General features: G+C 33.2%; 7 protein-coding genes across 12 annotated transcripts; 5 read left to right on the forward strand and 2 right to left on the reverse strand.

The window, feature by feature from the left end:
• The first annotated feature begins 599 nt into the window (after window positions 1-599).
• Window positions 600-4,990, forward strand: LOC114741663 (deoxyhypusine synthase-like). The gene is given in 9 exon segments (XM_028929916.1): window positions 600-689; window positions 1,529-1,617; window positions 1,619-1,747; window positions 1,880-2,047; window positions 2,273-2,491; window positions 2,814-2,900; window positions 3,681-3,786; window positions 3,866-4,101; window positions 4,206-4,990. Coding segments are annotated over 9 exon segments (1,110 nt in total). The 5' UTR covers window positions 600-688; the 3' UTR covers window positions 4,281-4,990.
• A 1,009-nt stretch (window positions 4,991-5,999) lies between these two features.
• LOC114741662 (histone acetyltransferase type B catalytic subunit-like) lies at window positions 6,000-11,067 on the forward strand. Its single transcript, XM_028929915.1, has 10 exons — window positions 6,000-6,159; window positions 6,350-6,391; window positions 7,178-7,287; window positions 7,400-7,468; window positions 8,541-8,579; window positions 8,688-8,764; window positions 8,896-8,995; window positions 9,666-9,747; window positions 9,854-10,014; window positions 10,110-11,067. The coding sequence occupies exons 1-10, from the start codon at window positions 6,081-6,083 to the stop codon at window positions 10,755-10,757; spliced, it is 1,407 nt and encodes a 468-aa protein (XP_028785748.1). The 5' UTR covers window positions 6,000-6,080; the 3' UTR covers window positions 10,758-11,067.
• Window positions 11,068-13,402: 2,335 nt separating this feature from the next.
• LOC114741664 (40S ribosomal protein S30) lies at window positions 13,403-14,031 on the forward strand. The gene is made up of 2 exons (XM_028929917.1): window positions 13,403-13,486; window positions 13,576-14,031. Exons 1-2 carry the CDS (start codon window positions 13,483-13,485, stop codon window positions 13,758-13,760), a joined length of 189 nt encoding a protein of 62 aa, XP_028785750.1. The 5' UTR covers window positions 13,403-13,482; the 3' UTR covers window positions 13,761-14,031.
• Window positions 14,032-18,592: 4,561 nt separating this feature from the next.
• LOC114741654 (uncharacterized) lies at window positions 18,593-19,117 on the reverse strand. The gene has a single exon (XM_028929909.1). It carries the CDS (start codon window positions 19,115-19,117, stop codon window positions 18,593-18,595), a length of 525 nt encoding a protein of 174 aa, XP_028785742.1.
• Window positions 19,118-24,492: 5,375 nt separating this feature from the next.
• Window positions 24,493-27,448, forward strand: LOC114741667 (vacuolar protein sorting-associated protein 32 homolog 2). Of its 2 annotated transcripts, none has more exons than XM_028929928.1 (7): window positions 24,493-24,585; window positions 24,723-24,831; window positions 25,249-25,348; window positions 25,916-26,001; window positions 26,101-26,192; window positions 26,705-26,819; window positions 26,942-27,448. In XM_028929928.1, the coding sequence occupies exons 2-7, from the start codon at window positions 24,760-24,762 to the stop codon at window positions 27,134-27,136; spliced, it is 660 nt and encodes a 219-aa protein (XP_028785761.1). In that variant the 5' UTR covers window positions 24,493-24,585; window positions 24,723-24,759; the 3' UTR covers window positions 27,137-27,448. The 2 variants fall into 2 exon arrangements, with proteins under 2 accessions (XP_028785761.1, XP_028785762.1); XM_028929929.1 differs by having other exon boundaries at window positions 24,500-24,585; window positions 24,718-24,831.
• Window positions 27,449-31,948: 4,500 nt separating this feature from the next.
• LOC114741666 (probable LRR receptor-like serine/threonine-protein kinase At4g29180) lies at window positions 31,949-36,097 on the forward strand. Of its 2 annotated transcripts, none has more exons than XM_028929926.1 (12): window positions 31,949-32,059; window positions 32,433-33,467; window positions 33,562-33,700; window positions 33,799-33,870; window positions 33,997-34,068; window positions 34,158-34,238; window positions 34,329-34,474; window positions 34,557-34,780; window positions 34,880-35,006; window positions 35,097-35,168; window positions 35,244-35,436; window positions 35,566-36,097. In XM_028929926.1, exons 1-12 carry the CDS (start codon window positions 31,978-31,980, stop codon window positions 35,996-35,998), a joined length of 2,676 nt encoding a protein of 891 aa, XP_028785759.1. In that variant the 5' UTR covers window positions 31,949-31,977; the 3' UTR covers window positions 35,999-36,097. The 2 variants fall into 2 exon arrangements, with proteins under 2 accessions (XP_028785759.1, XP_028785760.1); XM_028929927.1 differs by having other exon boundaries at window positions 35,106-35,168.
• A 15,864-nt stretch (window positions 36,098-51,961) lies between these two features.
• LOC114741644 (zinc finger CCCH domain-containing protein 20-like) lies at window positions 51,962-53,744 on the reverse strand. 4 transcript variants are annotated; one of them, XM_028929905.1, is made up of 2 exons: window positions 52,550-53,744; window positions 51,962-52,046 (listed from the first exon to the last, which is right to left on the reverse strand). In XM_028929905.1, exon 1 carries the CDS (start codon window positions 53,727-53,729, stop codon window positions 52,557-52,559), a length of 1,173 nt encoding a protein of 390 aa, XP_028785738.1. In that variant the 5' UTR covers window positions 53,730-53,744; the 3' UTR covers window positions 51,962-52,046; window positions 52,550-52,556. The 4 variants fall into 4 exon arrangements, 2 of the variants coding, with proteins under 2 accessions (XP_028785738.1, XP_028785739.1); XR_003739794.1 differs by having other exon boundaries at window positions 51,972-52,040; window positions 52,417-53,744; XR_003739793.1 differs by having other exon boundaries at window positions 51,972-52,046; window positions 52,417-53,744.
• Between the last annotated feature and the right edge of the window lie 17,931 nt (window positions 53,745-71,675).

Consider the following 71,675-nt stretch of genomic DNA (forward strand, 5'->3'; position numbering starts at 1 on the left):
TCTTGCCCATGATGATAAAGAAAAATTTTGAAACATAGAACCAGATTGGGAAAGATTGGGGGGGTAGAGAGAGAGAGGGATCAGTAGTGGAAGAGATGATGAGTGCTATTAAGGTTTTAAGAGATGAGCTTGGGAGGACGGAGCAAATGAAGCTGGAGATGATGAGAGAGATTGAGAAATGGATATAGGAAGAGGATATTGGAAGCAGAAAGGCATTTATGTCTTTTAACCTTCATTTTATAATTTTTATTTGAAACCAGGTCCTTGATAGAAATTACTTAAATTCAAGAACCCAAATCATAATTTTATATATTTAAGGGTATTTATTTGCCATTTTTCCTAACAAATTTTGTAAAAATTTCTGAATTTCTGAGCGTTTTCCTTACCTTCCCGGACTCCCTTGCCCTAGCCTCCCGACCGTTCTCTTCTTTCAGTTCCCTCTGCGGCCTTCGCCTTCCCTCCTTGCTCTGCCCCTCTCCCCTCTGCTCTCTCAGTCTCGCCGACGCCGAGGAAATACACATACATACTACTCTCTCAGTCGTCGACTGTCGCCCCTTCCTGCTCTCTTAGTCTTGCCGACGCCCGGCAGAAACACACACACATATTGCCCCGCTCCTCTCTGCTCTCTGAGTCTCGCAAATCGCAGACTCGCAGTCGCAACCATCCACTGCCTTCCTTCTGCTTCGTGAGTGAGTTTGTGTTGTTTCTAATTTTAGATTCAAATGTTATGTTCATTTTCTGTTTCCTTGATGTTTGGAGTTTGGATTTCTTTCTTTCTTTCTTTTTAATTAGTGAATGGGTTTCTGTTTCTTCGATGAACATGAGCAGATAAAGTATTGGGATTGATTCGTATTTAAGTGTTTAAATTCATTCTCCTCGATGAAATTGAACGGATGAAGTTGACGTGTTTGAAGTTTAAATTGTGAATTGAAATGTTTAAATTTCACTCTCTGATTTGATGCGTCTCTGTTACAAAAGAGTCTGTGTTCCGGGGTGCAGTTTTGCAGGTTGCAGCTGTTTCATTAAAAAGAAGGGGGGGGGGGGGGAACCCCATTTAAACACGGACGGTTTAGCCCGGCCCGTTTAATGGGGATTAAACGGGCTCCTACTAGGCTACGAGCTAGCCTGAACCCATCTAACTGTAAACGGGCAGTAGGGAAAAAAAAAATTTAACATGGGCAATGTGAGAATAAGTTATAAGGACTTGTAAACAGGACCGGAGTGGTATTGTTTTTCTTGGCCACGATATGTATAATTCTTGAATAAATGTTTGCTTGATTATTGTCTTTCACGGGTTCTTGATTGTGCCTTTTATTTTAATATTTTTTAATAGAACATTAATGTTAGTTCAATAATATTGTGAATATGGTTTAATTCTAAGCATGCTTCCGGAAAAGAAAGTGGGGAATATATGCCAAATCTTAAAAAACAGCGCGTTTGGTTGCATTGCGTACTATTTAGGCGCTATCTATTTGATCAAGTTTCCAAGGCTATTCGTATATACCGATTACAGACTGTTTCACTTCAGTGGAGCATAGGATGGGAGAGGCAAGTAAAGATGATGTTTTCGCATCGGTTCACTCCACTGTATTCAAAGAATCAGAAAGCCTGGAAGGAAAAATCCGTCAAAATCGAGGGCTACGACTTTAATCAAGGTGTGAATTATCCACAGCTTCTTAAGTCCTTTGTCACCACTGGGTTTCAGGCTTCCAACCTTGGAGATGCTATACAAGTCATTAATCAGATGGTTCGTTTTGCTCCGTGGATACCACCTTGCCTGTTTTACTCCTACCTCTTTATTTATTTTGTTCTCTTGAGACTTCCCTTTAATTCTTACAAATTTTTCATTTGTGTCCTTGGTAAATTAATTGGAGTGAAGCTAGATTGGAGTCTGGCTGATGAGGCCATAACGGAGGATTGCAATGAGGAGGAAAAGGACTTGTCCTACAGAAAATCTGTTAGATGTAAAGTTTTTCTGGGCTTTACTTCTAACCTTATCTCGTCTGGTGTCAGAGATACAGTTCGGTACCTTGTTCAGCATCAGATGGTGAGTTTCTTTGGTGTCTCTGCATGTAGCAGGGAATTTAGTTCCCCCAGTTTGGATTTTGTATTGCAAAATTGGTTTTGAGGTGGCGTGTTGACCTGTCTTACTTTTTCATATCTTGTAGGTTTAGATACTCAACTCATACTATGATCTATCTAGAAAGCTTGGAATGGATTAAGATTTTTTGGACATGAACCTTTTAGATATTATGATACATCTATTCTGCAGGTTGATGTAATTGTTACAACAACAGGTGGCATAGAGGAAGATCTTATAAAGTGCCTTGCACCAACTTATAAAGGAGATTTTTCTCTACCAGGAGCCTATCTTCGCTCTAAAGGATTAAACCGTATTGGTAACTTGTTGGTCCCTAATGACAACTATTGCAAATTTGAGGATTGGATCATTCCAATTTTTGATCAAATGTTGAGGGAACAAAATGAGGAGGTATTCCTTTTCATGCCTGTGTTTCAATGCATTATGGATTCAAATAGTACAGATTTTTTCTGGATCTAAAGCTACATTCTTCCTAACATGTTCGCTCATCCACAGAAATGTTTCTACTGTGACTTTCTACTTCCTTTTGTCAGTTAATTTTTCTCTTTCTATTATTATTAGAACTAGGGCATGCGTGGTTTGTACTTTTGAAATCATGATTTGTTCATTATTTGTGTCCTTTTTTGGAAAGATTTGCGCCTGTTCTTACTTGTTTGTGTGTGTATATATTTCATTTTTCTGTCTTATTTACCTTGTCCTTATGTGTTTTCAGCATGTAACATGGACACCATCGAAGTTGATTGCTCGCTTGGGAAAAGAAATAAACAATGAGAGCTCCTATCTTTACTGGGCATATGTGGTAAGCTTGAGATCATGCTTAGATCTTCTATAATTAATGCTGTTGCTCAATCTTTTTCTGATTTAAGTATTTTATTTTTCTATTACACATCTTATTTTCCTCATTTACATTGCATTTAGCCTTTAGATGACTTGCAATGGAGGACGCAAAAGACAGGGTATAATTATTTGTCTGCCACAATATAAACCTTGAATCGCTTGGATTCAAATATAAATTCCTGTAAATTGAAATATATTTTTCATTGCTTGGAAAATGTGCTATGGAAAAGAGATAGAACTACGAGGTGAAATTGAAAAATGTAACTAGAGGTGCACTTTGCTTCTTGCATTTATACACAGGTCCGTGCACGTTCATAGATGTGCGGTCATACAGATGAAGATATGCCATTTAGTTCAGTGCAGCTTGCCATGAAACATTTTTCGGATGCCATTAGCACCTAATTACCTCACTTAGGCCATACGGGGCTTGTTATTAGGTGATATTCTGCTTTAGGGCTCACAATGTTTAACACTTGAAGCTAATTTGTCCTTGTTTTGTCTTGTGTCATCTCATTTGCATCAAATTAGTTTTACATGGAACTTAATGTTGCAACCATGCCTCAATGACCTAAGAATATACCGAGCCTTGTGATAAAATTACATCATACCTTTTACTGTCAGTATTCTGTGCGTTGTGTATTCACAGATTGAAACCTGGTTACTCTGCTATTTTTCTGCTTCATTAAACATTGTTCTAGAATATAACCCTTAATATCTTTAACTTTTGATGGATGTTTTGCAGAACAATATTCCAGTTTTCTGTCCAGGCTTAACAGATGGCTCATTGGGGGACATGCTGTACTTCCATTCCTTTCGAAGCCCTGGCCTGATTGTGGACGTTGTGCAAGGTATGATTTTCATTATTTCAACTGCATGAATGGTTGCCTATGGTATGGTAGTACCATAATATAATTAACAATTGGACAGATATTAGGGCCATGAATGGTGAAGCTGTGCATGCAAGTCCAAGGAAGACAGGCATGATTATTCTTGGAGGGGGGCTTCCCAAGCATCACATTTGCAATGCCAATATGATGCGCAATGGTGCAGATTATGCAGTTTTCATAAATACTGCGCAGGAATTCGATGGGAGTGACTCCGGGGCCAGACCAGATGAGGCTGTTTCATGGGGAAAAATCCGGGGATCTGCCAAGACAGTCAAGGTGCATGTTCTGTATATCCTTATGACTGCTTGTTCCCAAATTCCACCAGACTTCTGCCATTAAGTTCTTCAGTTTTAAAAAACTGCTTTTATTTCATTAAACAGGTACATTGTGATGCAACTATTGCATTCCCTCTTATCGTTGCTGAAACATTTGCCACAAGAGGGAAACCTCGCTGAAGTACATCCAGATCTGAACATGTCCTTATCCCCTCATGCCTCAACACACATCTTTCTTGCTTGTTCAAAATATAAAATATCACGCACACACTTAGTCAACAAGGGGGAAGCCTGATCTGATTTTCTTCTCTGATATGAACCTCTATTCCCTATCGTCAGTTGATGTTGCCGTACAGAGAAATCACTGGAGATGGGGTTTTGACCTCTTACCCGCTGAGATCAGATAGCTTCTTATTTATTTATTTTTATGCAAGTCTCCTCTCTCTCTCTCTCTCTCTCTCTAAAGAAACACATTAATAGGACATTAACCTTTGCCCTTATTGAGGATTGGCTCATTCTCTGGGAGCAGTGGTTCAAAGTTGGCTTTGTCACCTGCAGAGGAAAGTTTGAAACGTTGCTAGCTGGATCTTGTTTATCCCTATGTTTTGGTTCTTCCCAATTGTTTCCTAGTTTGTCTTTTTTAGTTTTTCAAGCTCTAGCAGTTGCTGTCAACAGCCTCTGGAGTTTTGTTTGCTGAGTTAAATTTCTTGATGTGCCAAGAGAGAGGGATATAGGGCGATCTTGATCGATTTGTTGGCCAGTGGGACAACCCTTAACCACTTGAAAGCAGATAGAGAGAAGACCATGTAAACTAAATCGGGTGCGACAATAGGAAATATTGTTGGTACTCTTATTAAATGGCTTCTATATAAAGTCAGAGATTTTATCATCAAGATCTCTCCGAATTTATCATTAGTTTATTGACAGGTATTATGCGACCAGGATATGCAAAAAGAGGGAGCAAAATAAGAGCGAATCTAATTGCAATTGAGGTTGAGGGGAAGTTCCAACGCCTTTGTTTTGGATGTAGAGACTGCCAAACAATTCGTGTAAAATACCACCTAGGTTCCAAATATAAGATCTCCAAGTGAATTTTATATTTAGGACCGTAAGTGCTATTTAAATATCATTTGCATATATAAAACATTATATAACACCGAGAGAATATAATGATTTTTTTAAGGCTTGAGGCTTAGTGCTGCAGTGACCGTGTTTAGGATTTCAGCGGGTTAAATTTAGGGAGAGTTTGTTGTTTTTCCGGTTTGGCACTGTAATGATGCGTTATTTGCATTGGAAGTTTGCAACTTCATTACGTAACTACGCAAGTGAAAATGTAAGGTGAAAAATTCCGTAAGTGAAAATGTAAATATTTAAATAATAAAATAGTGTCCACGCAGCCACTTTTGTATTGCTAAATAAAAAGGAAGAAAAAGACCATATTTTTTCGCTCCGCTGGTTCCTTTCTAGGAGAATTTTTTCAGAATTTTCTTGATCCTGTAAAACATAAAATCTTTTGTCTTGCGTATTTATTAAAATTTTTCTTTTCTACTCTTAGTAAAAAGAGTGTTTATTAATAAAATTAACTATTTAAAGCCATCAGCTGATCATTAAATGAAAATATTTTGGAAATAAATTTGAATTTTTGTTATATTTATTAATCCAACTAATTTTAACTACTTTTTTCCGTGACAATTTTAACCACCTTTTTTTGTATTATTGAGAATTAGTTGCCGAAGATTAAAACAGGGTAGGGCGGGGTTCCGGTAAAAAAAAAAAAAAAGGGGGGTGGGGCAGGGAACAACACTGCTCTAGTCTGCTTGCTCAAAGAAACGACATCGTTCGATTAGGGCATCGAAAATGCCGTAACATGCTGCCCTAGCTTCCTTTTACCATTTCATACACCAGCACTATACTGCAATTTCCCGCCTGGGCCTCATTTCCCGCTCTGTCAACCCTAACTCCTCAGCTGGGTCATAGCGAATGGGGCAGAAGAAGCTATCGACTTCGGATCCCAGCAATGAAACGAAGAAGAAGCGGCGAGTTGGCTTCTCCGCTGTTGGTAAGTGTACTTGGTACTGAGTCCTTGTTTCTTTTAATTTCTTTTATTTTCTTCTTCCTCATTTTTTGGTCTTGTTACTCTCGCTCGACATTTTACTCTTGCTCTTTATGTGGATTTTATTATCATGTTTTTTGCGCTTGCATGATCAAATTTCAAGCTCACAACAAAATTTTCAATTCGCATTGTGCAGATGCTGGAGTTGAAGCCAAGGAGTGCATAAAAATCTTTCTAGGTGTGGAAATTCTTCCTATTAACGACTATTCATGATTCTTATCCCTTATCATGCTGCTGGGCAGCTTCTGACTATGTCTCTCATTGACTCTATTTTTATTAGATTATTATACATTAGATATTTGATGCTATTAGTGGTCGTTCGCAATCTCTTTCCCGTGGGCTATACATGTTGTTTTAATTTATTTCCAATTGTATTCCTTCTTGCAGTGCTGAGAATAGATTTTTCAGTATTATAAGTGACTAGGATGGCAGGACGACGTAAGAGCGTTTTGCATGAGCTACATTCTTTGCTCATATTGTTCAGGAGAGTTGAAGGATAGTGTCTCTTTGGAAAAAGTTCGAACTATCTAGTATTTGAAACCGACATGTTTTGACATGACCTGTTTCATATCATTCACGAAGTCGTACTGGAAAAAAAACAAAGAAATCAGTTAAATATTTGAGAAGCTGATTTCTGGCTTATGCCCAGCCCATGAGTATAGTGTTATTTCTGGGTCTTGCATACTCCTCTGTTTGAGTTGCTTGTGAGGCTTGTAGGCCATATTTTTGTTTGTTGTCTTCCTTTCACTTACTGGATGTTATTTTCTGCTACTTTTCCTGTCACTAAGCTTTACCATTCTTGGTTTACTAATGATTTGATCTAGCTAATCTGTTCACTCATGTGGCATTCTTTTCCTTTGATTGCCATGTTTAACTTCCTCCCTTGTATCATTCTTGTTGACATGTCATGGTAATTCTTTGATGTAACTTGCATATTCTTGTGGGACCTGGCATTGTTGTATAGTTTCGAGCAAAGAGGAATTTAGCACTCCAGAGAACTTTGTCATTGACCCTGTGGACTTGAATAGTTTTTTTGATGATGATGGGAAAATCTATGGTTACGAAGATTTGAAGGTAATGATTGTTATAAACAAGCCAGAGATACATTTGCACATGATCAAAATTGAATAGTCTACAGTGTCTCTCTCTTCTTTTTTTTAAAGTTCTGTCTGTTTTGTTCTTACAGATCACTATCTGGGTTAGCAGCGTGTCCTTTCATGCCTATGCTGATATTAAGTTCCAGAGTTCATCTGATGTAAGTGCTGACTCTTTCCTCCTCCTCCTCCCTCCAAAATTGGGGGGGTTTGAAGGGGAGAGAAAATTTTGTCCAATGTTTACTAATGTACCCACAATTCTTTTTTTTTTAATGTTCTGTAACTGTCCATACCTAAAATTAGTGGTTCTCCCTCTTCTCTTACTTCTAGGCTCTCTCTTCCATGTTTCTCTTGCCAACTAGGTTGTTCAGCAACATGACAGAGAAGTGGTTTTTTAGTTGTTTAGTAGTCTTAAGTTTCTCTTCCCAGATTTTATTTTATTTTTTTTCTAAAAGTTTGAAAATCTGATTCTACAAATATAATATTTTTGTCCTTATATAATTAGCTAATATTATCTGTTACAATTAATGTAAGGGCATATTTGTCCTTATATAATTAGCTCCCTCCCTTCCCCAACCAAACAAGTGGTCATTAAGGTACTTTTCTTCCTTTCCCCTCCCCTCCCTCCTTTGAACCAAACACTACGTAAGTAGCCTGTCAATTGAATCCCTTGAAAAAGACTTATGTCACGCATGCTAAGAGACTTAAATCATTGTGTTAGTATTCTATAATTCATGGAATTCCGAATTGAGTCATCATAGAGATTTATAGGTTGATGTAATAGTGCAATCTACAATTTGGAGAAGCTGTACTGTGAATCTTGTGAAGCTATTTTCTCCATGAATTCAAGGACATAAATATAACGGTATTGTATATTTTAGTGATTTGTTCATGTATGTAAGTTTAATCCTTCTATATTATTTTTTTGATATGAAATCTTTTCTGTTATAAAAGCATCAAATTATGAAAGAGGAATACTAAGTTGATTATCAGCAAGATTCTTACAATAAACTATGTGAACAATACTTTTAGAAATATTAATGCATAGACACACCAAATGCCAAAGATTCTTTTCAATTTGACCTGCTCTTTTTTCTCTTTTTTCTTGCTGCTTTTGCACATTCTTTTCAAATTTGTTATTTGGTTTGTTTTACCTTACTAGAATTTTGTTTTTCTCCTCTTGTTTAATGTCTTTGACATCTTCTGTTGAATGTGCTGTTTTATTTGTTAAAGAGAGGAAAAGGAATCACAGATCTGAAATCTGCTCTTCAGGTATGCTTCAACTTCCATTTGGCATCATTGATTTTATACCTTATACGTCTACTCAGATTAGTATTTTTTTTTTTTTTGGAAATAATTGATAATGTTTTTATTTGACAGAGAATTTTTGCTGAGACTCTTGTTGAGAGCAAAGATGAATTTCTGCAAACATTTTCAGCAGATAAAGATTTTATTAGGTGTTTTATATTTTCTCAGTTTTCCACTTTTCAATTTTTTGCTACTTCTTTTTTTAAGTTTTCTGATCTATTATTTAATAATTAATTGGTTTTTGTTTTCCTAAGTTGCACATTCCCTGGATGTTTTGCAGGACAACCATCTCAAATGCAGAGGTTTTAAAGAACAAAGCTTTAAATGGCCATGTTACTCATTCTAATTGTCATGCTGAAGCAGCTGCTTTGGATTCCGAGGTGGTAATTTATGTTTTGGCTTAGTGCATTGTATGATAATTGGAAGATGTTCAATTGCTTACATGCTACGCTGTAACTTCTGTTATGAAAAATCTACATCAGGATCCCAATACCAGTATTTTCTGAGCTATCTTGTGATTGAATTAGTGGGAACAATATAACTTTTATAGTGCTTCTAAGTTGTAACTTAGGCCGAGAGTTAACCAGTTCACTGTGCATTCTGTTGTGTTTCAATTAAACTAACTACTTATTTGTGACCATTAGTGTTTCTACACATGGAGCAGTCTTTCGGGTGTAATGGCAAATTATCCATTTCCCCTCCTTCTATTTGCGTTTTTTGTGTTTTCTTTTTATGATATGTCATTAACTGGCTGTCCTCTGCATATATGTTTGTGTTTTGATATTGTTGCTATCCCTTGATATTGCTATGCTTCTGAAAACCCTGCTTATCATGCAAAATTTATGGGACCAAATGCCACACTTAATTCTTTTGGCATGCCTAGCTTGGGCCCATGAGATAATAACTATTTTCTAAATTTGTACCTTAAAATTCCGAATCAATCATGCTTTCAATGTTTCTTTCAGCCTCATTGCCATTAAATATCTTATATATACACATCTATGTACAAGGATATATTCTGAAATTTTCTTTTGGATCTTTTTGAGCCAGGTTGTCCGTATGGTTGCAGGCAGCATGGCTACTGGGCACCTTTACAGTCGCCTAATACCCCTTGTTCTCCTTCTTGTTGATGGTAATGATTACCTATTTTGGTGTTCAGAGCTTTGCTTTTTGCAAAAATTTATGCTACGTTTTATTGTTATTGTAGCCTAGAATCCTTTTTAATATTCCTCACACAGGGAGTAGTCCTATTGACGTCACTGATCCAAGATGGGAACTCTATCTCCTGATTCAGAAGAAAAGTGATCAGCAAGGAGAGACCCAATGCAGACTTATTGGTTTTACTGCTGTTTATCGATTTTTTCACTATCCTGATGGTTCTCGATTGCGTCTAAGTCAGGTTTGATGTATCCTTTTTACTATCAGTTACACGACAGCCTCTGTCAAGAGTGCTCTCAAATTGTTCTGTCTTCTGATAAGACCTTCTGATGGCAGATACTTGTATTGCCTCCCTACCAACACAAGGGTTATGGTCGGTCTCTTCTGGAGGTGCTAAATAATGTTGCCATATCTGAAAATGTTTTTGACTTTACTGTAGAAGAGCCATTAGATCACTTCCAGCATGTTCGCACTTGCGTAGACACACTTCGCCTGCTTCATTTTGACCCAATCCAACATACTGTTTCTTCCGCTGTTTCATTTCTAAAGCAAGGAAAATTATCCAAGAAAGTGCACTCTCTTCGGCTCTTACCACCCCCAAATGCTATTGAGGATGTTAGGAAAAGCCTGAAGATTAACAAGAAGCAATTTCTCCAGTGCTGGGAGGTGTTAATCTATCTGGGCCTTGACCCTGCTGAGAAGCACATGGGAGACTTCTCGAGCATTATTTCAAGCCGAGTCAAGTATGATATCCTGGGGAAAGATTCTGGAACTTCTGGGAAGCAACTTATTGAAGTACCATGCGAATGTGATCCGGAGATGTCTTTTGTCATGTTCAGATCAGCAGCAAACGAATCTAGTACTGTGCAGATGGATGACAATCAGAAAAATCAGGAAGAGCAACTCCAGAAGTTGGTACAGGAGAGGTTGGATGAGATTAAGTTGATTGCTGAGAAGGTAACTCTGCATCGTGTAAAGTGTTAGGTTTCCTAATCATGCAGCTACTTTACACTCTTCTTAGTTAGGGGGTAGTTTCATGGTTCAATGGGCTTCGGTTTCTTGTATTGTTTGTGTAATTTCGTGAAACGGGTACAAATTGAGCATCTAACCATGTTACCAGAATTGAATGGGTGCTTGCAATAGACAATATTATGCCTTTAATGTTAGACATTTGGGATCCTAATATTAGTATTGTAATGTGATCCGTTAATGACACTGATTACACTAGTGCATGGTGTTTCAGTGCCTGATATAGTATTCTGGTTTTAAATATAAAACTCATTTTATAGTGTAATGTAAATTTTATTATGAAATGGGTCTTACATTTAGGAGTTGAGGAGTATCAAATATTCTAGTAAATTTAGTTATTACTAAGCATGGAGTTCCTAAGATGCAATAATTTAATTTTTATGAAGTCTATAATTACAATGTTTCAAGTAAAATTACTGGACCAGGAATGAACTCCGAGGTAATGACTTTAATTTGGAAGTGCGTGTTAATATGCGGAATGGTTTGCCTCGGAATGCATTTGGAAGATGAGCAGCATGTCTTAAGCTTCTGTTCCCTAGGGTCTTCTAGTCTTTTTCTCAAGCTCTAAGCTTGGAGTTGTATTTCAGGAAAACAAAAAAAAACAAAAGAAGAAAAATAGAAGTGCGTATTGACACTCGCCGTATGATGCCAAACTGTAAGATGACAAAATGTTATATTTAGCATCTCGAGGAAAAATTCTACATTTTCTCAAATATAATTTGCCTTTATTGGCTGAAAGGCATTTAGGAGGTGTTTGGTAACCTTTAAAAGTGCTTCTTAGAAACACTTTTCTGCAAAACGAGGCAAATTCCTTCACATATTTACTTCGTAAACCCTAAAAATACTTCTGAAACCATGATTTGGTTTCTATCCAAACACCTCTTTAATAAACAATCAACCAATCTTGATATGATGCTTTCTTTCTTTCTTTCTTTTTTTAAAAGAAAAAAGGGCAAGCAAAAGCTTGAGAAAATGAAGAGGTAGAACAGACTCCTAATAAACACGTATTTTTTTTTTCATCAAGAAAAGTTTAGGTGAAGTAAGTTCAGGGTTTATTAGGGTTAATGTATGCCTCCAAATTTAGAAAGCATTTATAGAAATACTTATATATTGCCCACTAATAAGATTCTTATATTAGTAATGGGATTTGAACTCATAAGCTCATGGCTTATGAATTAACTCTTTTAACACTTGTTGGCTCCTAATAAACATACGTAGACTCAACACAACTGATTCATTATGTGCCAAAATTATGCCTAAAGTAGCCACTCGCCACAGACGGTGCCTACACCATCTTAGATGTAATTAGTGCTTCTGGTAATATCATTGGACGTGAGGTTTAGCTCCACAGCCCTGTGATCATAGAGCATGTCTCTATAATAAGGGATCGTAATGGATGCTCAAGTTCACGATATCTTATCAAGGAGCATCTAAAAGAGTGGGTATATATTTATAATCCGATCACAGCCTGTTCGTGTACAAGCTTGAAATCATGTTTTGATGGATGGCCACCAATTCGGCTTCTGCGACCAATATCTGCATGGAAGCTCATCAATCACCCTTGTCATCTCGAAGAACTCCCCGACATGCCGTTCGTTGGTGCCAAACTAAACCATCAACATGGTGGCGTTCAACTCCAGGACTCCTCCAACAGCACTCACCTCGGGAGAATTTGATGCTTACTTGCATTTAGATTTTTTTTTTTGGGACAGAATTACCTGCATTCAGATTGACTCAATAAGTAAATTGCAAATGGTTTTTGCAAATTTGCAATAGCTTAGATGGTCTATAGATTTTAGGGATAGATTAAAAATCACATTAATGTTATATAGGGAAAAAGTAGTACTACTTCCGGTCCTTAATATAAGAGCTAAATTAACCTTTAATTTGGTCCTAAATATATAGGACTTCAATCCACTTTATTTCTCATATTTATCCATTTTTTAAAAATAGTTCTTGTAGTAGTTGTACATGTTAAATGTTCTATTAAATGATAATTTTAGTTAATGCACATGATTAGTAAGGGTATTTTAGGGAAGGTAACATCTATTTATTACAAATAACTAACTTAACAAACTTTCTTAATCTACTCAAATTAATCAACTGGCTCTTATATTAAAGACTGCGGAGATAGTATTACTCACTTCATAATTCATTTTATCATATTTATAATTCTAAATTGAGTCTTTCTTTTACAGGGGTTACATTAGGTTATTGAAAAAGTTCAACGTAAGCTGAGCACATGTTAATCTTGTCAAGCCTATTTTAGTAGCTAGTGTAAATCATGAATTGTGCATAATGTAATACGTGATAATTATAGTGAAAAATTGAATGCATGAATATAGAAATACAGATATCTTCCTAAAAAATAATTAACCATCTAAATAATTAAAACGTGAAATGTAATCAAATTATCACCATTAAAACGGTATTTATTTATTTTCCCAACTTTTATTATGTGGCCGAATAAAGTAAGATGCAGCCTATTGGGCCTCAAAACCCAGCTAGTCGTCGATAAAATATCCTCCGCACTCCAGAGCCCAAATCAATCAAAAACCCAGCAGCTTCTATTTAAATGGAAGAAAAACCCTAGATCTCGTTCTTCCGGAGATACAGGGTTTCGCGGCTTCTTCATCGTTGCTTGTTTCAGGTGTGAGGTCGGGAGCAACTCGTCAGCGCTATGGGTAAGCTCAAAGATGCATGTAGTTTGAAATGCCAAGGTTTCGGTGTTGTTGATTTGTCATTCGATTGGCGGTTTTGATTGTGATTGCAGGTAAGGTGCATGGATCTCTGGCTCGTGCCGGTAAGGTGAGAGGCCAAACTCCTAAGGTTGCGAAGCAAGACAAGAAGAAGAAGCCCCGCGGCCGCGCCCACAAGAGGATGCAATACAACCGCCGCTTCGTAACCGCCGTCGTCGGTTTCGGCAAGAAGAGAGGACCTAACTCATCGGAAAAGTGATCCATTAGTTCAGTGATGGTTTTTCTAAATTTTGTCGGGTTGGACTATATATTACTAGTTAAATTTTTCGTCCTGCTCATGTGAACCCGTTTCATTCTTGTTTTGGATCAAATATTCGACGTGCTCTATTGAAATCGGTTTTAGTTTCCATTTATCTGGCCTATTTTTATTTAGTTTTCTCTGTCCTGTTGTACTTCCTCACACTCTTAACTGGTTTGTGATAGTCGTTGAAACGTTAAAAAAATTGATATAATCCAAATTTAGGCATTAATCTGAGTTTATAATTGAGTTTTCATTTCGGGATTATGGAATTCTGTGCTGGAGATAAAGTGTGTGCAGTGGTGTACTGGACACGAAGGGTTTTTTCATGTTTCTGTCGCTCTGGAAGATTGATTCTACATGCTATGCATGATTGTTGAAAGCCAAAGTGGACTATGTAAATTTCTAAATTAGTGACATAATGGCAAAGCGCATATCAATGTGATACCCATTATGCTTAGCGGCAAGAGGTGAGAACTGAGGTATGGTGTTTAGAATTTAGAATTGGTTTTCAATAGACAATTCAGAGTCAGTTTATTAGTCTTGTGATAAAGATTTGCACTATTCTGGACCGTAGAGGAAACTCCCACTTTCATTGAGCCGGTGATGTAGGCCTTCTTTGTTTGTACAGACCCTTTGCTTTATTAGAATTTCAGTGAATCTTGAACACAATGACCTGTATTTGAAACCGTGAACTTTTAGGCCACAAGGAATCGATCAGGATGAGAAAGGTATTCGTATTTTGGTGGGTGCTTGTTTGCGATGGTAGCTTCATATAATTTCTAGCCTCTTTCCTTTCTCCCTAATGCCATGTCATATTTTGCTTTGCAATGTTTAGACTAGGGAGAATCAGTCCTAATGTAGAATGTGGTCTGAACCTTTACTCAGCTTTTGAGAGTGCTATGAAAGATGTACATTTTCTTGGTAAAAAAACCTGTGGCTAAAGCTGAGCTGGATTTAGATCAGCTTGACCAAGGTAGGCCTGGTCTGATCTGCTCGCCCATTAAATTTTTTCGCCCTCTTATTTTAACGCTTATTTTCAACCCGACCTGATCCACTTGAATCTAGATTTTCTTGTATTAATAGCCTCAGTAGTTGAAATCATATGGAACTAGTGATAGCACTTTCAGGTCAAAAATAAAAATTAGTGTATTCTGTTTAATCCTGGATTTTTAATTTAGAGCACACCTGGGAATGCGTTTTAAACTGCATATAGTTGTCCTTTAACAAGTGATGATCTTCTGCGTGGCATTTCTTTGTGGGTATTTGATCCTTAAATTTTTTAATTGAATATAAAATGGTTACAAATTTTAATGTAGTCATGCAGTCGTCAGACTCCATTCCATCAGTATTATTTTTTTTTCTGCTAACGAAGAATGCTCGTACTTTAAATCCCATCTTATTTGGAATTAGATAGTTTGAGAGAGAATGTTTGTGTATTAATACATGTTCAAAGGTTAAAAAGACTACGGGATTTCTTTCTTCTGTCTGAGTGGCAGAAATTTGTTTCTTTGTTTTTTTTTTATATACTGGAAAATACTTAAACAAAACAAAACACCGAAGTAAAACAAAACACTCTAATCTCCTGTGTCTTCTTGAACGAGACGCATGACGGCTTCCGGACTCAATTTGCAAACCCACGCTGTTAGCAAAAGCATGCTTCGCCATTCTATCTGCCAAAAGATTCTCCTCTCGTGGAAGAAACTGAGTCACCACCTTCCAGTCCCTCTGCAATATGTCTCTGACTTCTAAGATCAGCTTCAGGTCTTCCTGGAGGTCCGAAGGTTCGGTCTGAAAGAGCGCTAAGGCTTCTTGAGAATCACTGCTTAGCCTGATATTTCTGAAGCCACAGTCCCAAGCTCTCTTCAGGCCTAAAAGACAGCCCCATATCTCTGCAGAAAGAGCGTCACCCATTGGTAATTTAAATTGAAAGCCTTCAATGATCTTCCCATTGCTATCTTTAAGGACTCCTCCACAAGTAGCACTTTGGTTCATAAAAGAGAAAGCTCCATCCACTTCGACATACGCTTCATAACCAGAAATCGCAATACTGTCCAGATTAGCAGATTTAGAGGAGTTACTAAGATGCGCTCCTCTAACTTTGGCAATGGCTCTTATCATGCTACCCAGAATTGCTATGGCTCGAGCCACAAGGCTGGATGACTCCTGACCAGAATTATTGTGAACTCTATTATTTCTATCACACCAAATTAGCCAACATATAATGATAAATAACTCCTTCGACGCTCCTTGGGAAATACACGCATTACGTTTCATATTCAACTCAAACCATTCCTTAGACTGTGCTGAGAAGAAATGATTCTGGGAGGAGGGCTTAATTATGGATTTCCACATTTGTTTGATGTCGTGACAGTCTCTAAGGGCATGTAAGCCATCTTCCACATCCGAGTTGCATCTATCACAGAAGCCTATAGGGCGAAGGTTCATTTTCTGCTTCTGGGCATTGGTTGTAAGTCTTCCGTGTAACATTATCCATGCAAAAAATTTGCATCTTTGGGGAATTTTAAGTTTCCAAATATCCCTCCATCTGCCAAGGGCATTCGACAGGATGGTATTAAGAGATTGATAAGCAGAACGGACTGTGAATTTACCACTTTTCTCCCACTTCCACCTAGCTTGAATCTTGCCGTGTCAATCTGGAACCTGTTGAATGCCTTCCTCTACCTTGCTCCAGTTCTGTTTTATGCCGTTCCAACTTCCAAGTATTAGAACCTGGTTTTTTCAAATTGACTTTTGGTAGAAGGCCGTTGCCACACTCATACTTTCCCCTAATAACTTTAACCCAAAGCGAACAGCGATCATTCACGAGACCCCATCCAAGTTTCATTATAAAAGCTTTATTTTTTTGCTTGATATGCCTCATCCCCAGTCCTCCAAGTCTTTTTTCGTGACAAACTGTTTCCCAAGAAACAGAGTGCAGCTTCCTTTTCTCCTCAGTGGAGCCCCACAAAAATTCTCGGGCCTTCCTCTCAATAGCATCACAAGTAGTAACTGGGATGTTCGCTGTTTGCATAGAATAATTCGGCATGGCTGAAATAACGAATTTAACAAGAGTATCCCGTCCAGCAAGCGAAATACAAGAAGCGTTCCAGTTGCTCAATCTATCTCGTACTTTATCAATCACATAATTATAAGTGCCTGGGTTTACTTTCTCATGATGAAGAGGTACTCCAAGATATTTGCCCAAATTTGCAATGCTTGCAAAGCCTAAGGCCTCACTCATCTAATTAACTCGAGTGTGGTTGATGTTGCGAGAAAAGAAGACCTTGGTCTTGGAAGTGTTGATCTTTTGTCCTGACATTCTGCAGAATATATCTAGACAGCTTTTTAAAATAAGCACTTGCTCCATGCCAGCTTCTGCAAACAATAACAAATCGTCAGCGAAAAAGAGATGGGATATAGGAGGTCCTTTCTTACCAAGACAAATAGGTCGCCAACGTTTAGCCATAACCTCTTTTTGAATTAAAAGGGCGAGTTTTTCCATGCAAATAACAAACAGATATAGGGATAAAGGGTCTCTCTATCTCAAACCACGGGATGGCAAGAAGCTTTCTACTTTACTTCCTTCCCAAAGGATCTGTATGGACGAGGAACTAATGCAAGCCCGAATGACCTCACTAATTTCTGTAGGAATTTGAAGCTCCTCAATACATTGCATGACAAAAATCCCATCGGACTCGATCATAAGCTTTTTCTAAATCGATCTTAATCGCCATAAAACCTTTCTTGCCAGTCATATTTCTCATAGAGTGTATGACTTCCTGAGCTATAATGATATTATCCGAGCTTGTTCTGCCAGGTACAAAATTGCATTGGTTGGGAGAAATTACCTGCGGAAGAAGGCATTTAATACGATTAGATATAACTTTCGTAATGGCTTTATAAATAACATTACAAAGACTAATAGGTCGGAAATCACGTATAGTTTCAGGAAACTCCCTTTTTGGAATCAAAACCAAGAAAGTATGATTAATGTCTTGAATACTGCGAGGATCCTCGAAAGCTTTCCTAACCACACGAGTAATTGAAGGGCCCAAAATCTCCCATTGACTTTGAAAGAACAAAGCATTTAGACCATCAGGACCAGGTGATTTAAGAGCTCCCATGCTAAAAATAGCAGAACGTATCTCGTCACTTGAAACCTCCTTTCTCATATCTTCTTTCCACACGTCGTTAATCAAGGTAAAGGAGCAACCATTGAACGTTGAAATGGGGCACACTTCATCCTCCTCAAATAGACCTCTGAAGAAATTAGTAGCTAAAGCTTTTATCTCTGCTTTGTCATCAATCCATTCATTCAAATCATTCTTGATTGCTTCTATTTTATTCTTGTGCTTCCTACCATTCGCACGGGCATGAAAATATTTTGTGTTCTTGTCTCCCAACGAGTACCAACTACATTTGGCTTTCTGTGCCCACATGAGTTCTTCCTTGATCAGGACCTCCTCTAACTCCAACCAGAGCTTCGTTTGGAGTTGTTCAATAGAAGAGGGAAGGCTTGAATGATTGTACTATCTGTTGATACCTTCGAGTCTACCCATTAGCCGACTCTTGAGCTTTCCCAAATGTCCAAAGACATTATGACTCCAAAAGCCCACTTGCGACGTAAAATTCTCAACATTATCTTTTCAGCAGACATTCACATCCCAGTTATCTTTAATCAATCTGGAGAAATCCTTGTGGATAACCCATGAAGCTAAGACTCGAAAGGGACGTTCAATTTTTTGCCTGGGAGTGACTAAGGACAAGTTAAACAAGATGGGTCTATGATCTTATTTAAACCAAGGTAAGTGCTTGATGGAGGCATCAGTGTATCTCTCCTTAAACATATTATTAGCCACCACTTGATCAATACGACTTTCCACACCTTCCCCGTGCCAAGTAAAATAAGGGCCAACACATTCTAAGTCATTAAGCTGCAAATTTTCAAACCATCTGACAAAATCTCTATCCACTGAGATGGGATTATTCGCGTTCGATCTACGATCTCGATGGTAAAGAGTTGCGTTAAAATCTCCTCCAACAATCCATGGCCAGTCTTCAGTTGGTTGAATATCTGAGATCTCTTCCCAAAGTTGTCTTCTACAATTTACATTTGTGCTAGCATATACTGAAGTAATAAATAACTTCTCATTGCCTTTTTCTGCTAGCACGTGGATAAATTGATTAGATTTTTTAACTATAGAGATGTTGAAGCCCACGTCATCCCAAGCAATCCAAATGCCACCATGTAATCCGTCTGAGTCGACAATCTCACAATTATTGAAGCCTAGTTTCTTGCAACGATTCTGTGCCATAGATCCGCTGCATTTCATTTCAAAAAGAGCCATAAAATTGATGGAGTAACGTTTTTTAATCTCCTTTATGAGACCCGTGAAGGATTTTGATCTTGTTCCTCTGCTATTCCAAAACAGACAAATCATGAGGTACCAACTATAGGGGAGACAGTGCTTATAGGTCCCCTTAATTCAAAAATATTATCTTGTGAGTGAGAATGTGAAGATGGGTTCATGTAAGTAGAGTCTTGAGGAGTGGCACCATGCATCTCGAGGGCCATAGAGTTAGCTGGAGCATCAAGAGAGCAGTCCATTTCAGCGTTTTCATTTACCATTGGGCTTGCATTCTGTTGTTTAGACAATATTATTTCCATTGACCCATTACTAGGTTCTGAGGATAGGACTTGAAAAGGATTGGGTGAGTTTAAAAAGTTTGATTTACCATCATGGGCTATCTGTAAGGAAGGCCCAGCTTTGGAAAAACTAATTCTCTTGCTTTTCTCCTTACCCTTAAGCCTCCGATCTCCCTTATTCTGACTTCCCTTTGTCACCGGGACCCACATCTTTTGATTACTTTGTTCCTTGCTAAGTATAACAGCAAAATTGTGCTTCTTCTCCTTGATTGTTGCCTCTGAAATCCCGGTAGCCTCATTAATACTAACGTCTCTTTCTCGTGAAATCTTCACTTCTCTCTTCTCTTGCGTGATCTTCACGATACTCTGATTCTGATCTCCTGGTTTCCCGGACATTCTTGGTTTGCTTCGCCTTGTGCGTTGAACGAGGTTCCAGACTCCAAAGCCCTCCGTTTGTGGTTGACCGCTGACGGCCTCCGATGTTACACCGACATTCGCTTCTCTGGTTCGTTTTCCGCCTTGGTGTTCAACCTCCTGTTCGGCACTAGCTTCTTTAATTGCCTCAATGGTCTCTATCATAGGAGTGGTGCCCTTTGGTTGATGCTCCTCCTGTTCCTTTGCCGTATTCTGATTAGTAGTTTTCTCAGGGCAGGAGTCTTTATGGTGGCCATATTTGCCACAGCAGAAGCAGATCAGGCGCAATCCCTCGTATTCGACACATCGACGTCTCCCAAAGATGTTAACAGCTGACTTCAGACGTTTTTTAATATCTATTTCTACACATATCCAAGCATACTTACCTCTTTTGCTTTCATAGGTGACCCGATCAATTTTCAGAGCTCGTCCAATCAGAGAACCAATCATCTTTAAGCTTTCAGCATTAAAGAATTCTAACGGTAGTAAAGGTATCCTGATCCATACTGCTATCTTCTTTTGCAGATCGGCACTCCATGGATCAAAGTTTGGTTGCCAACGTTGGACAACGAGGTACTTGTCCGACACCATCCACGGACCTTCCTGATAGATACGATTCAAATCCTCCTTGTCTTCAAAAGAGACCACAAAATAACCATTATCGATATCTCTAGTAGTGAAGGCTTTGGTCGTTTTCCACATCCACTTTAGGCTGTTCTTCATGACCCATAGCGGGACTAATTTCCCAAGCAACTTCACAATCAGTGACTTTCTCCAAGAAGCACACCATCTCTCGTAGTCCGCTCTCGACACCTTCAGTGTTGGACAGTCCTCATCGTCATCAGCATCCACATCCTCAGTATCATCTCTTACCCCATCCATGTTTTCCTTACTGAAATAACCTTGCAGACCATCAATATATTCAGCCCAAGCTTCATCGAAGACACTGGCGCCTTTCCTGTCTCTTGACACCTGATCTGAAGAGGTACCCAGAAGAGTGGCTTTAAAAGATTTAGACGTTTCCTACGTAGGCTCATCTTTCTCTTTTCCATCTGTGTCTGCCGGCGACAGATGTTTTACTTTCTTTCTCGTTCTTTTTGCCTTCTCGCCGTCGCCTGTTCCTTCCCCTCCGTCGGTGCGTTCGCTCTCAGCCATGTCTTATTCTCTCCTAGTTTATTCTACGCTAATTTGTTTCTTAAACGAGTGGTGAGGTTTAAGTGAAGGTAGAGATGGGAACACGTTTCTGATCGAATTTCATATAAAAAAAAGCTTATCAATGTTTTATAGAAAATTCTCTTAAGCTTGTGGAAAGTTGGAGGCCTTGAATTTATCATGGATGCAATTTACTCAGGTACTAGTATGAGTACATTACAAATATTTTAAGAAAAAATTAATTTGGAGGTTCTTATAATTTTCCTCAATTTTGGATTAGTTCTTTATACTTTTTCTCTTTTTATTGAGTCGTTTAGCTTTGATCTATTAGATCTGTGTTAGTTCTTACCGTTAAAAAAATGCTAACGCCGTTAAAAACTTCGGTTAAGGAACCACTAACTCATGCCTAGAATATTCCTTTTCTTCTTCACCCACGTCTCCCGGGACGACCTTCGCTCATTCCTCAGCACCTTTCTTGACCATCCGACTTCCGAAGTGATCGGTTGATCACTGATCAGGAGGCCTTCCATTAATTCCCATGTATTGATGGTTTTTGGTTCTACTTAAGGCCTGCTTGCCAAAGCTGGGAAGAGCCTTTGTCCAACAGCTTTCTTCTCACTAATTGTACTATACTCTCTAGAATGGGCTGTATCATATCATCAGTTTCATATATGCTTCACATGTTTCAACTATGGAAGTTGATTGGGTGTGACAGTTTCTGGATTGCACTCTGCTAATGAATATCCTTTTTTGTGGTTTTCATCATTTCACTACATGTCATCGCTGCATTTGACAATCCTCCCAGTCATTTTGGCAGCCAAAGTTCAGATTTTTTGTGATCATGGGTTGTGCTAGTTCCAAGGAAAAGCGATGTAGCCATTGCAATTTGCAAGGTGTCTTATTGCCCTGTTCTGAGAAGCTATTCAGTGCACGTCCGTCACCCACCTCAAACAAAAGACGATAGCCATCATGTCGTAGGGCTGAGGCTGACCTCAACTACATTTGGATCACTCGAGCTTGGTTTGAGTCAGAAGGCTTTTTGCTATGATCTCGCAGTGCTTCCTTAACCGAAGTTTTTAGCGGCATTAGTATTTTTATAACGGTAAGGACTAACATATGTAACAGAGAAAATTAAAGGACCCAATAAAGAGAGAATTAATTTTACTTCGGGTTATTGGGAATACGATATTGGTGATTATTTATGAGTTTGGTGGAAAGGGATATTCTTGTAATTTAACGTTTAAGCAGGAGGAAGTTAGAGTTCAATTCTGCTTTTACCATTGTGATGGCATGAATTGGACATCATCTGGCCCTTAATGTGACTAAAGAGCAGGAAATTCGGTTAAGATCCCCACTAACTTGCTATTTGCGTTCATAAGAAGCACTAGAACTCTTTCGACAAATCCACGACGTAAGAAAATTAGTCATTGTTATTAGCAGTAGATAGTCGGGTTTAATAAAACAAAGACAATTGATTAATTAAGAGTATTATCCATTTGAAAGAAACATGATATGAATCTTCAGGGAACTTACAAAATACATAATAAAAACTTGAAAACTAAGTTACAACTAAATCAAATTTACAAATACCAAAATATTAATTTTTCCTAAATAATATTCTTGATATTCCTATTTGACAACTTAGATATCTAAAAATAATATATCCAATAAATTTTACAAGATAATGCAATTAATGAATATTTTTATCTCTCTTTTTTCTTAAATCACCTGTGATAGTGATTAACTAGCAGTTGGAAACTGATGACGAACGATAGCTAAGTTCTGATGACATATTATAAAAGTTTTGCTATAAATAACCAATGGAAGCTAATGAGTTACTAAATTACACTTGTTAATTTTTAAACCTATCTTATGATTAAAATAGCAACAGATATTCTTTTGGAGAGTGTAATGTTATTGCAAAAAATTTGTTGTGAATTAACTAATAAGGACTTGTGAATTATTAAAATGAACTTGTTAATTATAACCCTTTCTCGTAGTTAAACAACAACAAAGGTTTATAGTATCAGTCCATTGTAAGAGGACTGAGTCGTGGCTAAAGCTAGATACAATAGTTGCGATGAGGTCTGAATACGAAGAGGGCAATTTTATTATAAAAGTTTTGTTAAGAATAGTTAATGGAGTTTTGTGAATTGCTAAATTAGACTGGTTCATTTAATCACAAGATAGACTTGTACATAAACAAGTTCCATTTAGGAATTCACATTAGCGCGATAATGCTTTTTCTATAAGATTGAACTTTTCAATTAATTTTTTTTATATTCCATCATGAGACAATCTTAGAAGTTAACAAGTTTAATTTAGGACTTCACAAAGTTTCCTGTGAGAAAACTTTTGCAGTAGAGCTGTAGCTCTGTTCACTATCTGTCACCAAGGCTTATACCATTTTCGCCAGCCCCCACCCACGGCTGGCAAGGGTGGCCGCCCCTCAGCAAGTTGATTTTTTTTTTTAAAAAAAAAATGGAGTGGTTTTGGGGGAAAAAAATGAGGAGGCCATGCGCAATATTTAAAAATCTCAAATTGGATCTGTAATCCAATTAGAAATTTATTGAATTTATCAACCTAATTAATAATCACATATAGTCTGTAAGAATTAAGAATCTTAGTTTTTGCATGCCACATTTGTCACCCCTTATTACATCAATGCTATGTAAGATATACTCTTCTGGTCCTATTTATAAGATAGAGAATAAGATTTTTTTTTTGTCCTATTTATAATCATTGAAAGAAATTTTTTTATATGAATGTACAATTTTATTCTTTATTTATTATTGTATTGATTTTGTTTACATGAAATATAATATATATTAAATAAGGATAAAATTAGAAAATTGTTAAATTTTAAATGAAAGTTAATAAAATTTAAAGTTTTTCTTAGTCTGTGTAAAACATGTTGAAAGTTATTTATAAATAGGACTTCAGGAGTAAGATGGCTTTTGTAAGAACTAATCAATGATTTGGGGGAAAAAATCAGATAACCAACTTTTTATTATTATCACGAAATTTTAAGAATTCAATATTTAAATCTTATTTAGAATTTAACAGTAAATTAGTATGTATTAAAAAAAGAGAAAATTATAATAAAATTTTAAGAAAAGAAAAATTTATAAAATAAGTCTTAGAAATTAATATTTTCTATCCTGAAACTTGTTATTACATGTTGTTTAAATTGTTATTAAAAATTTTTAGTAATTATTTTTTTCTTGAAACTTGATTATAATTTTCTTTTTGAAAAATGTATGTATTTTGGGCCAGTTAAAAAAAGTACGTAGAAGTTTTACAAAAAAATATATATTTACACAGTAGGACATAAAAACTAATTTCATTTCTATTACCAAGAAAACTAATTTCATTTTGCTATTCAAGAGCTTACAATCTAATTCCTAGCCGCCACGTGGAAAGTACTTCCCCACGGTGCGTCGACGATGACTAGAGGCGAAGTCAGTTCTCTCGAGTCTGATCTTTCGTTCTTCTACTTTTCTTCTCAAGCCTTGATCTTCTTTCTGGGTTTTGTCCATCAGACTTAAAACCCTAATTTGTTTTAGTCAGGTTCGCACTTCTTGCTTGTGTTCCTTCTTTCCATGTTCAATGTTCGATTTTTAATCTATTTTTTTGCTTTCTGTACAGTTCAAGTCGAATTAGGGTATTATCTCATCTAATCTCTTTTGTACTTCTTTGTAGTGCAGAAGGCTATCGGAATTTCAATATCCTGTAAGGGCAAACATGTGGAACCGACTCGTGGGTAAACCTAAAAAGGAAACGAATACTCTGACGACTTTGGACAAGTTAAATGAGGTGGGTTGGTTACGATTGTTGAAACATATTATTTTCTGTCTTTCCCTTGCTATGTTGTTGGTGAAACGATTCGGTTGTAAATTTTTATCTTTTGATGGTTTGTACTCTACATCGGCAGTGAACATGCAATTCACTTTTGCTGGTAAATTGGTTATGCAAGATTACTGCAATTACTTTTTTTACTGTTTGATATTAGGCTAGCTTTTGTTTTACTCTTCCCAGATTTATGAAGGTTTCATGCTAATTTAGTCCATTGTAATGAAATTTTGCTTAATCAACTTATGGTGATCGTCTAATTAATTTTCAAATTAGTAACATTATTATTAGAATTTTTCTTGCATTTCTTTTTAATTAGTACAAGGTCTTTTGTTATCCATTCATGCCTAGCAATGATTTTCTAGTCTTTGAATGATGTAGACACTTGAAATGCTAGAAAAAAAGGAGAATCTCCTTGCTAAAAAGGTTGCAGCAGAGGTCGAGAAGGCCAAAGAGTATACTAGACGGAAGAACAAAAGGGGTATGTTGCTGAATGCATGGATGCTTACTCGAGACAACTTTTCCATGTTCACTTCCTTTTAATCGCCATCTTTGCATACATTTCTGTTACCCTGTTGAGAGTTGGGCGCATATACAATGGTCAACATTTCACTTTGAGTCGGCCTAACAACAACACAGTTTTAGTTCATTTGTAATAGTTCCACCGGGAATAAAGGAAATGTTGTATGCGTTATTATTTGTATGCGTTAACACAATTGCATATAGTCGAAACTCTGCACATAGTGAGACGGCTGTTTGTCTCCATGGTCTTACGCTCAAATGCTTTAATCTTATTGTGTGATATTTGGTGCTGGAGGGCTATGGTGTGTGGAGTGTAAGCTTGCACGCTAATCTGCAGCAATTGCTTTCTTGACTTAGACATGTGAAAATGGTTTTTGATTTAATGTGTTAGTGTACAATCTGGCCTCTGCACCATAGTTTCATCATTTCTATGGATAAGCTTAACACATGCACTACACACAAACATTTAAATACCCACTAATCGGATTTTTGTAGTCCATGGGTTCTGAGTGTCTGCTTAATGCAGCTGCAATACAATGTTTGAAGAAGAAGAGGCTATATGAACAGCAAATAGAGCAGCTTGGAAATTTCCAGCTGCGTATTCATGATCAGGTCTGAATGTGACTTCATAGTTAGCATGAGTTCTGGCCATAATTGAGTTTGTTTTTGTTGAGCTTCTGTTTCACATTATGCTGGTAAATTATGTTACAGATGATAATGTTGGAGGGTGCTAAGGCCACCACAGAAACAGTAGATGCTTTGAGAACTGGAGCATCTGCAATGAAGGCTATGCAGAAGGCAACGTATGCAGTGCTAATTTTTGCCATGGCATATATAGTGATTTCATTTTCAGTTTTAAAGTGTTTTCTGATATTCTATTTGGCTCAGGTTGGCCTGTTTCAAAACCTGAAAATTTCACTATTGCAGAAAGCTTTTATCATTGCTGTTGTTTCATGCTTTGGCTCCTTTACTCCCTCCATTTTCAAATTATAAGATGGTTTTAACCAATTTACAAAGACCAATAAGGGTAGTTAAAGGTAGCTTGATAACTTTTTTTTTTTTTTGGGGGGGGGGAGGCGGGAAAGAGGAGTAACATTACAATAATACCCTTGATTCATACTAACCTCTATCTCTGTTTGCTAAAACGAAGTTATGAAGGCCTTTTTGGAAAACAATCATAAAGGCTTCATTGTTTGTCATAAAATGTTTTGAAACACAAAAACCTTCCAGACTATGTCTTTTAATTTGAAACTGAGGGAGTACTAGCAGGCAGGTTATGAACTGATGCCGTTGTCTATTCAATATTGTTGTGCAGGAATATTGATGATGTTGATAAGACCATGGATGAAATCAATGAACAGACTGAGAACATGAAACAAATTCAAGAAGCTTTGGCAACTCCAATTGGCGCATCTGCTGATTTTGATGAGGTTGTGTTCGGTCAGCTGCAACTTGCAAACAAAATATTCTTCTTCTGATTATATTGTAGTGTTACTGTCTCATCAAAACCAGCATATAATTTGTGGGACATTTTGAATTCTTGTCGTTTCAGGACGAATTGGAAGCAGAACTTGAAGAGCTTGAGGGTGCTGAGTTGGAAGAACAGCTTCTGCAGCCGGCAACTACAGCTCCAGCAGCCCCAGTGCAGGTCCCAGCTGGGCGGCAGCCTGCTCGGCCCGCACCTCCACAGAAGCAAACTGCTGAGGAAGATGAACTGGCTGCTTTGCAGGCTGAGATGGCACTTTAAGCGGGTCCCCTCTGGTTTATTTTACCGGGGTTAGATTAGCGTTGCAACTAATATGGAAATTTGGAAGACCTGCGTCCAAGCCATCTTACTTTCATGTTTTATATCACTTGGGGAAATCGCTTGTACATCATAGTATGAATAAGATTGCTTATTCTGAAAAATGTTGGGATCTTATTGCACGCAGTCGATCTTATTGATGGTGCTAGAATTTTGCATCCATTATTGTGCATTATTATGTGCAGGCGATTGGGGAGTACTTATTGTGAACTTACTTAAAAAGAAATAGAGGATGTTTTCTAACTTGGCAAAAAATTGAACAGGGAAATCTTGTTTTGAAGCTTGCAATCTACTTTTCGCCTGAACCGGGTTGTCAACTTGTTATTTGCCAACAGGTTTTCAACCTATTGAATGTTGCTTTCTTTGAAATGAAAATGTTGTATGTTTGTTCAATGAGCTGTCCTATATAAATGTATGTAACTAAACCCTGGGGGATTTAGGGTCATCTTTTAGTACTCTTTTTTTTTTTTTAAACAATTTACCCGGTATCCAATTTTAAATTGGACGATTGTGGTGTGGCGTCTTGAAAAGCAGTATCATGGTGAACGTTACATCCAAGAAGATTTGACTCAAGAAAAAAAAAAATTTTAAAAAAACTTCCAACAATTTACAATACAAGTGAAATGCAAAAGCATGGAAAGAAAAATTTTGGAAAAATAATATTAAAAAATGGCCAATAGATCCATTGAGGCCATAGTTATTTTATTATTTGTAATTTTGTATTATTAAAACAAACAAGAGCTGCAGATTAACGTAAGAGAAAATTAAATTTATCTTGTAAACAAAGGAGGGAAAACTCCTTTGAGCATTGGAATTTTGACCAGTTATTAATAACTTCATTTGGACTACTAAGTTTGGGTCATCTGTTTTACTTTTCAAAAAGATGGGGCATTCCACCTGTCAAGGGAAAGTGGTAAATATGAAGAAGATATCTATAACAGAAGTTGCTCTCCTCCCAACTCTTTTGGTTGGAACTTTCAATTTCATTCCAAACAAAAAAAGAAATTTGATAATGCAAGGATACAATATTAGGGAATTTATTCTAAGGACAAAACATTTAAGGTATATACAAAATAAATAAAGATTAAAATCCTATAATATATTACAAACTCTTAAATAACTTTTTTTATAGATAAAATACGAACTCTTAAATAATTTACTTGTACTGCCCTTGATTTGTTTAGAAAACAAGCTTGCACTTTCACATTAATTTAGCATTTACCTTGAACTAGATTTGTAGTTGAGATGATTGCATTTTTTTTTTTAAAAAAAAGAACACAATACGTAGATCAAATTTTTCGTATCTATTATATGTCAAGTTCTTTTATCATACACGACTGTGTGTGCTATTTTTTAAATATTATTATTTAATTATAAATCAACTTGAATAAAATAGCCTACATGACTATATGTGATTAAGAAAACACACACGACCATTTGTGATTAGAAAACTTAATATAATAAACATAAAAAACTTGACCTAAGTATTTTCCTTTAAAAAATTTTGAAGTTTTTCTCTTAATATATATGATATAACACTGTAACTACCACTAAAAACCAAGCATTCCTTTCAACTTTGTTATGTTTGAAACAATGCAACAACGCTTGCTCCAAATATCACTAACTGCTTTTAGTTATCATGGCAATAGGACTCATAGTGTTTATGACTGTGTTGAGGCTTATACTATTTAAATACAGTTTTAATGATCTAAATTTAAAATTTTTAACTAATAATTCTCAGGTAAAAATTATTTTTTTTAACAAACTTACGAATAAGTGATTGTCTTTTAAATTCTATACACTCTAAAATATTTTTAAAAAAATTAAAATTAGAAAATTAATTTTAACCATTCAAATTAGTCTAAGCAGTCCAAAGTGGGGATGAGCTCCTCATGAGCATTTAAATTCATTCCACCTAGGTACAATAATCCTCTTCCTCGTAATCTTGGTCTTAAAATAGTTGATGATAATGACAATGGCTATTTATAGAAGATATGTTCTCTCTCTGTCTCTCTCCCTCTCTCGTGTGCATATATACATATAATTTATAGAAAATCAATTTTTTATAGCTTATAAACAGCATGTTTACATTAAAATTTATGACATGCACAGAATCCATAGCTAGATAAATTTAAGTTAGGCCGGCAAAAAAAGATAAATTTAAGTTAGTTTTGGATGAATAGTAATATACATGAATCTAGTCTATCATATGGCATTTAAATAATAGACCCAATTATTTAAGACTTTTTTTTTTAACACGCATAAGGAGAGGTTGAGTCTTAAATTTTGTCAATATTCCACCCTATTTGTTCACATCATCTAGTGTGGAAATGGCTTTATTTCCAACTTTCTTTTTTTAAATTCAAAGCCTTTTCAAATCATTTTAAATTTGAGATTAATTTTTGTCAAACCAGGAGCATTAAAAACTTTTAAGGAGGAGAACACAAGTTCAAATCATGAGAAGAGCACTTGTTAAGAGAGTTTTAATATTAACACTCTCAACTTGTTAGAACTTAGGTTGCGTTTGGTAGGAAGCATTGGAAATAAAGGATTGAGATTGGAATTACAATTGAGAAAATCTATTAAGAAAGTATTTAGTATAAGAGATTGTTTGATTATGGGATTAGCCAAAACCATGTCTGTGGGATTGGAGAATACCATGGGAGGAAGTGGTATTCCCCAATTCCACCTTTATGAGTTTGCCTAATCCCATATAACAAACAATTACTCATGCTAAGTACTATTTTAATGATTTTTTTCAATTGTAATTCCAATTCCAATCCCTCATTTTCAATGTTTCATATTAAACGGGACCTTAGGGTCAAATCCAAAATGACTTGATGATACATTGAAGAATAAACAAACAAAAAACCAACGATTTGTATTGAGCTGAGGGATGCATGACACGTGTAGGGATGTGATTGTCCCCACTCAGGACTGCATCCAATGAACCACTGATTAATTGTTCCAATGGCGGCCCCCATATACATCATTCCAACGTTCACTTCTCCTTTTTTGACCCAAAAAAAAAAAACAGAAACATGCAACAAATACTTTTCAATTCTTAATATATGCTTAAGCCGATACTTTTGAAGGATTCAAATAATTTAATATGAGCAATTTGTAAAGATGAACTAGTTTGGTTAATTTTCGAAGTGCGTGGTTTTTTTTTTTCAAATTAAGTGGCTATGCAATGTGTATTGTATGTAGAATTTCAGAGTTTGTTAATACTGCGGCTTCTTTTAGATTTTGGTTTTTATATTAATCAATATACATACACATAAGACAGCATATATGAACAAAAATAGATATTTATTCTGTGCATGGGACAAATAATGGCTTAATGAAATATTTATGACTGAAAATTATATTAACTTGAAGGTAAAAATTTCAAAATTTAATTTTAAATAGTACTAACAATTAGAGAGACGAAATATAAATAAGAATAATGATTGAAAAGAGAGATATAAAAACTTGGTACAACTTGCATATAGTTCATACTAATTACTTTTTTATATAATATCTACACAAAGATGTTAACACCAGATTCAATGACGAGTGACATTGTCACTAAAACAGCTAGCCGTTGACATTGTTCATGCTAATTATGATATACAAAGAAATTTCATAAATCATATGATTTCTTAATTAGTATGAACTATGAAACAAAAAGAAATCATACGGTTTATAAATTATAAGAAATATATTTCTTGTAAAATTTAATATAGATATATTGAATTATTGATGATAAGGTCCACCTAGCATACAATATAAAGGAAGGCCAACTAGGATATAAAATAAAAGATTAAAAGTCAAGATAGAAACAACAAGAACAGTAAGTTTGATTAAAATGATTATTATAAAATTCACGTTTTAAATAATGGAAAACCCTGTGCCCAGATCCCTTGCCTGGAGCAGCAATTGCTTACAATGGTCAGTGAGGCTGGATAGATCCCACCAATATTCCACCATACCAACTTGCTTCTAATAAATTAATAATCCCAATATTCACTCCCATGCCTTCATCTAATCAATAACATCAATATATGTAAAATTAATAATAAAGTACGCTATTTAAAAATTATAAAACCAACAATGCTATGTGAGAGCAAGTATTGAGTTTTAAGTGGAGAAGAATATCAGATTGAAGTAACAGGGATGAAAATGTTGAGGTAGGCGAGTAGTCACCATCTATAAAAAATAATTGACATGGTGTCTATACAAAAAACAAAACAAATAGTTAGAGGTGTCAATGAAGAGGATATATCAAGCACGGCAGAATCCTCTATAAAAAAAGTGGTAGAACTTGATAATTTATCTAAATATTTGATTCATTTTCAGTACTTGAAATTTGATATTAATCCATGAAATTTGAAATCAATAATTTTGGTTCTTGAAACTGTATTATTATAGAAACCAAAAATCTCTAGACATGCCAAAATACGGTCAATTAGTCAAGTTTCAGGTACCAAAATAATTAGTTTCAAATTTTCTGAATCAAAACCGAAAAATCATGTCAAACGTGGATTTAAAATGATGTTGACCCTATGAGGAAAGTACAATGAATGAGAATTGCATTTTTGGTTGATGTTGGATATAATTTCAAATTTCCAACTCTAAATTAACTAACAGTTTTCATGCTAAGCGCTAATAATTCTGTCACGCCGGGCCAGGATTCTCTACTTTTTGAGTTTTTGACTTTTCTCCAACGCTGGCTGGATTTGACAATGTGGCTATAACTTTCTTGATTCACCAGCGTAATCCTTCAATTCGTTTGATTGAAGATGTTAATTTCAAAGAGACTCTTCGTCTTCCTCATGCTCTATCTTGCTCTTACAATTTTAGCTCACGGACAGCAACAAAGAGGTTAGCATTTGCTTGTAAGCAATAAGCAATGTAAAAATGGAATACTGCAATTCAGATTGTTTTTTCCCCTTGTTTTCAACTTAAAATTATAAACTTATCATCTGAAATATTCAATTTAAGCTATGCTTTGATTTCCCTTAAAATTGTAATCAGTCTCTGTTCTTCCTTGCAATTCCATTTTTTACTGTCGAAGCTTCGCGTGTTTGAGCTTCCCCAGAAAATTGCCAATTCCATGGTTTCATGGGTTTTTTCTCAAGTCTCAGAATCAATTGAAAGCTAATGGATTTTACAAATTTTAGCATAATCTGTGGCCGTAAGTGTAAACTGTTAATATCTTGGCTTTTTCACGAGTCTGATGGGTCTTTCTGGTCAGGTTTTGTAAGCATTGATTGTGGTGGTCCAGAGAATTTTGAATATACGGATGATACCACTAAGATAAAGTATGGCACAGATGGAGCTTATATTAACAAAGGGGTCAACAGAAATGTTTCCTCTGAATATAACTACCCAAAAGTTCCAAATCTGCCACAACCGCTTTCAGATCTCAGAAGTTTTCCTGAGGGTGAGAGGAATTGTTACAAAATAAAATCTCCAATAAGAAACAGTTTGCATTTGATAAGGGCTTCTTTCTTGTATGGAAACTATGATGGAGAGAACAAACTTCCAGAATTTGATCTCTATGTGGATGTGAATTTCTGGTCCTCAGTAACATTCAGAAATGCTTCAGAGCAACTCGTAATGGAAATCATCAGCTTGAAAGTATCAGAGGATATCAATGTTTGTCTTGTGAACAAAGGATTGGGAATTCCTTTCATCTCAGCTTTGGAACTAAGACCAATTATTCAGGGCTCTATTTATACTACTGAGTTTGGTTCATCTGCTTCACTTTTACTCTTCAAAAGATGGGACATTGCATCTCTCAATGAAAGTGGAAGATATGAAGACGATAATTATGATAGGATTTGGTCTCCTTACGGTTCATCTTCCTGGGAGACTTTGGAAACTTCTTCAGCCATCAATGGTAATAACAGTGGCTATAATGCGCCATTTGAAGTCATTAGGACTGCTGCTAGACCTAAGAATGAGAGTGCTCCTTTGGAATTCTCCTGGAAACCGAATGATCCAAACTCTAAATTTTATGTTTACTTGTACTTTGCTGAAGTTGAGAAGCTTCAGAAAAAGCAACTGAGGAAATTCAATATATCCTGGAATGGAACTCCATTATTTGGACCCTTTGTCCCTAGTTACTTACAGGCAACCACTGTGTCAAATTCGAAATCCTTAGTGGGAAATAAACATCAAATTTCAATTTCTAGAACAGGAGACTCAGCCTTACCACCCATCCTCAATGCAGTTGAGATTTATGTGGTAAGACAGCTAGATGCAATACCAACTTTTGAGCAAGAAGGTATGCTTTGTTTGTTTACGTTTAGAAAGAGTATGTTTTGGTGCATAATTACCAAATAATGGTCCTATTTTAATTGAATTCATTATAAACGCAGTTGATGCTATCATGAATGTCAAAGCAACATATGTTATTCAAAGAAATTGGGTAGGTGATCCTTGTGAGCCAAAGGACTACAGTTGGGATGGCTTGGAATGTAACTACAGTAACTCGCTTCCTCCCCGAATCATATCACTGTGAGTTCCTTCTATTTACTCTTCTTCATGCTTTAATTCCCCAGCATGAGAGTTGTGATTGTATATGAAGTTTTATAAGAGATCACTTTGTTTTATAGGAATTTGAGCTCAAGCAGTTTGAGTGGGGTAATAGCTTCTGCAATTTCCAATCTCTTGTCACTGGAATCACTGTGAGTACATACCCAGATAAAATCTGATTATATTATAGTCACGTCTAGATTATGAGAATTTTTTCAATCCCCAGAACTCGTTTTATTGATTATAAAAATCAATGGAGGCACATTATTTTGTGTCAGGGATTTATCAAACAATAGCTTGACTGGATCAATACCTCAGTTTCTGGAAGACTTCAAATCTCTTAAAGTTCTGTAAGTCTAATACAAATTGAAATGGGGCAGTGTGATCCTGATATTGCATGGTGATAAATGTTAAAAGAACAATTGCATTTTCTGTGTAGGAACTTGAAAGGCAATCATCTGTCAGGTTCGGTCCCCGGTCATCTTCTGGAAAGATCAAGAGCTGGGTTACTTACACTGAGGTATCCCTTGCTTGAACAGATTTAGGTAATCTTATTTCATGTTTGCTTGGTTTTATTTCTCATGAAACTAACAGAAATTAGCATCTTCAGTTTGGATGACCAAAATATTTGTGGTTCAAGTACGTGCAAAAAGAAGAAGAATATTGCTGTTCCCATAGCCGTTTCTATATCATCAGTTCTCGTTCTGTTGATTGCATTTGCTCTTATCTGGAAATTAAGAAGGAAAAAGCCATCAGGTAATTTTAAATATTATGCAGTGAAAGGTCTGTGTTTCTTTATTCTCATACCTTATTAGTACATGAACCACACTCCACTCAGATAAGGAGATAGAAAAGGCCAACAAAGGTGGAAGAACTGTAGCATCAAAAAAGTGGCAATATAGCTATGAGGAGGTTTTGGAAATCACCAACAACTTTGAAATGGCAATTGGAAAAGGGGGATTTGGAATAGTGTACCGTGGTGAGTTGAAAGATAGGAACCAAGTTGCAGTGAAAATGCTTTCTCCATCATCATCTCAGGGGCCAAAGGAATTTCAAACTGAGGTAATGTTACATTTCTGTCATTTAAATTACATTCTATTCAACATCAAAACAATCAACAACAACAAAAAAATGGCAGTAAAATTAAATAATGGTTTGCAGGCTGAGCTGTTGATGACAGTTCATCATAGAAATTTGGTATCCTTCATTGGTTACTGTGATGATGATAACAAGATGGCACTCATTTATGAGTACATGGCTAATGGCAACCTGAAAAATTATCTCTCAGGTACATCCTTACCCTGCTCTTTCACAGAGTTCCTTAGTCCAAAATCTAATCTTTTAAGCAAAGAAAGCGTCTTCATTGGTAATCTAATAGTTGACGCAGATAAAAACTCAAATACTTTGACTTGGCAAAAAAGACTTGAGATAGCAATTGATGCGGCACAAGGTGAGTAGTATTGTATTGGTTTTGTGCCTTTAAATGTCATTTTGTAGACATACTTGAAGTACCGCTGATCTGCAGGATTGGAATATCTACACCATGGATGCAAGCCACCTATAATACACAGAGATGTGAAGACAGCCAACATTCTATTAAATGAAAACTTGGAAGCTAAGATAGCTGATTTTGGCCTCTCCAAGGTGTTTAAGAATGATAACACTAACGCTAATGCAGAGTCTGAAGTCATGGGCACCACAGGCTACCTTGATCCAGAGTAAGTACTCACTATCTTGACGCAAAGTCTAACTAATGAGCCGTATTATTCACAAATTATGAGTAGGGCAAATTATTATAGTTTTTTGTCGATATTAACGCGTTTAGGAATATGTAATCATTTGTTCAGGTACTACAAGTTACGAAACTTGAATGAGAAAAGTGATATTTATAGTTTTGGAATAGTTATTCTAGAGCTAGTAACAGGTCAACCAGCAGTGATAAAAGGTGAAGAACTGGTTCACATAACTGCATGGGTAACATACGAACTTAAAAGAGGGGATTTTAGCAGAATTGTGGATCCAAGACTTGAAGGCCAATTCAATGCAGGATCTGTGCAAAAGGCTTTTGAAATAGCAATGGCATGTAGTTCATCACCCTCCATTCACAGACCCACCTTGAATTTTGTGGTACAAGAGCTGAAAAAGTGTTTGGAAATGGAGTTGCCTTCTCAAAGTGACAGATTCGAGGTGGTACCAAGACAGATTTCTTGCGAGATATATAGTTCGTCTGAGCCTTATTCCTATGATACTGATTCTATCACTTCTCCTTTTGCTAGATAATTGTACAGTTGAAGATTTTTCTTTATAGTATAATTCTAAAAATGCATGCATAATATATTAGCCATTTACCCGGGTATATGGTTATCTTTCTTCTAATAATTTCAAGAATCTCGTAGAGAAGAGTTAAGTCAAACAGAAAATTAATCTATTTATTAATACAATATATAACAAATCACACTTTAATAAGCAATGAACAGTGTAGTTTACCTTAAACTTCTTGCAACAGATGATACTATTATCAAAAAGGAGCTGGTGTCTTCTTTAAAACTTGATAAAATCAAAATGTTATTCGCATGCTATATCATAAAAATCTAGATATATAACATTCACTATATTGTTATCACTACAGCATATTCAAACAAAATATATTGTCATGAAGTTAAATCTTACACTTAAATATAAGTGTGAGATTTTTTTTCTACTAAAAAAAATCTAAAATCTCACACTTAAGTAAAACAACTTAACCATCAAAATTGATTTAATGGATTTATTATAAGATATGTATTCAATGGTTTTACATCTCTCGTGCAGTACTAATACAAAGACATTAAGGATTAACATTACTTAAATACAAGATTTTGTGAAAAAAAATTTATTATTGTTGTCAATAAAAAATATTTTCCATTTCACCTAAAAAATTTGTTTCAACAATGACAACAAAATAATTAGACATGATCTTATGATTGCGTTAGATTGACCTGTTAGTTTCATAATGATGAGAAAAAGTAATAGTATTTGTGATAAATTAATGAACGATTGAACTCCATGAGAACTTTTAAAAACTAAGAAATGATTAGAATTACAAACAAAGCAACAATGTTTTTACTCAAAATAAACCTCTTCATTCTGGGTTTTTTCAGAATTCAACTATCAACTACTACTTCTGAAGCATTTTATACTACTGAGTAAGAAACACAATGTTTCTCTAATTTCCTTTTCTTCACGTAGCGGTAAAGCTACACAATTAGATGGTATGAGTTATAGTAGCAATGTTTACCAACTTCCTAATACCATGATTGTCGTGTGCATATTACATACTAGGTAATACCCCCACACCATGATCTGACATTGTAATCACTACGTGACTGCTCTCACGATCGGCAGCAAATCAATTTTAAACTCTATTTTTTAATTCTTGCTAAATCCTGCCCCTAGTGCTTGCAATTTCAATGTTGAAAATGGTTCACCTGAGGGACTCAAACTCTCAACAATGTGCATTTTATAGTGCGCCTTGCATGTATTTAAAAATCACACTAGGGAATATAGAATTCACAACTATTAAAGAAGATTAACCTAGTTGTGAAATCATGAATGCACATACTCCTGTTTGGATATGTCCTTCTGATAACTTTATACACACATCATTAGTATTCTTTTTCTCTATCTGATAATGTTGACATATCTAGGCTAAGTCACATCACTACACATTTAAAAAAAAAAAAACAAACTACAAGTTTTAACAGCAACTAAGAGAACCATACCGAACAAAATATATTCCCTCCATTTCATTAATTGATAAGTTAAATCATAAGCTATAATTGCCCATATACAAATTTATATCTTTGGACAAAGAGCCAAAGATAATAAAAAAAAAATGTATTGTTTCAAGGTCACAGAACATTTACAACAGAAGTTTTGAAAAAAACAATGGATAAGGACAAGACAATTCAAGCTGTCCATGACTGTTAAAATCCATGAAACAGGGATATTCTTGAAAACCTATCTGCCCCAACTTTTGGCATGTCATTCTCAATGGACCATTGAGTTACCTCAAGACTCAAGATCTAATGCTACTATAGCCCTTCTTGGATCACCAAGGAGCCACTTTACCATCAAATGTCAGAATATGAAGGTTAAGGGACTCCTAGTGCAGTGCCACATAAATCTTTTTGAAGTCACAGGGTCATACTTCCACCAACACACACGAGAAAGAATTTTTGGCATATAAATTGATGTCTCCTTTGAAAGACAGCATTAAAACATGATTTAATAAATGACAACATTAAGCCTCTTATACAAATAAAGTAAAAGCCACATAACAGATCTTTTTTTAAGGCTTGAAACCATAAAATACATCTAACTGGTTATTAGAAAACCTTAGATTGACATCATACATGTAAGTTCTATCAAGAATCTCAATAAACAACCCAGCCCAATAGCCAAAATTGGCTTAGTTTGAATGTAGTTACTAAATTCCTATTCCTCATTGGGCTATATGCTTACCAATATAGAGACAGAGATAGGAAACATTATAGGCCAGAGATTATCTTATTTTCGTTATCACAAGTTATCTTTTCATTTGTAAGGATTTAACTCTCAAACATATTACGGGTTTTACAAATATGAGTACAAGCTAGAGAAATTAAAGAATAGGACATATGTATGAAGTCAAGTTTAAGGCACCCCTTTTTCTTGGACAAAATTCTTTGTAGGTATTTACTGTAGAGGCTTGGGGGAAAAAAAAGATTGATGCACGCTAACTAGCTAACCACTGAAAAATAACCACCAAATCCTTGATACAGCCGAAATTTGGGGATGTTGTGACACATATCTGTGGTGACCCCTCCAATTATAAATACTAGAGTAAGGAACTGGATAATAACATAATTAGATATCTAAGCAATAAGAATGCCTGTAGTTTCATCATAAAATATGGAGAAGAAATGACATAAAGCTGCAGCACCATGATACAATGAAGATTTATATCAAAACTTTATCATTGAAAAAAGGATAAATAGTTAGCAGACAATTCTTCCAAGTCAGATTTCACCATAACCGCACCATAATAGTAAATACATTGCATTTTTTTCTAGTTATATAAAAATACAATTGGGAAAAATACAAAGTCGTCAACTTTTCATTTATCTCTGAAAGGAATCAGCAAATAAAAAATGATGATTAAAAACACTGAGACGAATTTAAGTATCCATGTAACTCAGTAATATGATAGGAGATTGAGGAGGGAAAAACAACATGCATATAGCCAAGAAAGAAATAGCATTTGACATCAAATTACATTCAAAAGTTTATCAGAATCAAAATATGAATAATAACCAACCTGACCAAATTTAAGCTCTGAACAGAAGGAAAAAGAAGATTACAATCAATTGTGCATTCATTATAGTCAGCTCTGCAAAAAAGTCTACAAATGTATGATATCCTGCAAAATTTAAAGCCACATCAGTGACATTATTCATATGGTGTAAATAGGTAACATTGGAGACATCACCATAAAAAAAAAAAACAAAAGAAAAGAAGGTGCTTATGAATCATGCAATGGCTCTGAAAGAAGTACATATAAGCACAGCTTGTGGCAATGAATGGACCCGAAGAAGTTCGACCAAAATTTGTTCCCCCATAATATTGCAAGAAACAAAACAAATGAACTTAGTCAGTTTAGGGAAAAGAAAATATTTAACTTAATATTTCAATATAATATGAAGTTCATACAATAGTCCGCCACTTGCATAATTTCAAAATTCCAGACAACTGTTACTTGAAACACCAACAACACAACAATATAACTTATTTTATCAAATATCAAATAATATAACTAAACCTCTTTACTTCAGCATCCAAATTGAATTTTTTTCCACAACTATAGTAAACAAATAATGATCACTATTACCCCATTTTGTCTGCAAAAATTCTACGACACAATATTCCCTTCCATGGCCTCTTCTTCATCGGCGTGCCATCACCATCACCAAGTCAGCCAACACAAAACATTGAGATATACCAAAACAAAAGCCAAAATCAAGAGTATGAGTAAAGAATCAGACCCAATAAAAAATCTTGTATAAAAAAAAATTAAAAGTGAAAACAGGAAAAAGGACAAGAAAAAAGAGGAAAGCAAAGCAAATCAAGAAAATAAAGAGGACGCAGTAGGGAAGAGGACAAGGCACTAAGAAATCCATCGGAGAGAACAGTAAAAACAGAGAAGAGCCAACCTATGAAATCGGCTTTTATGAATAGTAACTTGATTTTTATTTATTATTTAGGTTGATGGAGATCAAATAGATAGGTTAGTTGAATTTTCTGTGATGAAAAGTAGAAAAAAAAAATTAGATTAAAAAATTAAAAGAATTTGAATTTTTAATTAAAGAAATTCTTTTCGTTCTTCTGTTGTGGTGAATATAATGCATAAGAAAATTCAAAAAAATACTCCATACTTGTTAAGTAATGCCAAGGATTCAAGAGAAATTCATAGATGCTCCCAGAATGCCCACTTAATCCGTACGTCGACCAATAAAACTATTACATGTCAAGCAATTTCATCCCATTTGTCAGTTGACACTTGACATGTCCCACCTCCTTCTTTTTGATATTTTAATTTCGTATATATCTTTTTCTAGTCTCTTATATTCTGTCTAATATTTAGTCATTTGCATCCCTCTTGTTCTTTCTCCTATTTTTAACAGCTATCCCGCTCTCTTCAATTAGGCACCTATGCTGCCCCCACAGTTCCGCCTCCCTTCTCTCATACTTCCCTCCTTCGTTCACCCTTGCATTGTGAAAATTTCAGGATCATTTTTTGTCATTTCCACAAATTTTATTTTCCTGTATATTTAATTTAAAAGGATTATAATTGTAAATTTTTATATATCAAAATTATAATTTTAATTATATAATTTTTAAAAAATTTAAATTTGAAAATTAAAAATAAACCTCCTAATCAACATTTAAAATCATTATAATTATAAATTTATTTCCTAAAAGTCCTTTTTTTAAATAACTCAAAATATCCTCATGCAACTTTAAGCTTGAAAGTAACCTATGTTGAACCAGGAATATTAGAGTTAAAGTCCTTTAACAAGTACTCTTAGCGAGATTTGAACTTGTGTTCTCTTTCTTACTTGTTAGTCAAATGCCTTAAAAAAAGTTACATTATCTTAATTTTCAATAAACATATAAAAAAATTAATTATAAATAGAAACATAAAATGAGTTTTTTTGCTTACCGGAGAAACATAAAATGAATTGAATTTTTATATTTGTATATAATGAAATTTTTTTAACTAACTCTTATACGTTAGATAAGAGAAAATATCATCAATGTACATAAGAAACTATATGACTTTACATACATGAATACGATACACAACACACACGTCTCCCGCAAAATCCATATCTTAGAAAACTACCATGCAATTCGAACTAAGTAGGTAAATCGCCAGTCTTTACCCCAAATTTTTGCATATTCATATTAAAAAATTTTAATTTTAAAATTGAAATAAACCTCCTGATCGACATTTAAAATAATTAAAATTGTAAATTTATTTTTGATTATAAAATATAATTTTTTAAATTATATAATTAAAATTACAGTTATGATATATATAAATTTATAATTATAAGTTTTTCAATTAAATACACAGAAAAATAAAATTTGTGGAAATGAAAAAGAAATCATTCTGAAATTTTCGCAATGCGAGTGTGAAAAAACGAGAAGTATGAGAAAGGGGGGAATAGCTGTTAAAAAGAGGGGAGAGAACAAGAGAGGTGTATATGTATGAGTAAATATCAGAGAGAATATAAGAGAATAGAAAAAGACACGAATATGTACACGAAATATTAAAATATTACAGAGAGAGCGGTGGGACATGTCAGCTGACAGATGGGATGAAATTGCTTGACATGTGGTGATTTTATTGGTCAGCGTACAAATTAAGTGATCCTCTGAGAGTACCTAGGAATTTCTCAGAATTCAAACCATGCAAACGACAAGGGGGGAAAAAACGTTAGACAAGTTATGTTCATTTAAATTGGACAATACTTAATTCTAATACGTAACGCAAATGATTTGGAAACAGTGATATAATGATAACCAGAGGGCAGCGGTGCGGATGGTCCATGAATAGTGATGCTAATGATTTATATGAATCACTTGGTAGCCTACTGATGGCGTGAAAACTTTTACACAAGAGATTGCTGGTTTAATGATTTAATCACACTTGCACACCTACAATCTTAAATCATTAGAGTTTGTCCTTTTAAATTGAAAAAAAATCAATGCTAATGATTTATGAATAGTGAAACCAATTACTACCTCCATTTCTTAATATACAACCTAGTTCACTAATTTAAAAAGATTAAAAAACATTAATTATGTTAGTTATTTGTAATAAATAAGTAATGTCTTCCCTAGATTACTCTTACTAATTATGCGTATTTGCTAAAACTATCATTTGATGAAACTTTTAATATGTACAACTACTACAATGATTACTTTAAAAAAATAGATAAATATGAAAAACAAAATGAATTGGAGTCTTATATTTAGGATCAAATTAAAAATTAAACTCACTTTTATATTAAAAACCGATATATGCGAGAAGTGACCCTGATAATCTGCGGAAAGTGATAATAAGACACGAGATCTCATTAGAAGCTAAAATGGACTTGTTAAAACTATAACTAAACTTGTAATTTAAGTAAATTTTGCTTGCCATATTTCAAGGGTCATTTGCACAATGACATGTTTGAAAAATCATGAGGAGAATTGTTAGAACATGAAATGTATTAATTAAAATCCTAATTTAATTCCTTAAACATCTAGTCAGGGGTTTAATTCTTGATGATATATATGGAAAAGGTCTCGTGGCCAGTATTAAAGCCCATTCGGAAAATTTACGATGCGAATACAAGTGATTAGATTAGTCACTACTACCAACAATGAATATCTCAGGGTCCAAAAAAAATTTTTAAAGCTAATTTGTTGTTTAACTAAGTTTACATGTTAACATCTATAAAATCCCTCTTAGCTTTCTAGTTTCCTGATGACAGGGTTGAGGGTAATGACTATGAAGTCAGACCAGAGCAAATGATCCAACCAGTCCAATTGTTGACGATATTTATTAGCGGCCCAATTTGGATCGAGGAACCATTTTCATGGTTGAGCTAGATTAGATCAAAGTAAGCTAGAACGTGAAATTAAACTTGGCACTAGGGCGATTTTTAGAAAATCGGTTGGTTTTGAGCGTAACGGAAAAAAACTGAAAAAAAATTTCAAAACCTAGAAGAATTTAAAAAAAAAAAAATTGACCCTCTCAAAAGTTTCAATATATTTTGAGACCATTTGTAACCGTGTATTATTATTTTATTGAAAACTTCACATATTGAAAATTAGATGTATTATGAATTTATTCCTTATATATTATTATATATGCATATAATTATTTTTATTAAATTTTTATTTAATTATTATGTCATTAGTTCAACAACTACTCTAATCAGTTAGACAAAGAGAACTATGAATCATTGAATTTTGTTATTCAATATTGGTTCCAACTTTTAAACCATTAGTTGAGAGCATGATTCAAAAAACCAGACGAAAACCTGTGAACCAGCCACTTGTCTGATATAATTCAACTTCTAAACTGGCATAAAGTCAAACCGATATGAATTGACGCAACTTGGCATCAACCAATGTAACCTCCTAGATTAATGGGTTACCCGATTCACCATTTTAACGGGAAAGAATCACGCGAGAAATTCCATAAAAAAAAAAGATTTATATAGAGAAAGAAGATTAAAAAAAGAATAAAGAGGAAGAAGATAAGGAGAATGACAGGAAAAAAATGTAAGAAAAACTTATAGTAAAGAAGAACTCCAGTATTTGACCCCAAAAAAAAAAAGAACTCCAGTAAAATCTTAACAAAAAATTAGTGAAGGAACTTTTTTTTTTTTTGAAAGAAAGAGGAAAATGATACCTTAACAAAAAATTAGTAATATCAAGGGGGGAGGGGAGGACTTTACGTTTGTTCTTTACTTCTTCGTTCTTCAAGTTAAGAGACACCAGAAAATAGAAGGGAGAATTAGAACGAGACTTTAAAAAAGAAAAAAATTACAAATAAATTTTAAAAATTGTTATTCTCTTTAAGACTATTTATTATATAAGCTACTCGGATTGTTATTAAAATTTTTAGTAATTATTTTTTTTTAAGACTTGATAAAAAGAAGTTGTAGGCAAATAGGCTCTGGGAAGCGGAGAAGTTAGAAGTTCAAATTGAAAAAACAAATGAAGAAAAAGCCGCCTTAAGGATTAATATTTAATAACGGCTGACAAAGCGGGTAATAGGTGGCAGGTTAGCTTGAGAGCTCCTCTTCCTCTTCATTTTCCAAAGCTCAAATATTAAAATAATATTTGTGTTCCGCTTCACATTCTTCCATGTAATCAGCACGCTTTTAGCTTGAGGAAGCCAAGGCTGGAGGGCAGAAAAATGTACTGGTTCTGTTATTATATAACTGCAATCAACTAACTATTTCTAATTATAAAATTTTATTTATAATGTACAAACAAGATTTTATAAATAAGATTAGAGGTAATATCATGCAAACGTGTATTATTTTTATTTTTTAATATAGAATAGTTTAAATGTTACTTATATTAAATTATTTTATAACTAAATGTGAATATTTTTGAAACTTTTATTTAAAATATATTTTTATAAATTATGATCGGTTTGACTTTGAATTAACTATGATATAATCCATTAACTCCTGATTTACTATTTTGATTGACCAATTTTTTGAACCTTGGTTGAGAGATAATTTTTTCTGTATCAGGGCGTTTGCATAATTGACCAATCAAAGTTAATTCCAATTTAATCTTAAAGTCTTGTGGTGCAATTTCAAAATCGTTACCTTTGACTTAAAATTTTCCCCTTCAAAGATTCCCTAGTGATATCTTTTGGCCTTTCCCACAGACAATGTTGAAATCTAGAATCATTATTTAAATGTTACCTCATTGTTACCGCTTGAGTTAGGGCAGTGTGGGTGTACCCTGGCTGTAGAAAGTGAGTTTTCAACCTAAAGAGAACTAAAATGAGGTCTTAAAAAAAATTATCAACAAGTCATAATAATAAGTAAGCATTTGTCATTTATTATTCTGGAACTTGTCATTACGGGCTGTCCTGTTGTCACTGAGATTTTTTACTAATTATGTTCCTTACTTAGAACTTCATACTAATTCTCCCTATTATTTGTCTTATTTGTGAGATTCTACTTTCTTTTTTTAAGGGAAAAATTGTAAATAAAGGCTTTAGAATATATAAAATTGTAATTTAGATTCTTTAATTCATAAAATTGCTTTCAGAGACCGGGTTTTAAGTATGAATTATGAACTATTGGCAAAAAGTCTAAAATACCCCATTTGTTAAAAAAAATTGTCTCATCCTCTCTCTTTTTTCCCCCTCATTCTCTTCCTCTCCCTCTCTCTTGCTTCTCTCAGCGGTTCAGCACGCAAAAATTGAGCACATACCAACATCTATCATTGGATCTATTGCCTCCGGTTTCTTACTCAATTTCTCTTCTCTTGCTTCATGTTCACCTCCATAGGTACTACCACTCGTTCTAGCTCTCTTTTTTTTTCTCTTTTAACTAAAATTGTAGGAAGGGTTCTTAGATTTGCTTCCAGTCTCCATTTTTTCGAATTTGGTAATTTACTTTCTAGGAAATCGTTGGTTGTGGCATTCTTTTCTTTAATCCAATCTGATTTGATAATTGCAACTCTCTCTGTTATGTCATTACTGTTTCTTCGTTGCTCTACCTTGTCATTCAAAACCGACAAAGTTTTGTGGAGATTTGTATGTGTTCGTGAATAGAGTGCAAAAGAGAAAGCTTGAAGTTTGCCATCTCATAGAATGAAAAGAGTTTGTCATTGAACTTGAAGATCATATTTGATAGGATGTCATGAGCTGGACTCCACATATGGGTATGTGGTGGGATATCGACGTCAAATCCTTGGAACAAAATAGTCTTCGACAATAACCAAACTTATAATTGTCATATTCAAGCTTGTTGTTTCGTTAACTAAACTTGTAATTTTCATATCTAGACTTATTATTGTACTAAGTAAACTTGTAATTTTCATATCCATACATGTTATTTTACTTACTATACCTGTAATTTTCATATTCAGACTTGTTATTTCACTCACTAGACTTGTAATTTTCATATGCATATTTGTTATTTGATATATTATACTTGTAATTTTTATATTCAAACTTGTTATTTCACTTACTTGATTTGTAATTTTTATATGCAGAGTTGTTATTTTATATACTACACTTATAATTTTCATATCCAGACTTGTTATTCAAGTAATTAAACTTATAATTTCACTTAGTAAACTTATAATTTCTACATGTATATGTGTTATCTCACTTGCTAGAGTCATAATTTTTATATTCACGCTTATTATTTTACTAACTACACTTGTAAATTAAATAATCTAATGACATATATTATTTAAACACAATTAAATAATTTCCTCATTCTTTTTTTTTTGGGAAAATCAACAATGGCATATTTTAATATAAAACATCTTATTGTTCCATTAGAAGGTTCGAAGCATAGTTTTGAATTATATTGAGTAACATCCTCCAAACTTCCTCATTTTCCCTTATTTTATTAATTAAACTTTCTCTCATTCAAATTACCCTGCCATTAGAAGGAATTAGAATCCACCAAAGAAGAATCATGGTGTTCCACCGTAATCGAAGCTGTTGAGCTTGAAGGACAAATTAAACAAAAACAAGTAAGTGTAATAAAAGATGCCCCTGAAGTTCTCGAGAACTTTCTGATCAGAGATTGTATGTGATACACCATTATGTATGGCCGAGTTTCACAATTACCTCCTGATAACATCGACCAACATGATGACTCCTTTGGTAAGGTCATGTTGGTTTTCTTTTGCCAGAGTTAACTATGCAACCAATGAAAGAAGATGACAAATTAAAATTGAAAGGCTTCCAAGCCACATACTTCTTGCATATATAATGACAGTGTCAAAATGTGTATATATTTATGTCGTGAAGATTGAGGTTCAATCCGAAGCATCCACATGGTGAGCACGAAGCTATAATGAGTTCAAGTGCTGCTGCTGGTGCTGCAATATATCAGATATTGGGATCGATCGATCTATCGAACAATTTCGAGATTGCTGTTATTTCATATCTACACTTGTAACAATTCTTTCCATTATTATAATCTAATAGTATCAGAACTAATCTCCTTTCTTATTCCGTCAGTATCTGCCAATCTAAATTGACAAGAACCAAAATGAGAAAATAAGGAAAAAGAAGATCCTCTAATGTGAGGGGGAGAAAGAAGCAAAAAGAACAACTTGGAATAGATCGAATGAAATTTTAAAGAAGAATGTTACCTGACAATGGTTTTTTCCCCCTAAAGCATAAGCATTCATTCAATAAAATCCAAATTCAATACAAAAAGAAATCAAACCATAGTAACTAGGGAAACCAAAACCAAACAATTCAGCAAAAAAGACAAAAATAAGACAGAGAAACACCATCTTCACAGTGGTCACTAAGCTCCTTCTCTTCGATTCTTTCCCCATGGCCGTTGGAAAAACCATTGCTCATCATCGTCTTCATGGTCGCAAATCTAGGATGCCCCGACCTCATATCATTCCTTCCAACCTCTAGTGGCATCCATCGAAGGTCAACCCCCATCTTGCGATCAGAACCCCATTCGACCTTTTGTGATAGAAACTCCTTCCTCCTTGATAAACCCCCATAACTCTGGCTACCATTGAGCGCTGCCCTTCCATCAATCTTCCTCGTTCAAAAATCGCTCTCCTTAGTTGATAAAATCGCTCCACCATATGCCCCAAACCAAATCCCCACCAACTCACACACCCCACATAGAGCCTCGAGCTCACCAGACCTAAGCCGGAAAATAGATGTCGACGAACGAACACTCTTCCATGGAGAGACCTTGTGATGATAAGGGAAGGGGTTAAAAACCTAGTAGAGCCTCCTCTGCGAAAATGCACCAATGATAAGCAATATCAATACACTTATTACAAATAAAAATGATGCATTGAAGATAATGGTTGATCTATAGTGACTTCAATTTGATCAATGGAATGTGGTGCCGGCAAGGAGAGGGGGAAGAGAAAACTCCTGGATCGGATCGCAGTGGGAAAGAGAGGAGGAGGTAAGGTGATGGAAGAAAGAGGGCAAGGTCATTTTAGTCTTTTTAATTAAGATTTCATAATTTATATTTATGACCCGGTCTTTAACAGTAAATTTGTTTATTCAAGTACCAAGTATTTTGTTATTTTATATTCTTAAGGGTCTTGTTTTGCGATTTTCTCTCTTTAAAACTTTGGATAATGCTTGAAACAATAATTTTGGTACAATGGATGAAGGAAAGATGGCGCCCCCAAATAGGATGGGGAGTCAAATCTACGCATATCACTATCTTATCTCAAAAGAGCAACAACCTACATGATCTTGTCTGTGGTTATTCTTGTCGTTTTTAAAATTCTAATTAATTAAAAAATAATTAATAATTCATATAAATAAATATATATAAAATGCCAAAACCTGTTGGCACGTAGCCAACAGCCCTCCCTTTTCTTGGGACCTCTTACATACCCCCTTTGCTTGGAACAAGGTTTCCCTCTCTCCTCCTTGATAGCGACCTTACCGCACCGGACACTGTAAAGAGTTAACAGCACTTTGATTCATTCATCTCTCTCTCTCTCTCTTTGTAATTTCCTTTTTCTATTATTCCCCTTTATTTTTTTAAGCAAAGATTTATCTTATTAGATACAATTTTATTCAAAATACTGCAGAGTACTAAATATAAACACTTCTTTTATGAAAATTCGAACTTTAATTCTTTATATTATAAAGTACAAGCTTCTTTTGTTATACCCAATCATCATAGATTATCTTTTTTTTTCCCTCTTAGATATTTGATTGTTGCCTTGTTCTTCTTTCAAATACCTGTTTTTTTTTTTTTTTGGGAAAGTAAGATGATTGGCAGATCTAGAAATCAATAAAGCAGGGGAAATTCTAAAACGAATTAAATTTTTTAAATAATAAAATCTTTTTCTCTTTAAGTTTGTCTCAATTATCATTTTGATCTCTAAAATTAATTTTTTATTAATTAAATTCCTAAAGTTTCATAACAATTTTCAAAATAAAATAGCTACTTTTACGGAAAATTAAATCACTAAATCTTCTCCACTCAAAAAAGGGTCATCGTGCCAAATCGCTTTCTGGTTTAGTGGTATAAAGGATATTCTTCTTCTTCTTCTTCTTTTAAATATAGGTATCATTCTACTAAAGACAAGTCTATTTTAGGCCATTGAGTATTAAATATGAGTCTCTCTTTGAGTGAAAATTTAAATCTTAATTTACCGCTCTGTGAAGAACTAATCTCTTTCATTAAATCTAACCACGTCAATAGTATATAAAGATATTTTATATGTGAGAAATTGTGGATAGATCCCATTTGTATGTGACCCAAAACTTGATGAATTACCTCACCACAAAAATGTAGTTTAAGAAAATACTATCTTTGATTCTTAATATAAAAATTAGATGATTAATTTAAGTAAATTTTGTCTTTCTAAAAATACCTTGCCAATCATGTTTATTAGGTTATTAGTCAGAACTACTATTTGATGAAACATTAAACATATTCAACTACTATAAGAAATGTCTTGAGAAAAAAATAAATATGAGAGACAAAATAGATTAGTGTTTCATATTAAGATCAAATTAAATGTTAAACTAGTCTTATATTAAAAATAGGATGTAGTATATAATTAATGATGGAGTTTATTTCAGACAGAATTAAAATTTGAGGTGGGTCGCTTGCTAGGTTTTAAATATTGAGGAAGTTATTTATAAATGGTTGAAAGTTAAAAATTGTGTAATATAACCTAATTAAAAAAATGTAATTAAATAATTTAATTTAATTTAATAATATGGCTGAATCTTTGGACGGATACCGTGGAAGATAAGAACAAAAACAGTGATTGGGCCTTGTTTAGTTCCGTCTAGTCCAAGGCAAGCACATATGTTAAAGTTACTATTATAATTATTATTATTTATTATAATTATTATTGTTGTTGTTGTTAATAATTATCATGAACTTCACTTTGATTGATTTTTGAACCCTAACCAAGCTTTCTATTTCAACCATCTCATTTAGGGATTGACTTGTCTCCAAACTTTATCCTGTTTTATTACCGCCGTTGCTTTCATTTTCTCAATTACTTTCATCATTCCATTTCTTTATTAAGAAAATAAAATTAAAAAATTGGTCTTTCATCGCATCATTAAATCCATGTCACTTAATTGAATTGGTCCAAGAAGGAAAAATCCGGGTCACTTGAAAACTTTCACTATTATCCTTTATAATAATCCTACGACTCATTCAAAGTCTATACATCCTTTTGAAGTTTTATCACTACTTTTTTTTTCCTATTTTTTGTCAGATTATTGCTACTGTTGTTAAGTGTTAACCCCAGATTTATTAGTACTCTTCCGATCCCTAATATAAGACCCATTTAATTAATTTGATTAGATTAAAGAAGTTACGTAAGTTAGTTAGTTATAAAAAAAATGTGACATGTTTTTCCTCAAATACGATAATCATCTTTCTTAATACTTCATCTTCTCTTCTATTTGATTATGTTAAAGGAGTATCTATAAGGGTAATTTGAAAAAAATTAATAAATATAAAAAATAGATCTTATATTTAGAATCAAAACTAACTCAATAATTAAACCTTATATTAAAAACCAGAGGAGTATTTCTGTTAGATCTCAATCTATGGCATTAAAATCCAATCCAAATCAGTGTTATTTATCTGTCAATTAGTCTCCTGATTAATCCAGTGAAGAGTTTTGAACGAGATGATTGGATTAAATTTTATACTCTCTTTTTGCTCAGTCTGAAAATCATGTCATTTTGAGTTAAAAAAAACAAGGAAAATAACAGGATACTGAATGTGTTTACCCACCTTTTTCGGTTGGATAACATGAGGTATCTAGATGAATGTTCCACTACTTACAAGTTAATGTCCTTTTTTTTACGATTATTTTCAAATAGTATTTATATATTTGTAAATTGTTCAAAAATATCAACCAAAAAACAAAACTAAAGGCTAAATATATTACAACTAAAAAAATCTTTTCCTTTTATTTTTAATAGTGCCTACCTGTGCTTTTTAGATTTATAATTAAATATTATAATGATTAATATTTTAAAAATAAACTACATAAATATAAAACTTGACATAATAAATATAAATAACCTAACATAGATATTGTCTTCCGAAAAAGTCATAACGTTCTACGGAAAGATTTTTCCATCTCCAAAACTTGACTTCAAAGTTATTTAAGCATGACAATCATAAGTACTCTTCTTAGAATTAGGCATAAGATGTAGTATGTAAAAATATTCATACATAATTTAAAAAATATTACTCATAAATGATGTAATTCCAAATTTCAAATTGAGTAAAAAAAACAGAGAAAAAAAAAAGAAGCTGCAGTGATTACCTTAAAAGTCGAGTCAGGTCTCAACATTTTACTAAAAAGATGTCTGCCTCCTAACAAACTTATATTATATTTTTTTAAAATCAAGATAAATTTTTTTCGTATAGATCATAAAATCATATATTATAAATTTATTTTTAAAATTATAGCTTTAATTCCGTCCAAACATTTCAAAATCAAATATATACCATTATTCAAATGGCACCTACAGCCTTTTTGCAAATTTCTCACGACTAAAATCTCGGCATCAAAATTCAAATCTTATAACTATAAACCAACCTCCTAGTAATTAGATTAAGAGAGTATTTAAATAAAAAATCAAACCATTCAAATTAAATGTCGGCAGCAGAATTCAAATCTTAAAATTATAAACCAACTTCTCACAGATTAAATTAACAAAATATTTAAATAAAAATCAAACCATAATATTAAGAATAATTTTATAGTACGTAAAATAAATATGTAAAAAATTTATCCCCGTCCATTACAAAAATTATTTTCAGAAACACTTTCAAGGATTCCAAGCACCCCTACGTGTTGTTCTCCGGATAAACACGGATGGAAAAAAAAATCCACACGATGATAACACATGTACTGTGGCCGCGCACTCTGCTCTCCGCTCACCCTACAAGCCAACCCTTTGGAACAATCCCCCCAAAGCCCAAATCCTTCCCCACAAAATGCCAAACACGCCGCCGTTTTTGTCGTTTTTCTTTCACTTACCCTCACATTAATACCAGAGAACACAAATCAACTATAACTCCGATATTACAAAGTTTACATACTAGTAAATTAAAATATAAGTAGTCATAATAAAAAAAAACATATACTAGTTAGTTAAATAAACATAACCCCATCCATCATCAACTACAAGTCTACAACTATACAAAAGCTTCTTGGATACTTTCCAGGAGTCTCCCATAACAATGCTTGACTTGGGTCTCCTACATCTTCAAATAATTTTTTTCCCAGAATTAAAATAAAAAAGAAATTAGGATCATCTTAAGCTCTTAACCCATACCCATCACAATAAAAATAATTACATCCACAGCTTCCAAAATAAAATTAGCCAAAAAAAACAAATTTCTTCTTACCATTCCTCTCTCTGCTTCCGCCTCACTTTCTATCCACACGCAGCGCTGAGAAAATCAGAATAGTACCCACCCAAATAACACGACATGGATGAAAGAAATCAGAAACGCTATGCAAATGAGCCACGTGGCTTACTTCCGGTTCACTTCACCAGCTCCGAAACCCACCCCACATCCGGACCTCCGCCCGATGAACCCGGATCCGACCTGTCCAGCGAGTTCTCTTTGCTCAGTCTCTCGAACATCTTTGCCCTTATGTTCTTTCCGGACTCGACCCGTTCCATCACCGGCTCCTCCGCACAGCTCTGATCCCAGAGATCAAAATAGCTGCCGCCGGCGCGAGTTGGCGCCTGTGTAGGGGTGGTGGGGAGGCTGCAGAATCCGGGACGGAGCATAGATCCTCTCGGAGACCCGAAGCAGGGAGACCCCATAGGAACATTCCAAGAAGAGGATAAGGACAAAGACTTGGCCTTGCCAAGCTGCAAATTACGCAGAGAAGCCGCCATCTCATTGATGGAGCTCGTACAAACAGACCGGCTAGACTGTGCCATCGGAGACACAGGAGGAGACTCCGTCGGGGAGCTAGCAGAAGGTGAAATCGAAGACGGAGACGATATGAAAGGCAGAGTTTTAGCGCAGGAAGATTCAATCACCTGCCTGAACGGAGAGCCGTCGTATGAATCTACAGAGTTACCACTCCTTGGACTCTGCTGAGGCAGAATCCTCAGTTGCTCCGGCGTGTGAGCAAAAAAGCACACCCTTCTCCTGCAGCTCGTACCGTCCTTACACGGCTGCGTACGATAACGAAACGGGTGAAGCCAGCACTCAAATACTCCATGAGCGAACTCACAAGCATCGCCCTTCTTACAGCTCCCTTTGCGAAAATCAGGGCATGCAGTGCCGGAATAGTGATACTTCCTCGGGTCTCTCCGGCGAGCCTTCTCTCCGGGATGAGCATAAGGGCATTCCGTCCAGTCATGTGACCTGCCACGTGCGCACCTTCTCACCTTGAACTCGTACATACGGAAATGATCGCAGGAATAGGCATCGACAGGAGCATCGGAATCCCGACCCGCAACATCAGAGTCGGAGTCGATGTCGGCATCGTTGGATGGGAGATAACGCTGCAGCGCCGACAGGGCATCCTGTAGGTAAAACGGCGAGTAATCGCCGGTGCTGGCATTACCATCTGAGTCGACGGAGACACCACTGACCGGGTAAGGAGAACAGATATCAGAGGTCAAATCATCGAGGTGGAGGGGCCAAGGAGGAACGTTAACCGTTGGATTAGCGTGATGGGACTCCCCGAGCATCATAGCTTTCGATTACTTTGGTGAATTTTTGGATGCTTACAGAAACTCCGGCATGGTTTGGGTCACTTATAAACTGCAAGGAGGAGGAGGTTATAACCGTGGTTAGGTTAGCCGATAACCGGGGTTAAATTAAAAACCAATGAACTACATTTATCACTGCGGTTAAAGTAAGGGAATTTCCATGGTCACGGTAACCATAAGTCACAGGTGGCGTCTTCGTTAGCCACGTGGCTTAAAAGATAAAGATCATCTTGCTGTGGGACCCATATGTCCACGCGGCCCCCTCCCACTGGATGGCTCACCACCACGCTGTGACCTGTGACCGCCTTGACGCCCCTGGTGTTTAGGAAGAGGGATGCGGCATCGGAGCGCGTGAAATGCCACGACAAATAAAAGTTTAGTCCTTATCAACCCATTGGCCATCAACGAAAATCAGTTCAGTGGATACAGGATAATTTTTTATTTTTTATTTTATTTTTTTAAAAAAATTCGGTCTCATCAGATTTTTCCCCCCTAAATATAGATTAGTACGTAAGAATATTTCTTTTATAAGATAAGCCTCTGATTAATATTATGCAATACATAATTCTAATTAGATATTACTGATTACTCAATATTACTTTCGGTCCTTAATATAAGACCTTATTTAACTTTTATTTTGATCCTAACTATAAGACCCTAATCTATTTTTTCTCTCAAATTTATCCATTTTTTCTAAGGAAGTCCTTCTAATAATAATAATTCTAGCTAATATACTTGATTCGTGATAATATTTTAGGAAAGACAACACATATTCATGACAAATAACTAATTTAACTTATTTTCTTAATCTCCTCAAATTAGTTAATTAGCTCTTATAATTAGGATCAAAAGTAGTATTATACAATTAAACTGAATGTAAAAATTTGATAAATCAACATAATAAAATAAAGGATTAATACAATATTTGGTCCTCAAGGTTGTTCTTTTTTCATCTTGATTTTGGTTTATCAAGTTTTTTTAATTTAAAACGTTAGTCTCTTAAAATTTTAAAAAGGATTTATTATTGTGTTTAAAGGCTAATGATATTCGTTATTCGTATATAGTTCTAAGTTTAGAAAAAAAATCATATAATTTAGCCTAATAACAATGATTAATGAAAGTTGTAGATGGAGAATTAATATTGAGTTAATAATGAGCAGTAGTACAATTTAGTACTCTTCTCGTCCTAAATATAAGACCCTTATACTAGTGTGTATAAGGGTCTTGTATTTAGGACTATAATAGTACTACATTCAATCCTAATTATAAGAACTAGTTGACTAATTTGATGAGTTTAAAGAAATAAATTAAGTTAGTTATTTGTAATAAATAGGTGTTGTCTTTCCTAAAATACCTTTACCAATCAAGTTTATTAGCTAGAACTATCATTATTAGAAAGGTTACCTTGAAAAAAAATATAAATATAAGAGCAAAGTATATTAGGATTTTATAATTAGAATCAAAATAAAAATCAAACAAGATCGGAAATAATAGCACTCAATGTAACCCCTAGTTTTTTTAGTGGGAGGATGCGAAATTAAATTAAAATGGGGGAAGCCCATAGGGAAGGAAGAAAGTGGGAATAAAACCGATGGGCGAAGGATTTGTTTTGGAGGGTATAAGAACAACAGAAATTGGAACTTTAATGCAAGTGGATGAAGCACGTGCCTGGAAATATAACGCCTTGTTTCTTCTTCTCTGATAGTGCCAAACATGCCCCCCCAGATTTATTACGCCCCAAACCCATCATCTTCCCTCATCCCCCACCTGCTAACTTTTAAACTACTCCATCTCATGCCAAATTTATCCTTAATTATAACACCTCACTGCCTAATTCATATGTAATACTCCTCCGGTCCTTATTATAAGACTCAATTTGACTTTTTATTTGGTCCTAATTATAAGACCCAATCCATTTTCTCTCTTATATTTATGCATTTTTTTCTAAGATAATCCTTCTAATAATGATAGTTTTAGCCAATATACTTAATTAGCAAGGATATTTTAGGAATAACAACACTTATTTATTATAAATAACCAACTTAACTTACTTCCTTAATCTCCTCAAATAAGTCAATTGGGTCTTATAATTAGGACCGGAGGAGTAATAAAAACCGTTAAAAAAAATTAAATTTGTTATATTATTTAAGTGATTTTAAATATCGTCCCTGTTAGCTACACTAAATTTTAGCATATTATATTAACTTTTATTTTCTCATTACTCTAATTAAATAAGAGCGTATGTGAAAAAAATATTTAATGCTCATTAAAATTATCAAAAAGTCTCAGAAATTATCAAAAAAAAAAAATTTAGATGGACTCATATGATAAGGACCGAAGGGAGTAGTATATTCTGTCCTAAATATAGAAGCTGGACAAGAAATTTATTTCTTAAATATAAGACAATCCACTTCATCCCCTGATTTTATAAATTTTTCTCAGATATTTGTTATTGATTATACATAGTGAGGAAGTTCTGTCAAGAGATAATTGCAATACTCATGATTAAAAAAAGTATTGTAAGAAAGAAACTAACATGTATTTACTATAAATAATTAATTTAAATTACGTTTCTTAATATCTATAAATTAATTATCTGGCTTTTATATTAAGACCGGAAGGAGTAGAAAATTTTGTTTTAGACACAAATGTAAGACTTCACGAAATAACGAAATATCATGAGAAAATTGAAGTTAGAGAAAATCACAATGAAGTCTCCCGAAAAAATTGTAATTACCAAAAAATTCTATAGCAAGGACCAGCCTTGTTTGCCTCCCAAGTCGAATACGACCAAAGGTCTAATTAGAATACTACTGCAAGCTATGATACTTCTTCTTTGAAATGTTAGAGTGATTTTCTCTCTTAACTATTTCATTCGGTCGTCCCTCGTTTTCCAGCAGCTTCTTCTTCTTCTTCTAGTGCCAAACAAATTTATTACACACCAAACTGATCAGATTCTCTCATCCATTCCTACCCACTAACTTTTAAACAAAAACGGTATTTTTTATTATAAATATGAGTTAAATAATTAATTTATAAATTTAAAAAATTAATTAAATTAGTTATTTGTAAGAAATATGTGTTTGCTTCTTTAAAATACCATACTTATAATTTGTATTAGAAATTATCCCATTAATAAAAGCCCTCTTTTAAAATATGAAGACATTTTTTTACAAAAGTAAAATTAGCTAAAATATAAACCACTCAATAAATTTTTACATTTAGAACAGGAGTAGACCATTTTATTTATTTCACCCTAACAAATGGTGTTTTTTTACAGACCAAATCCATGAAAGATTACAGGAAAACGGTGAGAAAATGATTTCTTTTGGAATCTTTTGAGCGAAAAAAACTCCTTTTTTTCTAGGATACTTTCTAGACAGGAAAGAGGAAACTAATATTTTCTTGTAGTGCTTTTTTGCCAAAATTTTCATGTAGTGTTTATTAATACTACAACAATTGAATGCCAAATTCAAAAAATATTATACTCCTCTTATCCTAAACATTTATATTAGTATAAATAAGAGTTTTATATTTAAAACTGGAAGAGTACTTATTTTATTTCTGTTTATTTTCATAAAATTTGAGTAGGATATCACAAAACGATGTAACTTGCCGGCTAGGACTAGGAGATGCTTGTGGTGTATTTTTAAAGTAACTGGCCCAGGAGGGAACTTAGAAATATTAATTATTAATTACAACTTGATTTGTGATTGATATGATTTGAGGATATATTGACTCTTTTTTTTTAGTTTGGAAGTATTATAATTTCGTGAGTGGCATTGGTTGAACAAAAAAATGTGTGGTGGGGTATAATATATGAGAAAAAAAGAGGAAAGAAACAAGGGCTGATGCAATGAAAGGAAATTTTACTGTAGCCTCCCTTGAAATTTTTTTTTTTTGCTTAGAAAGAACTTAAATTGAGCAGTTTCTTCAAATATGTGTAATATATAATACTTTTTATATAATTAAAAATAAATTGCATGCAGCAATAAAATAATTGTGCCCGCTAAAGGTGAATTCCATGTGAATCTTTAAAATATGTTTGGTGGGGTTTAATGTGCAAAGAAAATAGAGGAAATTCAGCAAGTATAGCTCTTTTTTAATTCTGTACAATTTATCTTTAATTATATATAAATGTCTTTTCATCTTTTACTTGGTTAAAAACAGATTGTTCATAAGCACGGCTGAAGAAGAATTGTACTTATCGAAAATAAATTACTTTTGAGCTTTTAAATAACTTTTTTTGATGCTTTTGGACAATATGTATTTTAACGAAGGATTTTTTTTAAATAATTTTTTTAAATGAACGAACATACTCATAATTTTATTGTTTTTTTGAGAGTGTTTATCATTTCATTTCACATCAATATCCCTCCAAATTGATGCCTCTCTCCCATCCATTACTTAACTTTCATGTCACTACTCTCCCCCCTTACCCCACGCTCCCTTATCGTTTCTGCTTCCCACCGTCAATATATAGCCTCCATTCTTGTGCCTAACTCTTTCTTCTTTAAATCAAATCACATCATTTCATTTCATAAAATAATACTCATCCGGTTCTTAATATAGGACCAAATTCTTGAGTTGGTTTTAGTTTCAAATATAAGAATCATTTCTCATATTTATCAATTTTCTCTAAATTACCCCTATGAATACTCTCTCAACCATAATCAAGTAGAAGAAGGAGAGGGGTATTAAGAAATATGATTATGGTGTTTTAGGAAAAATGTGTCACTTTTCTTATAATTAACTAACTTACCTAACTTCCTTAATCTAATCAAATTAGTTAAATGGGTCTTATATTAAGGACCGGAGGACTACTTATCGTCAACTAATTTAAATTTGAGCTACATCTAATTTCAATGAAATGAAACTAGTGAGACTCAAAATAATTAACTCATTTTTTTATTAATGTTTAGCCAGCCCCCTGATTCTTTTTTTTTTTTTGTGGCCAAGCAACTGAAGCAAGCCCCCTGATTCCGAAGAATTTAGAGGAGCTTATAAAAATCCCATGCTAAATACAGTTTTTTTTAATATTTTTTAATTCTATATACAAAAATAAGGCTCAATATAGTTAACTCATTTCTTGCTACCGTTATTTAGCACTGCAATTTGCATGGGCCCCACTTTTGTGAAATATCTGTGCGAGATAAGTAAGTGCAATTTAATGATGATTCGGGCAATTGTGATTTAAAAGGAGCCACACACATATATATTATACAGGGTTAAGGTGCAACTAGCACCCTCAAGTATTTTGTCAGGTGCACTCAGTGGCCTGAAGTAATTTATGGTGCAATTTTGCCCTCAGAGTAATTAAAATGGTGCACCGGTATCCCATGCTAACAGATTTGTTAGTTTGACCGTTAAATTGATGAGTCAGTACAAGTTTGACCAAAATAATCTGACGTGGCATGTCTAATAAGCAGGTGACGTGGAATTTTTTCAGGGTTAAGGTGCATCTAGCACCCCCAAGTATTTTTCCAGGTGCACCCAGTGACCTAAAGTAATTTATAGTGTAATTTTGCCCTCAAAGTAATTAAAATGGTGCACCGGTATCCTATACTAACAAATCTGTTACTTTGACTGTGAAATTGATGAGTCAGTACAAGTTTAACCAAAATAATCTGACCTGACATGTCTAATAAGCAGGTGACATGACTTTTCTTGTTAATTCCATTGTTTTGTCTGAATATTACTCCTTTGATCCTATTTATAAGGTACTTCCAGCATGTTTCACACAGACCAAGGAAAACCTTAAATTTCATTAACTCTCATTTAAATTTTAATAACTTTTCAACTTTATCCCTATTTAATATACATTATATCCCATGTAAACAAAGTCAATACAATAATAAATGAGGGGTAAATTTGTATATTCATACAAAAAATTTCTCTCAGTGCCTTATAAATAGGACCAAAAAATATCTTCTCTCTCTACCCTATAAATAGGACTAGAAGAGTATCTCTGAAAAAATTTCTTACGCTGAAAAAAATTCCAAGAGCCGAAGAGAGTATTTACTAAACAGAGAAAACAAAGCAGTGGCAGACGAAAAAAATTCCACTTCACCTGCTTATTAAACATGTCACGTCAGAATATTTTGGTCAAACTTGTGCTGACTCATCAATTTCGCAGTCAAAGTAACAGATCTGTTAGCATAGAATACCGGTGCACCATTTTAATTACTTTAGACTATTGGGTGTACCTGGAAAAATACTTGGAGGTGCTGGATGCACCTTAACCCCGAAAAAATTCCACATCACCTGCTTATTAGACATGCTACGTCAGATTATTTTGGTCAAACTTGTGCTGACTCATCAATTTAATGGTCAAACTAACAGATCTGTTAGTATGGGATACCGGTGCACCATTTTAATTACTTTGAAGGCAAAATTGCACCATAAATTACTTCAGGCCACTGGGTGCACCTGGCAAAATACTTGGGGGTGCTGGATGCACCTTAACCCTATTATATATAGCATGTATTGGTAAAAAAACAAAAAACAAAGAAAGAAATAACGAGTTTTGAACATATGAATTGGATTGGATTTTTTTTTTCATGTCAAACAACATAATTTTAAGCGAAAAAAATAATAGTCGGTCGGATTTATATTTTAGTAACTCTATTTTATTAGATTAGATATAATTTATATATAAATATTTAAACTAAATTCAATCTTAAACAAAGGCCTAAATCGGTTGAATAATCCATCTGCTATTCAATGCAGGTATGGTTTTTAAGTTTTTTCTTTGTGAAGATTAATGGTCATTCAGATAGTTTGGTATGAGATGGACATCAGGTGTACGATCAGGGCATATCCTAATTATTGTAATGAGATAAGGACAACTAAAATTTAATTTATATTGGTTCATGGCTAAAAATCAGAGTACTCAATCCATCAGTTTTTTAAATGATATTTCCCATAGAAAAGGTGACCCTTAAGTGATTATTTTTATTTTATATTTTTGAATAAATTAAAAACATAATAATTGAATTTAGGTTGTGTATTACACTGCATATAAACGCATACATATGGCTCCACTTTATTAATACTACCTCTTGTGTTTAATATAAAAACTAATTTAATTTTTAATTTAGTTTTAAATATAAGAGTCTAATTTGTTTTATTTTTTTTATTTATCTATTTTTTAAAGTAATTCTTGTAATATTTGTACATATTAAAGATTTCATCTAATCTTGTACTATTTTTATGTTTGAATCCAGTTCTTCATTCAAAAAAAAAATTCCATCAAGTGGTAATTTTAGCTAATACATATGATTAGTAAGGACGTTTTAGAAAAGACGATATCTATTTATTGTAAATAACTAATTTAACTACTATCTCAGGTTTTTAATATAAGAACTCGTTGACTAATTTGAATAGATTAAGAAAATTAATTAAGTTAGTTAGTTGTTATAAACAGGTGTTGTATTTCATAAAGTATTCATACTAATCAAGTGTATTGACTAAAATTACCATTATCACAAGGACTAACTAGCTTGGGAAAAAAAACAGATAAATATGAAAAACAAAGTGAATTGGAATCTTATATTTAAAATCAAAATAAAAGTCAAACAAACTTTTATATTAAGGACTGGAAGTGGTAACTTTTTTTAATTCCCAAATTAATTAACTAGGTTTTATATTAAGGAGTGGAAGTAGTATATGGTTTTGTAAGACAATATTTGCAAATTATATTCGGTTACTAATTAGTTTTATAAAGATAAATATCCTGGTATTGAAATGGACAGATATATAATTTTTGTTATACTATATGTTGTTCTTAATATAAGAATTAGTTTGACATTTAAATTAGTTTAAATATAAAACTCCAATTCATTTTATTTCTCATATTTATCTATTTTTTAAGATAGTTTTTACAGTAATTGTATATGTTAAATGTTTTATCAAATAATAATTTTAATTAATACATATGATTAGTATGATTAATAAGAATATATTTTTTGAAAAAACAACGTACGGCTATTAACTTAATTAATTTTCTTACGTCATTCCGCGTACATATATCCATGGGATCATGCGATGCCTGCGAGTTGGGATACAAAGAAGCAACAATGAATAGTGACAATTTTGACCCACACCCACGTTTCACTAAATCACTATTCCCACCTCTCGCTGTACAAGCGTCCCTGCTCTTTATGGAGGTCATTTGCCTCCGCCGTTCTGGAAGCCTCTTCCTTTTGGCCTGTAGCATCGTAACTCCCTTTGGCAGCATCCGGTAACTTGAAACTCCATTTGAGATTTTTTTTTCTTTTTCTTTTTCTTTTTCTTTTTTACACCAGAAACGTGGATTCTGTATCTAGTGGTGAGAGAGGAGGGGATTACCTGGGGCCATGATCTCCGCAAAAACTTTATGCTCCACTTAAAATTTATGCAAAACTTTATACTACTCCGATCCTAAATATAAAATCTATTTTATAGTATAGTAATTATATCACAAAATAGGTCTTATATTGTTCCGATTCTAAATATAAGATCTAAATATAAGACCTATTTTATGATATAGTTACTATACCACAAAATAGGTCTTATATTTAGGACAGGAGAAATACCATATATAATCTCTAGATGCGAACCAACTTATTTTAGTTTAAATATACGATCTCATGTAACTTTATCTCCTAGTTAATTTTTCTCATTATATTCTTATTAATAATTGCAGATAGTAGGAAGGTTTTTATCTAGGGATAGTTAGAATGCTTCTGATTAAAAATAATATTTTAAAAAAATTAACATATATTTATTATAAATAACTAACTTAAAATATTTGTAAATTAGTTATCTTGCACTTAGCTTAAGGACCAAAGATAATATAATTTTTAACTAACTTTCTTATAATCAAATCGGGGCTCCTAAACGTCTGTGTTTAATTATATGCTCTCTCTTGCCCTAAATTTTAGGAGTGAGTTAATTAATCTACATAGATTTCGAAAATTAATTCAATTTCTTACCTGTTAAAAAGCATTCCTTTTTATAAGACATTAAGAAAAACATTCCTTTTAATCATGTATAATAGAATACAAAAATTTATTTAAAAAATCACCGAAACAATAGGATTAGTTTAAATGCACATGAAATTCATATTTTTATATATGGAATCATACTAAATCTTTCTACTAATTTTTTCCCTCTAAAAACAACTGCCCCTATTGCTTGTTCTTGAGACATTTGAAAATGTCTCAATTCTTTTATGTTAACTTTATTTTTGTTTTGCCCTATTTAATTACTTTTTTATATAAATATATTTATTATCACATGACCTTAAATCCATCTCACCACCACACCTCTTCCCTCTTCTATAATCATTTTTTTTGAGTAATTTATTTTTTCACTTCCTTATTCTCTTTTTCCTCATAAATATAAATACGAGAGAAAAATTATATTTTTTATATATTTATTATTTTTAACTAATTTTAATTTTTTTTATTATTAACGTGACCATTTCTTATGGAAAGAAATGGTGAGAGTATAATTTAAGAGTTTCTTCTTCTTCTTTTTGACATTTTATGAGATGCCCAAATGCCAAAAAGACAAATATTCATATATCATGTAATTAAATTGATGGACAGGAGGGGCGTATGCTTGTAGTTGGTATGTCAACTTGTGGTATGGTTGTGTATTAATTACGAGCAGAAGGCAGAAGAAAGAGGCAATAATGCTGCTCCCAAGTCCAAGGGAGAAGCATCAAACGAAGGAACTGCCAAAAGGTGACTTGTGAATAAAGCCTTCTTTGACCTCAAACTTTGCTTTATTTGGCCCATCCATTAAAAGGAAAAATCATCAAGTTTTACTTTTTCTTAAAAAAATCTAGGTTATTTTAAAATGTATAAAACCCATGAAATTCAATATTTAATTATTTAAAATTTTTTAGAGCAATATTACATATAGTCAATATCGTAATGAAGGAATAATTATAGTACTAGAAACAATAATTTAAGAATTAGTGATCATAATTAAAATAATATAATATACAAATTTAGAGATTCCTACGTATAGTAGTGTTGTCGGCAAAAAGAAGGGAATACACCTTGTAATAAAATTGAGAAGACAAATCAAGTGGGCATGTGTCCGAAGGAAGAGCGAGGGAAACGGATAAGGGAGAGAGGGTGGGACGATAGGGTACAGTCAGTGTACGGTGACACGCGTTTTCTTATATACAGAGCGCAGACTGACAGACAATTTGACCACACACGTGTAGTACCATTGCCCCCTCTCCTGATTTGCGTGAATTTTATTAATTCTTTTATACAAAGTTATTGTTATTTAGTTTTTTCAGTTTAAAATACCTACAGCCAGTAATAATGACTGATTACCTCGAACAAAGATTTTGCAAAGGAGTTTTAGGGTCTGTTTGGATGACTCCCAAAACCATGATTTGAGAGGCAAAACCATGGTTTGGGTGGAATGTCACCAAAACAGCATCAATTTTGATGCCATAATTTGAAACCACTCAAAATTATGGTTTCAGAAGAGGTGAATTCATTCTGTTTCTAGCTCAAATTGGAGAGTATGATTGTGCCTGTCAGAGTAGATCTCAACAAGAATATGAATTTAACATTCTTCAATTAATTTTTTATAAACATATTAATCTTATATCTTATAAATATATATACACATATTAATTATTCATTAATTATATTATCTTATGTATTATTAATTATGTTGGTAAAAAATATATTATTAAAAATTTTATTCCTTCAAATTAAAATATATCATAAAATCTATCTTTTATGTAATTATCATATTAACTTATGTTTTTTTTAGTAATTTGTATATATAAAAAATGCTTCTAATAACAACTATCTAAATACTTTCACTTCTCAGAATCACTTTTTCACAAAATCTATTTTTCACAAAAATTTATTCTCCCCAAAATCTATTCTCTAGAAGCTATTATCCAAACTATGGTTCATTGGTTTGGTTTTATCTAAACACCCTCTTAGTACTGGTCATAAGACCCCCTTTATATGTATTGCCAGAAATTGAACCATTAACTAAATAATTAAAAAATCTAAGTAAATATCAACTGTATTAGATACAGAATATGTCTCATATTTAAAAGGTATTTGAATAAAAATTAAATCATAATTTTAGAAATGATTTTATGATATACGAAATAAATATATAAAAGAATTTGTATTAATTTAAAAAAATTGTTTTTAAAATATCAAATGTTAGAGGGGTTCTTTGCCTATAACGAAAGTTTCATGGGGGCATCTACAAACTACCATAGAGTAGCTGGCAAAGAAGCCAAAATCTAATTGACGCGTTCATCTATATGTCTATATCGTGCAATAACATTTTTTATTTTTATTTTTATTTTAGGCAGAAAAGCCAAATTCTACTTGACCTTCTAAGATATTAATATCTATATTTTAAGTCACATACAATCATATAGGAAAATTGGAGATAATCCTTTATTAAAAATTTAATTGGCAAATAGAACTTAGAATGGTTAATTACACAAGTAAGGTTAGTTGCATACAAACGTGTACAAAAAGAAGATAATTTGCGCATCACATTATTTAGATATAAGGAATTAATTTGTATATAGAGACAATGACCTGTACATAAGAGAATTTCATTTGCATGAAAAAAAATTGAGTGGCACACTGCACAAAAAAATATTATTGCACATAAAGGGAGATAAATTACACATAAAAAAAGTTAAATTGCACACAATAAAAGTTAAGTTGTACAAAATTTTTATGTCCTATTTGGCCATTAAATTTTTAATTAATGAGAGATTTATCCCCATTTTCCCCAATCATATTTTATTTTTTGAAATAAAATGTCCATTTTTTATTAAAAAATAAAATATCCAATGTGTAAGTTTTTTTTTTAATTTTTTTTTACCGGAAGTTTTTTTTAAATTTTTTTTAAAATTGCATCTTTGTATTTAGTTTTAATTAATCAACAGATTCACCAAACAGTCAACAGACTTTACCATGGATTTGCTGTTTGTTTATAAAAGCAAGCTTCCGCTAAACGATCGAAATGATGTCAAGCTTTGAGGTTGGAGTAAAGAATAAAGAAAAATGACTTTTTAAAAATTTATTAAATTAAAGTATTAATATGTTAAATATAAACATAAAACGAGCAGCTGTTATGAAGAAAAAAGTAGATGATTATTGTTGCTTTATTATTCCATTTCTGGTTATTAACATGACTATTATTTATTTTTATTAAATTTTGTGTGTAACGCAAAAAAAAAAAAATCAAAATCTAGTGAAGATAATTATTTATAATGCACACGGATACAACGCGTCAACACATGAATCAGACATGATATTAATGCCAGGTCAAAAAAGAAAAAGATACGATATTAATTTGATATGTCGATGCTTTTATTTTTGAAAAAATAGCATTCAACATTCAATATTTCTACAATATCTTAAAAAAACATTAAAAAATTAATTAAGTTAATTATTTGTAATAAATATATTTATTTTGTTAAAATATTTTGAAATTTTTTTTTACAAATTTGGAAAACAAAGTTGCTTAAGACATGAAATTTTGGTCATAATCATACTATCTTTGAGGTTAGAGCGAGGCAATTAGGTGAGATTGAACCCGTAACCTTTCACTTGTACTGTATGGGAATTTCTTTGTATTCATATTAATGTTGATATCTTTCTAACCTCTAATCCTTTGTTTATATAATAATAAATAGGCACTTAATATAATTTTACATTATCCTACTTACATTTTAAACGAAAGATCACAAATTTTTTTAAAACATTTATCTTTGTATTGTTACAATCATTTAAAATTTAAATAATAAATACAAAATTCAAAACTAGATTAGAAAAAAATTGTATTTGTCTTATTCTAATAGTGCATATGCTTCCGCTATGGATCCGCTATGGATCAAATGCATAAATGATAAAAACACAATTTACTCTATATTATTCTCTTTGATTCTAAATATAGGAGTTATAGCAGGACTTACCTTAATTTCAAATCTAATATTTTAATTTAATTTATTTTTTAAATTCATATTTTTTTCTCTCAAATTTGATGGCATATATTAAAAAGATTTCCATCTAAGGTAGTTCCAATACAAATAAGAAACAAAGATACTCCTCCGTTTTTAAATATAACACCTATTTTATAGTATAATTTATTTTATAAAATAAGTCTTATATTTAGGATTAGAGTAGTATTTTATAAAAACTAACATACATATTTTATAGATAATTAACTTACTTAATTTTTTTAACATTCATAAATAAATTATCCAGTTTATATGCTTAGAATATGAGGAAATATATTATTGATAGTTTAATGAACGTTGCTGATAAAAAAGAGGAAAAAAATAAAAAAGAAACTAAAAATTACTAAATATCAAATAAAAAATATCAATAAAAATTTATTATTATTTATAAATTTAGTATTGCCAACACTAAATAAAATAATGTTATCAAATCTGATTTGAAATTTAATAATTTTTATTTTTTGGGTTATTTTCTCTAAAAAGTAGGGCTAAAATTGGAATTGCCTGTGTTAAACCCAATAATATGATATACTAATGCTATTGTATAATAATTTGAAAAGAAAAAAAGTAAACTAAGCTAGGGGCTATGGCCACTGTTAAGTTGCCCGGATTGGAAGGAATAAAGCAGGAAACAGGAAGCAGAATCCTTTCACGTGGTTTCAGAACCAAATGGATATATCCTTACCTACCATTGCATTTACATTATATTTACTTGTACTCTTTCTCAATCCCTCTTTTCACGCGAATCCACTCCTTTTTTTTTAAAAAAAATGGCAGCTCTGAAAAAATTCATTAAAAAAAATAGCAAGACAGATGCACTCTGCATTATATATATATAATTTATTAAAAATAATAAATTTTAATTAAAGATAAATATAAAGTGTGTGTATATATATGTTGCCTCGCATTTTCCACCCAATTCAACTTTCCTTATTTTTGCATCAAATTTGCCTCTACGTAGCACCTAACAAGGATATCGATATCTGTAACGTCTGTTTGGAGAAAAGTTCAACATAGACGGGTTAGGGGAAGCCCGCTAGGATCGAACCACACTTCAAAAGTCAATTATGGAGATATTTGTGTAGAAAAGATAACATTCGAATCCGAAGTAAAAAAAAAAAAACTGAAATATTTTTTAATCTCATTTGCAAGTTAAATTTTAAAATTGGGTAAAGTAGTATTCAGTACCTTGATATTATTTTCCACTTACAATCAACACTCAAATATTATTTATGGTGCATCGAATACCTTAATATTATTGTTTTTATATTTTCAATACCCTAGTCTTATTTATAGTATATCTAGCACTTTAAATCATAAATACAATTAAGATATATTGAATTTAACTAGACAATAATATTAGGAGTGTTGGATGCACACAAAAAAATAACATCAGGACCTTGTATGCATCTCATCAAAGTGTTGAGTGCTATTGGAAAATAACAATAGGGTGATAATAGTATCACCTTACCTTTTAATATTTGCATGTCAATTTCAGTATTTGCAAGTGCAACTTGTGAAGAATCAAAATTTTTAATTTATGATCCATATATTATTCTCTCATTTATATATTACCTAATCAAAAAAGTTTTTCTGAAACCATGCTTAAGCTATGTACAGCTAAACTTATTGCAACTAAACCAAACATTATCTCTGACTTTAAAAAAAAAAAAAACCAACCATTATCAATATATGGAATATGATATCTAAAACCTATGAAGCGACCCCAGTGGGTGCAAGTTGATGTGTGAGCGTATATGTATTTACAATTAGAATGATGCATGAATCACATCTATCCATATTCAATATGATAGGAGGACACGTAGCTTTTAAGCTAACTAATACCTACAGTCCTTAATATAAAACCTCGTTTGACTTTTATTTTGATCTTAAATATAAGACCTCAATCCACTTCACCTCTCATATTTATGCATTTTTCTCCAAGGTAGTCTTTCTAACAATAGTAGTTTTAGCTAATACATTTGATTATCAAGGATATTTTAGAAAAGATAACACCTATTCATTACAAATAACTAACTTAACTTCTTTTCTTAATTTTTTCAAATTAGTCAACTAACTCTTATAATTAAGGACTAGAGGTAGTATAAATGAATTGTAGATTTACTTTGAAAAAAAACAAAGATTTTTTTAATAAAAAAAAGTACCAAAACTTCACATTATGCTTTTTGCGAAACATTTTAATCCAATAGATAGTGTTAGATACAAAATTTCCTTAGAATTTTACAAAGTCTAGGCAACAAATTTTACATAATGTAACTATTTTTTTCCCTCCCTTGTCACATTACCTTATTATAATGACATTTATTATTTATTAAATAATAAAAAGTGAAATCGTACACCATATGAACCATTTCACTTTTTCTCTCCTCACAACATGCTCCTAAGTGGTGCGGAGATAGCCAAGACACCGATTAATCCCAACTCTCTTTTCCTCCTTCAATTGCCAAATCAATTCCCACGCTCTTTCAAACCCTTTGTTATTGTTTTTATTGTTTCTTCAATCCTATTTTATTATTTACTGATTTTTTTTTCATTTTTTGAGGAGTACCCATTGTCCACTTTAATAGAAGGTAGTTTTTTTTTTTTTTTTTTAAACTGAAGTTGCTGTTAAAAGTCATTGCTAAATTTTTTTAAAAAAGTGATAGATGTTTCAATTGATTAAAAAAATATCTTCTATTTTAAACTAGTTAATCATTACTCTTGGAAAAGGATCTGAACAAAAAATTAGTAAAAAATAAAATTAAAAAACAATAAAAACAACAAAAAGAGGCTTAGAAAGGAAGAGAAGGAATGGATTTGGCAAGCGAAGAAGCAAAGGAAGGACTGGAGGTTGATTTGTGTCTTAGCTGTCTTGGTAATATGTGGTGGGGAGAAAAAGACGGAGAGAGTGATTTCACTTTTTTATTTAAAAAAAACAAATGTTGAATACTACCTTTTATTTTTAATATAAAAATTTATTTAATTTTTATTTTGATCTTAAATATAAGATTTTAATCCACTTTATCTCTCATGTTGATCCTTAATGTCATTTTGAGGTCAAATTAAATTAAATTTAGAATGCAGCAAGTGATCTGTAATACCATATATCTAAATAATTATCAAAATAATAACGTTTTTACCCATTTTTCTATTAACTCATGCATTAATTCTTAATAAATATTTATTCATCAATAATGTAATTTATAACCATTAAGCACACTAAAAGAACTCAAAAATGCATGAATTAATATATAATTATTTGAACACATCACATTTTTTTTTCAAAGTAGTCCTTATAATAATGGTATTTCTAGCCAATATATTTGACTAGCAAAAATATTTTAAAAAAACAACATATATGTATTACAAATAACTAACATAACTAATTTTTTAATCTACTTAAATTAGTCAATTAATTTTTATATTATGAATCAATAAAAATGATGTTACGAGAGAGAGGCAAAATCATTCTTAGTTTAAACGAGTTTCTCGCGATTTTAAACCTATAATATACCAATCAAAATGCTCAAAGTTGAAAATTATCCTTAGTTCTCACCTATTATTTTCTTCTCTCATCCCTTCCCCTCCCTCTCTGGGGCGGGGGAAAATCAGCTTAAGCCATCTCGATAGTTTTACTTTTTAATATAATAATTAAATATAAAAAATTGATTTATTTTTAATATCTTCAATATCTTGCTAAACATTCTCATTAAAAAAAAAATCTTACCAAACATATTCACGCAATGATTGCGATTCCATTTCACTCGATAAAAAATTATTACAATTTCATTCCATGGCTCCATTAATTTTCGGGGGACCAAATGGCCCAAAGTTTTTCCAAAAGAAAGAAACTATATTAATTTTTTTTTTCATAAAGAAGGTAAAAAAGTACTAAAACTATGAAAGTATTCTTAAAACCAATAAAAGGCAAAAAAACCTCGGGATCCCCAAAAAAAAAGGGGTGGATAAGGTTTAGTTGGGAAGCCATTGAATTGAACCATAGAAAAGATCTTTCATAGTAGACATCATAGGGTTAGGGTGGTGAACAAGGATGAGGACAAGAATATTGACATTATTTTAGTTTAATTTAATTATGGCTATGTAAGTTTGACTTCTTTATCCAATGAAGTTTGGTTGATGGCTTTTCTGAAAAGAACTGCCTCATGAAAATAACTTGTCACTTGGGGGCTGTCAACGTTGGAGGGATTTGGGAGATTCACTCATCCTTATGTCTCTTCTCTTTGATAGTGAACATCGAAATAATTCAACCTCCACCACCTTCCCAGTTCTCACTTGGAGTTGGGAGTGGAAAAAAAAAATCTGGATAAAAATTAAATTATAATTTTAAAAGTAATTTATAGTATATAAAATAAGTACGTAAGATAAGTTTTTTCTCGATTTTCATGAAAATATTTTTGAAAAGTACTTCTTAAGTCAACCAAACACTCCCCAAGAGTTGTAGAGTATTTTTTTAAAAAAAAGTAATTAAATCGGTTATTTAGAATAAATATGTGTTGATTTTTTTAAAATACTATTCTAATTATTTGCATTGGGAAACTGCTCCTTGATGAAAATCCATTTAATATGTATAATCAATAAAGAAAGTTTAGGAAAAAATTATTTTATCTGATCTTTAAAATAAGAGTTATTTAATTAATTTGGGTAAATTAAGAAAATTAAACAAGTTATTTAATTATAAAAAATATTATTTGATTTCTCTAAAATATTCTTTTATAACAATAGAGAATATATAAAGTTATAAGCTAAGTAAATTAATTTGAACAAAAAATGATAAATGTCAGAGATAAAATATGTTGAGGTCTTATATTTAAAATAAAATAAAACTCTCAAGTCACTCTTATATTAAATACTAGAGGTATCTAAGAGACAAATTTAATTGAAGTCTT

Source organism: Neltuma alba, unplaced genomic scaffold (assembly GCF_004799145.2).
Source record: "Neltuma alba isolate B1F8T4 unplaced genomic scaffold, ASM479914v2 tig00003455_pilon, whole genome shotgun sequence".
NCBI lineage: Eukaryota > Viridiplantae > Streptophyta > Magnoliopsida > Fabales > Fabaceae > Neltuma > Neltuma alba.

What these genes read in the sequence shown, in the direction of transcription:
- LOC114741644 (XM_028929905.1), bottom strand. Translation starts at nt 53,729, where the DNA reads ATGATGCTCGGGGAGTCCCATCACGCTAATCCAACGGTTAACGTTCCT.
- LOC114741662 (XM_028929915.1), top strand. Translation starts at nt 6,081, where the DNA reads ATGGGGCAGAAGAAGCTATCGACTTCGGATCCCAGCAATGAAACGAAG. An exon ending in AGTTCCAGAGTTCATCTGAT is followed by an intron (nt 7,469 to 8,540) that starts GTAAGTGCTGAC and finishes TATTTGTTAAAG; the next exon opens with AGAGGAAAAGGAATCACAGA. An exon ending in ATCTGAAATCTGCTCTTCAG is followed by an intron (nt 8,580 to 8,687) that starts GTATGCTTCAAC and finishes TTTATTTGACAG; the next exon opens with AGAATTTTTGCTGAGACTCT.
- LOC114741666 (XM_028929926.1), top strand. Translation starts at nt 31,978, where the DNA reads ATGTTAATTTCAAAGAGACTCTTCGTCTTCCTCATGCTCTATCTTGCT. An exon ending in CCTCCCCGAATCATATCACT is followed by an intron (nt 33,701 to 33,798) that starts GTGAGTTCCTTC and finishes TTTGTTTTATAG; the next exon opens with GAATTTGAGCTCAAGCAGTT. An exon ending in CCTGAAAAATTATCTCTCAG is followed by an intron (nt 35,007 to 35,096) that starts GTACATCCTTAC and finishes GTAATCTAATAG; the next exon opens with TTGACGCAGATAAAAACTCA.
- LOC114741654 (XM_028929909.1), bottom strand. Translation starts at nt 19,117, where the DNA reads ATGGCACAGAATCGTTGCAAGAAACTAGGCTTCAATAATTGTGAGATT.
- LOC114741667 (XM_028929928.1), top strand. Translation starts at nt 24,760, where the DNA reads ATGTGGAACCGACTCGTGGGTAAACCTAAAAAGGAAACGAATACTCTG. An exon ending in TAGACGGAAGAACAAAAGGG is followed by an intron (nt 25,349 to 25,915) that starts GTATGTTGCTGA and finishes TGCTTAATGCAG; the next exon opens with CTGCAATACAATGTTTGAAG. An exon ending in AAGGCTATGCAGAAGGCAAC is followed by an intron (nt 26,193 to 26,704) that starts GTATGCAGTGCT and finishes ATTGTTGTGCAG; the next exon opens with GAATATTGATGATGTTGATA.